Source organism: Solanum dulcamara, chromosome 2, assembly GCF_947179165.1.
Source record: "Solanum dulcamara chromosome 2, daSolDulc1.2, whole genome shotgun sequence".
NCBI classification, from domain to species: Eukaryota; Viridiplantae; Streptophyta; class Magnoliopsida; order Solanales; family Solanaceae; genus Solanum; species Solanum dulcamara.
This window is the reverse complement of record NC_077238.1, coordinates 76702287-76774375: the sequence shown is the minus strand read 5'-3', so window position 1 is coordinate 76774375 and position 72089 is coordinate 76702287. Positions and strand designations below refer to the sequence as shown.

General features: G+C 35.0%; 6 protein-coding genes and 1 pseudogene across 6 annotated transcripts; 2 read left to right on the top strand and 5 right to left on the bottom strand.

Annotated features, from left to right (window-relative positions):
- The first annotated feature begins 4505 nt into the window (after nt 1–4505).
- On the top strand, nt 4506–7973 carry LOC129880798 (ABC transporter G family member 1-like). Its single transcript, XM_055954995.1, has 9 exons — nt 4506–5121; nt 5500–5579; nt 5654–6118; nt 6209–6295; nt 6401–6526; nt 6630–6824; nt 6921–7007; nt 7110–7368; nt 7459–7973. Exons 1-9 carry the CDS (start codon nt 4602–4604, stop codon nt 7857–7859), a joined length of 2220 nt encoding a protein of 739 aa, XP_055810970.1. The 5' UTR covers nt 4506–4601; the 3' UTR covers nt 7860–7973.
- A 6771-nt stretch (nt 7974–14744) lies between these two features.
- On the bottom strand, nt 14745–35301 carry LOC129880797 (uncharacterized). Its single transcript, XM_055954994.1, has 15 exons — nt 34955–35301; nt 34279–34367; nt 31254–31320; nt 31016–31131; nt 26684–26750; nt 26548–26596; nt 26354–26439; nt 25908–26173; nt 25745–25800; nt 23591–23676; nt 22599–22691; nt 17779–18091; nt 15872–16422; nt 15323–15548; nt 14745–15240 (listed from the first exon to the last, which is right to left on the bottom strand). Exons 1-15 carry the CDS (start codon nt 35153–35155, stop codon nt 15023–15025), a joined length of 2484 nt encoding a protein of 827 aa, XP_055810969.1. The 5' UTR covers nt 35156–35301; the 3' UTR covers nt 14745–15022.
- A 2056-nt stretch (nt 35302–37357) lies between these two features.
- LOC129880799 (prohibitin-3, mitochondrial-like) lies at nt 37358–38977 on the top strand. Its single transcript, XM_055954996.1, has 3 exons — nt 37358–37848; nt 38028–38514; nt 38692–38977. The coding sequence occupies exons 1-2, from the start codon at nt 37495–37497 to the stop codon at nt 38508–38510; spliced, it is 837 nt and encodes a 278-aa protein (XP_055810971.1). The 5' UTR covers nt 37358–37494; the 3' UTR covers nt 38511–38514; nt 38692–38977.
- Nucleotides 38978–39121: 144 nt separating this feature from the next.
- Nucleotides 39122–45482, bottom strand: LOC129880800 (ADP-ribosylation factor-like protein 2). Its single transcript, XM_055954997.1, has 6 exons — nt 45361–45482; nt 43531–43606; nt 43323–43433; nt 42457–42619; nt 40088–40168; nt 39122–39725 (listed from the first exon to the last, which is right to left on the bottom strand). Exons 2-6 carry the CDS (start codon nt 43593–43595, stop codon nt 39588–39590), a joined length of 558 nt encoding a protein of 185 aa, XP_055810972.1. The 5' UTR covers nt 43596–43606; nt 45361–45482; the 3' UTR covers nt 39122–39587.
- Nucleotides 45483–47721: 2239 nt separating this feature from the next.
- Nucleotides 47722–49881, bottom strand: LOC129873308 (uncharacterized). Its single transcript, XM_055948382.1, has 2 exons — nt 49822–49881; nt 47722–49617 (listed from the first exon to the last, which is right to left on the bottom strand). The coding sequence occupies exons 1-2, from the start codon at nt 49879–49881 to the stop codon at nt 47842–47844; spliced, it is 1836 nt and encodes a 611-aa protein (XP_055804357.1). The 3' UTR covers nt 47722–47841.
- Nucleotides 49882–51729: 1848 nt separating this feature from the next.
- On the bottom strand, nt 51730–53462 carry LOC129880796 (histone H3.3). Its single transcript, XM_055954992.1, has 5 exons — nt 53354–53462; nt 52601–52672; nt 52435–52511; nt 52238–52328; nt 51730–52127 (listed from the first exon to the last, which is right to left on the bottom strand). Exons 2-5 carry the CDS (start codon nt 52670–52672, stop codon nt 51957–51959), a joined length of 411 nt encoding a protein of 136 aa, XP_055810967.1. The 5' UTR covers nt 53354–53462; the 3' UTR covers nt 51730–51956.
- Nucleotides 53463–54167: 705 nt separating this feature from the next.
- LOC129873299 (uncharacterized) lies at nt 54168–54908 on the bottom strand (annotated as a pseudogene).
- Nucleotides 54909–72089: the final 17181 nt, after the last annotated feature.

Genomic DNA, 72089 nt, shown 5'->3' with positions numbered 1-72089 from the left:
TGAATTGAATCTTTAAGCCATATTTGGATTTCTTTTTTATTATTTTTATTGATGATATATTAATATGCTCAAAGAGCAGAAAAGAACATGAAGAACATCTGAGGATTGTTCTGGAATTGTTAAGGGAGAAAAGGCTATATGCTAAATTCTTCAAGTGTGAGTTCTGGCTTGATTCAGTGTCCTTCTTGGGGCATGTGGTTTCTAAGGATGCAGTGATGGTGGATCCCCAAAAGATTGAAGCAGTGAAGAGTTAGGCAAGACCCATTAATGTCTCAGAGGTAAGGAGCTTTGTTGGTTTGGCTAGCTACTACTGTTGGTTCGTCAAGAAATTTGCTTCCATTGCTTCCTTGCAAACCAATCTGACCAAGCAAAATGTTCCATTTATGTGGTCGGACTAGTGTGAATAGAGTTTCCTAAAACTCAATACCTTATTGACTACTGCACCGGTTCTTGCCTTGCCAGTAGAAGGTAAGAATTTCATTATTTATTGTGATGCATCGGACGTCATGTTCCGACACAATAATATTAAAGAAAAACAAATTAAAATGACTTAATACTACCCAATCTCCAATAACTCATTCCCAAAAGAGCGTGATGTGGAGGCCTGAGTCCTCATGTGTGATCTTAATATTGTTGACTGGTTATGTAATTGTTCATTGTATTGTCACTTGATCTTGATCTTATTGGTTGTCACCTGTTAAGTGCTATGGTTGATTTCCCGCTATTACTTTATGCATATCGATTTCTATTTTAAGTCGGCTGATGATACCTACTCAATATATGTTGTACCGTACTGACCGCTACTTGTATTTTTCTTTATTTTATTTTATTTTGTGGAGTGCAACGAGTGTTCCATCGACTTTGACTCGACCTCAACTCTAGCTAGTGTCTAGCACATCAGGTTCCAGGGTGAGCTATTCCTTCTAGCTCGTGTTGGATTCTCTCGGGCATGGCATGATGTCCTTAGTTTTCGGATACATTAAGTTATTTATTTATTTTGGTGTTTGATATTTTCAGACGTAGTATCTTAGAATTAGATGTTCTTGAAGTGATGACTTTCAGGTTTTGGGAAAACGTATCTAATAGACTTTAGTGGTTTAATTATTTTTTACTCTTATAAATTGAGTTTTCGCGTTATTGTCATATTTTATAAGCTGGGGTTTGTATCGTTGATTCTCCCATTTAGGAGGTTAAGTGTGGGTGTCACTCATGACCCATTTTGGATCGTGACATTTCCAGACTCGGCCTAGCTACTTGTGGAATCTCACTGGGTATGTTGTTGTTGTAGTTGTGCACCAAACCGCTTAAACTAAATATAGTCGGTGGATTTATCATTCATATATGGTATGTGTGTAATCATGTATAACCAAAGTATAATCTATGTGTATTGGCTAGAAAAGTAAAGAGAAATCCGATCATGTATTTGCATAAAGATCTCATATAACTATAAAATTTACGTATGATTATTCCTTTTCTTTTCAAATTGTAACTGGTTTTAGGAGATAATTTACTCATGATTATAATCATATATTTAAACCTCAATAATTCTCATGGTGAATATTTGACTTAGCTTCAAAACATGCATTTGAAACATTTTGTTCAATATTAACATATAGTATACAAAGAATTAGTCTAAAGATTATATTTATAATAATGTGTGGTTAGTGGAATTTTACTTTGTGTTCATTAATAAATGTATATATACTTTGAAGCTTACCAATTATTATTTTTAATATTCCAAGTCTGTTTGTAATTTTGCATGCAATTTTGACCTAGTCACAGTCATGACATGCAAGTTCTTTTTTAATATTACTGAGTGTTTGATAAACAAAAAATTGCATAAAAGGATGTGAGCTGTCAGTTTTCAATTGAGGAATGTCAATCGATTATATAAAACATATAAATAATCCGTTTTAATTGAAATATCGATATAAAATAATGATAAATTTAGAGACTCGCTCGCTTGTCAGAAATTATTTTTTTTAAATGAACTATAGCAACTTGAAATTAAAGAGACAATTTTAAATATATACAATAAATTAATTAGTTTATAATAAACATAATCATATTTTATTTATATAAAAAATAGCCAAAATCATAGGAAATATACATTGACTATGCAATGTAGCTTGCCAAAAGTCATAGAAAGCATACACCAATTATATAATATTGATTATTTATGCATGAATTATACGCTGAATATATATTATGATACATTCTAACTGGTAAAGTTGCTGCCATGTGATCAGGAGGTCACGGGTTCAAGCCTTGGAAACAGCCTCTGGCAGAAATGCAAGGTAAGGCTGCGTACAACAAACCCTTGTGGTCGGGCCCTTCCCCAGACCCTATGCATAGCGGGAGCTTAAGTGCACCGGGTTGCCCTTTATTCTACATCTGTGTATACATGAATATATACCCGATACACATAAATATACATTGAATGACCATTTTTTTGATAATTAAAATGACCAAATGGACATTTACTGTAATTATCCCTATATATTCAGGCCAGTATGATATTGAACAATTTTACCACTAGACCATTAATTCTCTCTTCAAAAAAAATACTTTCATTATTTTTATTTATACTCTTTAATTGTAATTTCACACTTTTGTTGGTAATGTATAAGTCTTTATATATATAGATATAGAGCCCGTTTGGATGAACTTAAAACAAGTAACTTTTATGTATGAAGTGTTTTTAGAACTTTGAAGTGCTGAAAGTTATTTTTATAAATAAGCAGTTGAGTGTTTGGATAAAAGTGCTTATGCCGAAAAAATGAGGAAAATAATGTGAATTTTAGGGTTAAATAAAAATGGTAGTTTGAAAATTTAGTTAAAATATAAGGAATATAAAAGTAATTTCCATGGTTAAAGAAAATGACTTTAAGCACTAAGGAAAAAAAAGTTAGGAATCCTAACTTTTCATTTTTGACTGACTTAAAAACTTTATGACTTAAAGTTAGCATTAGGCAAACACTACAATAAGCTAAAAATGGCTTTAAGTTGATTTGACCAACTTATAAGCCCATCTAAACGAGCTCATAGATATATATATATATATAATGGGTTGAACCAAGCCTCTTGCTCATATACATGCTGTTAATTAGTATTGATTTATTTATAAAACAGACTTTTATATGTATTAGTATGTTATATTACATGTTTTTTATAATAACATTTCACGATGATAAACGACATTATTATGAAAGTTTAATTGTACAATTGTATATTTAAAGTTTTTAAAAAAATGAAATGATATTTTTCAATTACGGTCAAACATGTTTGGCTATACTAGCTATAGATGAAATTCCAGTCCGTGGGTGTGTTTAATCTTTTCACTTTTTCTGTTATTATTTTATTTCTATATTTTAATTAATGGTAGCAACACCTGGCTAGATTTGCGGATTTAACTCTGCTTTAATTTTGTTACCTAGACTTTTCAATGATGAATTTTTGAATTTTTTAAATTTATATACATCGTTAATTTATTGATATTCTTGTGTTTGAAGTTTTTTATTTTTTACTAAGCGTTTACTTTCAAGCATTCGCATAATAATTTCCTTGGATTTGAGATCAGTCAAATATTACAACATGAATCGTCGGATCTAAAGCATACTTTCAAACATCGGAGCTATTTGATTATTAATAATTGAACTTAATCAAATAATTGAACTTGATGAGTTAAATCAAAATGCATATCTTTAACTTTATCAGAAATTCAATTATGTTATTTTCTCAATAAAAAAAATCTCTAATTATTAAAGATAAAAATATTTCAATTACTCCACCACATCTCTGCGCACTACTATCAATTAATTAACTTACAACTAAAAAGTAAGGAACTAATTAACAAATGGTTAAACAAAAATAAAAAATAAGATGCCAAGCAATTTCCTTTTCACACAATAATCCTGAAGAGGTCCAATCAGCCTGCCTTCATTTTAATTTATTTGATCTATTTTAATTTAACATGAAATTTCAAAAATTAAAAAAATAATAATTGACTTTTGTGGTTCCAATCACCATTACCACTTGAGGAAGTAATAAAGGAAGACTTATATAGGCCAAATATAGATACTTTTTCTATTTCAATTTATTTGATTTAACACAGAATTTAAAATATAAAAAAAATGTTTTTTTGTCTTAAATTAAGAATATATTAAATATATCAAAATAATTTTTAATTTTATAATTTTAAATACATTATTGAAAAGTTGCTAAATTAAAGAAAAAAAATCATTTTTGTTAAAACAGATTAAAAAAAAAATAGATGAAACACGTTGACACAGAAATGAAGGGGATATGTTTTGAATACATGTAGACATTTATTTCTTAGATTTCATCCCCTGGAAGTAAATCTAGTATTATAATATTTTAATTATTTTCAACTGTTTTACAGTACAACTAGATATTACTCCCAACTCCCCAACCACCTTCCTTTTATTTTATTATAAATATCAACCAATCTTTCCACCATCCTTCATGCATTAGCTTAACAATAATCTAAGCTATTTCTCTACCTTTCTCTCTTTCTTCTTCCTATATATCGAATTTCGAATAACTAGCACAAAATCACACACAAAATAAGTGAGTATCAAATGGAATTACAATCTAATTATGTTCCGAGATGGACACCTAGTCCAAATCAATCGCCTCATAGACGTCACGAATCAGAGACAAATGATAGTGTCACTTCGGAAGATGTTCCTAATTTTAACAACCATAATCTAATCAGAAATTTTCCATTTAGTGTTACTAGTAGTAGTAGTACACCACCAAATATTGGTTCAATTGAAGCACCATCTCTAAGGGTTGATGCTGAAATAAAAAGGTCCTTAGAGATGGAAAATTATTATGAAGCACCAAAACAAATTAGTGTTAATCCTATGATTAGTACTGCTAATTTTGCATATGATGAGGATGTGGCTTTGAGTGGAAAGTTGATTAATGAAGGAATATATTTAACGTGGAAGGATTTATGGGTAACAGTGCCTGACAAAAAAACTGGGAGGAGAGCTATTTTGCAAGGCCTTACTGGTTTTGTACAACCTGGTGAAATTTTGGCAATTATGGGTCCTTCTGGTTGTGGCAAATCAACTCTTCTTGATACTCTAGCAGGTATATATATATTATTTTTTTCTTCTTTTTTTTGATTTAGCCATCTGATATTTAAAATTTATTGGATCGATAAATCAAAATTTACATTAAGAGATATGAAAGATTTTTTATTCTTGAAGCTCGAATTGATATTTTGGATAGAAGATAGAGAGATTAATTAAAAATTAGCGATTGGGATCCCAAAAACTAATTCCTAATAATTTTTTTTTTTTATATGAATGGTTTAAGAGTCTACATATTTTGACTTGAGAATGTTCCATTAATTGTTTGGTATAAAAGAATATTTAAGTCCATTATAAATAAAATTTTGACTATCTATCTTATCTCATCATCATAAAAATAAAGTTTGTTAATGTGATGGACATAATACAATTACAGGGAGATTGGATTCTAACACAAGACAAACTGGAGAAATCCTTATCAATGGTCGCAGACAATCACTTGCATTTGGCACTTCGGTAAGGCAATTAATATCTCATCCTCTTTTAACTTTTATATATTGTCAATATAACTTCTTTTTCTTTTTTTAAAGGCATATGTGACGCAAGATGACACGTTGATGACGACATTAACCGTGAGAGAAGCAATTTACTATTCAGCCCAACTCCAATTACCTGATTCGATGTCTCGATCGGAGAAGAGAGATCGAGCCGAAGCAACCATAAGAGAAATGGGTTTACAAGATGCAATGAACACAAGAATTGGTGGATGGAGTGTTAAAGGGCTAAGTGGTGGACAAAAGAGAAGAGTTAGTATTTGTATTGAAATATTAAAAAGGCCCAAACTTTTATTTCTTGATGAACCAACAAGTGGCCTTGATAGTGCTGCTTCTTATCATGTCATGAATAGAATTGTCCAATTGGCTAAACAAGATGGAAGGACTGTTGTTGCTTCTATTCATCAGCCAAGTAGTGAAGTTTTTCAACTTTTTCACAATCTTTGCCTTTTGTCTTCTGGAACAACTGTCTACTTTGGTTCCATTTCTAATGCAAATGAGGTACATATAACATTCTTTTCATCTTAAAAACTACACGTGTCGAAATATATCCACTAATGAAACTTTTTTTTTTTTGGGGGGGTTTTCTAGTATTTTGCTTTGAATGGTTTCCCATGTCCAACTATGAGGAATCCATCTGATCACTACTTAAGGACAATCAACAAGGACTTTGATGTTGTAAGTATTTTATCCAATTATATCTTCTTCTTCATTAAATTAATAGACATAATTAATTACTCATGAATCAAGGTTTAATTGTCTATTTTGACCTTAATTAATCAGGATATCGAAAAAGGAGTTGGTGGACAAGCCACAGCTACAGAAGCAATCAATATTCTTGTTAAGTCATACAAGACTTCACAGGGTTGTCAACAAGTTCAACAAAGAGTTTCAGAAATTTGCCAACAGGTTTGTATAATATTTAGCCATGTTTTTTTTTTAAAAAGAAAATAGTACTTATGGTATATATAATACTAATTGGTGATCTTATTAACATTTAATTTGTGTATAGAGTGGAGGAGAAGAGGCAAAAAAAGGAAGTCAAGCAAGTTTCATTACTCAATGTATGGTTCTCACAAGGAGGTCTTTCGTGAATATGTATCGTGATCTTGGTTATTACTGGCTACGTTTTGCAATTTATATTGCTTTGTGCTTGTGTGTTGGCACTATTTTTCATGATATTGGCCACGACTATGGCTCCATTCAGGTAAATATTGTTATTCATCATTAAATAGAATTAGCTATGAATATTTTGTTAATTCGTGTAACAATTTCTTCTTCTTCCAATTGCTACGTTTTTCAGGCTAGAGGCTCAATGTTGATGTTTGTTGCTGCCTTCTTGACTTTTATGGCAATCGGTGGATTCCCTTCATTTGTTGAAGATATGAAAGTATATATATGACACTTATTAAATATCTCTATATAATTAATAATTTGTCCATTTAATTATACAATGATACTTATATATTATGTGTCTTTTTTCTTCTTCTAGATTTTCACTCGAGAAAGATTAAATGGACACTATGGTGTGGCTGCATATGTGGTGGGAAATACATTTTCTTCCATTCCTTACCTTATATTAATCTCAGTAATACCTGGCGCTATGGCTTATTACCTCGTTGGATTACAAAAAGGGTTCGATCACTTTGCGTATTTTGCATTAGTACTTTTCGCGACCATGATGTTAGTCGAGAGCCTCATGATGATTGTGGCAAGCATTGTTCCCGACTTCCTCATGGGAATCATAACGGGTAAGGATGTCAAATGAACGAGTTGAGCACAATTTCAGCACGTTAAAATTAATATTTTCATGTATTAATTTTGTCATCGTTTCATAACAGGAGCTGGAATTCAAGGTGTTATGATGCTTAATGGAGGTTTTTTTAGATTGCCTGATGATCTTCCTAAGCCATTTTGGAAGTACCCAATGTATTACATTGCATTTCACAAATATGCAAATCAAGGGTTTTACAAGAATGAGTTCTTGGGATTAAATTTTCCTAATGAGCAAATTAGAGGGCCAGCCATAATTAGTGGTGATGAAATATTGAGAAATGTATGGCAAGTGCAAATGGGATATTCAAAATGGGTTGATCTTGCAATAATATTTGGAATGGTAATACTCTATAGGTTCATGTTTCTGGGAATAATTAAAACCGTGGAGAAAGTTAAGCCTTTGATTAGAACATTTATGGCTCGTTCTTCTAGGAATCCAACTCATGCTGAAGATCTAGACGCTTGATAGAGATGAATCAAAAAGTTCAAATACTTTGTTGTTGATGTAAAATGTGTACTAAAGTTTATTATTATTAATAGTTGTGTTCAAGACTAATGTCTGGTTGGTCTTTTTATTTAATTTACCTATTTTTGCGTGTATTAAAACTTGGAGTAATTTGTTTTTTTTTGGCTAATTGTAAGGTGGATTGATATTGTGTAAATTATATATAAGAGTTTGTGTAATCTTGAGCAAAAAATAAAATAAAATATTAAATAATTAATTATGGTTGATTAATCTGAGGATCTTGTCACATCTCAAGGGTTAATTTGGCATCTTAACTCGACGGATTCGCTGTGAACCCGGGGGAGAATCCCTACTATAAGCTCTCCCGCAAGTCGAGACTTCTAATTAAAAATGAAAAGTTAATATAGTTATGATCGAGAATAATTAGGTGTCATTTGGAAGCTAGTAAAGCAAACCTCGAAAGACCATGAGTAAGAAGACAAACGAAAAATTTACCAAAAGAGATGCAAGCATTTAACGTGATTCGGTCAATTGACCTACATCCACAAGAGGAGATGAACAATTCACTATAAATATGAGAGTACAAAATACAGAGAGAAACTATCTCACACAATTCACTCGGAATACAAAGAGGTTCACACAAGTGTTAACGTAATACTTGTGTCTCACCATTTCTCCCCCTACACTAAACTCTCAAGGCCCCTAGAACTACATTGTGAATGTTGTTATGTTAAAAGGAATGAACCTCTATTTATAGAGTCATAAACCTTTTCCTACAAAAAAAGAACTAGTCAAATATGAGACTTTGTGAAAAACCCAACTATACTAGAAATGTCAAGGCAAAAACCCAACAAACATACCATTTCATCATAATTTTTAATGCTCCCGTCAAGGCTTCTTAGTAGTAGTAATAGTATATAAATTTTCAAACGCCAATGTCAATATTTTCTAGGTTTATGTAGTATCCCTCCCGTCTTAAATTATTAGTAGTGTTTTTCTTATCTCAGATTAATTATGTCTTATGATATAATATCTTTTTATTAAATATTTATTCAATTGAAGTATTGATAATAATCAAGAACAATAACTATTAAAGATAAAATATCTATAATTTTTTAAATCTTGAACCTTTAAATTGATAAATAATCTGAGATAAGAAAAACCACTGACATAAATAATTTAAGACGGGAAATAGTGATAACCAAAGTATATTTATATTGTCCTTGTCTCATTGACCATTATATTGTCCTTGTCTCAGTGACCAAGGGTTCATCATGTCATCTTAGAATAGAATAGAATAGATTTATCAACTATCTCTTAAATTCCATTTATTTTGGACGCCTTAAGAGTACATTTTCTTGGTGAATTATCTGACCTAGTACACTAGTGTCCACATTTTCCAACATTGGTCACTACGTAGTACGTACTATGATGACCATTATTTTATAATTTTTTTTTGTTTTTGGATAAACTAAAGTTGATGGAAACTTAATAAGTTTGACTTGACTCAAGAGTAGTTGAAATATATATATAAATTCTTTGTTTTGCTGAGAGAATAAAACCATCAAATATTGTGATATTTATAGTAGTGATAAGTACTTTTTTATCTTTAACTAAGTTTTTGAATTCGAGCTTTAAGTATGAAATCATTTTTGACAGAGAGCATTTTATCCTCTCAATTGGAACCTTTCAGCACTCATTCGGATAAGTCAGGCCCAAAAACTGATATAGGATACTAAGTGAGGAATAAAAAATAAAAATAAAACCCCTAATATACTTACCTTTGGTTTGAAGTGATATTACAATAATAACATATTTAGTAGCCAATAAAATGGTGTTTTAAGAATGAAAAGGATAAAATATATGCAAACTTTATTCTTGAAAATGGAAAAGTTACTTCCGATAAAATAAACGGTTGGGTGAACTATCGGTTTAAAGCAATATCCATAAGAATAGAATGAACTGTTTATTAGTGGGATGACTAAATCAAAACAAATTTAATAAGGTATATTTATTGACAATGTAAAATTTGAAAGGGGTCAAAAATACCTCATATGTGACTTTCATATTGTTAGTGCTATATTTGAAACTTTTTAATTGTTTAGAGGTATATATTTAAAAAATAATGTTAGTGGAATCTGTAGTGCACAAATGTTGGTAGAGTCGCAGATCTTTCTTTTATTGTTGTGGAATAGATAAATTATTTTCGTAGATTATCCACTAATCAAGAGAAATATTTTTTAAAACATATTTGAAAAAAAATTGAGATGAAAATACAAAAGAGAAGTATTAATAATAAAAATAATAAAGATAACCATCATAAACGAAATAATAGTAGAAAATAATTAAGATAATGATAGAATAATATTAATAATACAGGTAAGGGACGGAGATAAAGTGTTCTAAACTAAAATCATGCCCCCTTGCCCCCGCCACACCAACTAAAAGAAAGAAATCGCTTGACCTCGTAGGTTCCTTTTATTTTAATCCTCGGGCTCCACACCACGCTATGTCATATCTAATTATGTATTTTTAATTTTTCTTCGGTTTAGCAGCCTCTACCTCTCCTTAACTAGTCCTAGTACTATTAACATCTTGCACCTCCTTACTGGGGGATCCAGCTCCTCTACTTCACATATCTAATCATATTTCTCCAATTTTTCTTCATGCTAGCGGCCTCTACCTCTCCTTAATTAGTTCTAGTACTATTAACCTCTTTCACCTCCTCACTGGGGGATCCAGCTCATCTACTTCACATACTTAATCACTTCTCCCCAGTTTTTCTTTGGTCTAGCGGCCTCTACCCCTCCTTAATTAGTTCTAGTACTACTAACCGCTTGCACCTTTTTATTGGGGCATCTAGTTCCTCTACTTTACATGTCTGAACCATCTCAATCTCACTTTCTCCATCTGAACTTGAACTGATTCGCTATGATGTCTTAGGCAAATTCTACATAATGAGATGACATAATACATAAATAAGACCATTAACTTGGCTTCAAATTATAACTTTGACCTTTAACTTTGACAATGAACAAGTAGACACTTTAACTATTCAATACTTAAACAAAAAAACACTTGAATATTGAAGTCCAAACGCATGATACGCAGACGCTCCGGCGTGGATTACTGAGCAACTCAGTGACTGCCACCTAATTAAAATAAATACACGTGGATTTTAAAAAATAACCTTTAACTTTGACAGTGAACAAGTAGGCACTTTAACTATCCAACAATTAAACAAAAAACACTTGAATACTGCCCTCAATATTACCTCTGACGCGAGTAAGTTGGGTGTTTTTCACGCAATTTGTCAGGTAGGATTCGAGTATTTTTTTTGTTTAAGTATTGAATAGTTTAAGTGCTTACTTGTACACTATCAAAGTTAAAAGTCAAATTTATAATTCGAAGCCAAGTTAAGAATCCAATTTATGTATTATGCCTAATGAGATCGAGAAAGTTAGGGGTCATATAAGCAATTAAATAGTGCGAGAACCTAATACAGGTTTTCAGAGGAAGGAGAGCATGTAACGCCCCTAATTATTTAGGCTAATTTTCACATTTAAAGTGGATATTTCTTGATGATATGATCAACTACTAATTACCGATTCCTTGACTCGAATTTTGTTACATGAGGAAAAAACTTGATCTCATTAAATCGTGTTAGTATTGTGAAGGATTGTCTTAAGGTAGTTTAGTAAATGTCTATGGCATTATAAATACACATATCTTCTAATAATGGTAATCAAAGTGTGAATGATTTTTTTTTTTTTAAAAAAGACAAAGGTGGGCAGCCACTAAATTTTCAGCAACTTTAATGATGGATAAAATCTTACACCTTTAACTATTTTTAAATGGACTTACTATTTTTAAATGGGCAAAATTTCACTACTAGATTATATAAATATGCTTTACGAGAAGTTTTTTTAAAATATGTCACGAGGATTATATACGATCCTCTTTTTAAGTAGTAACATCCTCCCAAGAGGATTGTTACAGAGCATCCCGTCAAAAGCAACCAAAATATTTTTTGGTGTGTGAACCCAGGGGAGAATCCCTACCTACCAAAGGCGCTCACCCTATAAATCGAGATTTCTGATTAAACATAAAAAAAAAAGCATAATAGATCACTCCACCATATTTTTTTAATGGTCCCATCAAGGCTTCTTTAAGTAGTATTTTTTTCGTCTCAAATCGTGTATTTTTTTTTGCACGCTTCTTAAGAAAAGAATTAATTTAATTAAGAGAGTTTTTATGATTACTTTACCCTCATTTATGTCTTACGATGTAATCTTTTTTTGTTAAAATATTTATTTAATTGAGGTGCATGTTTGTAATCATCATTAATAATAACTATCAAAGATAAAAGGATTTTTTTTATCATAAACTTTTAAAATAATAAATAATTTGAGATAGAAGTTATCACGATAAATAACTTAAATAGGATGGAAAATAGTAATTACCAAGTAGCAAGGTTTTTTTTTCTTTTTAGTATATTTATATTTTTGTCCTTATCATTATTCTTTGACCAAGAGTTCATCATGTCATAGAATAGGATGGAGTAAATCCAGGATTTATCAACCATCTTTAAAATTCCATTAATGGGGATGCCTTAAGAGTGCATTGGTGAATTATCTGACCTAGCACACTAGTGTCCACATTTTTCTGAAAAGAAAAAAAAAAAGGGGGTCAAAAAAGGCTGCAGCATTTTTTGAAGAATAAAAGTCTTCAACAATTGTCAACAATGGCTGCTACCTCCTTTTGATAAAGACAAAAGTTGACAGACGCATAAAAAAACGCATAGAAAATTAACGCATAAATTTTCTACGCGTTTTCATTATCCTATAAATAGAAGGCCTTATACCTTCATTTAATTCATCCCAGAAAGAGAGAGTAGGAATATAAAGAGAGTTATACACCAAAATAAATATTGTAGTCTTGAGTGTCCTCTTTAGTAGTTGTTCCTTTTACAAGAGAGAAGTATTAATTATTGTTTTCTCCTTGTATTTGAGAGCAGTGTACTCAATATTTTAATAGTGAGATCATTCTACCCCGTGGTTTTTTCTCCCTATCAGTTAGAGAGGTTTCCACGTAAAATTCTCGTATCCAATTTAATTTCATTATTTTCATCATATCAAACTTTAGTTGTGGTGTTTTTTCATTCCAACATTTTCAACATTGGTCACTACGTACTGTGATGACCTTTATATTTTTTTGGAATAAAATAAGTAGATAGGAATTCAATATAATAAGTTGAGTTGAGACTATTGTCATGTTGAAATATATATAAAATGTGTTGGAATAACTTGACCGTCTTTGTTTTGCTGAGAGAATAAAGCCATCAAATGTTGTGACATTGGTTGGAGCGATAAACATTGTTTCCATCTTTAATTAAAGTTTTTGAATTCAAGCTTTAGGTATCAACTTATTTCTGGTAAGGAAATATTTTATCCTTTAAAATAGAATTTTTTGATGTAAATCTGAATTAGTCAAAGCAGGTACAGAATATTGAGTGAAAAAACAAAATTATTAAAACACCGAATATATTTACTTTTGGTTTAAAGTGATACAACAACAATATATTCAGTATAATCTCACAAAAAAGGATCTGAGGAGGATAAAGTGTACACAAATCTTATCTTTACGTACCTTGAAGGTGTAAAAATTTGGCACCAGATCCTAACTCAACCCCAAAAGCTAGCTTATGATGGAAGGATTGCCCAAGTCCATATAAGGAGACTACCAAGCCATTTCCCAATCAATGTGGAATGTTTTACCCACTCTAACACCCCCATTCACGCCCAGGCCCAACTGGAGCGTAGACTGAGAGCCCAAACGGAGATGGACCTGGCTTTAATACTATGAAAAAATATGGCACCTGAGCCTAACTCAACCCCAAAAGCTAGCTCATGACGGAAGGATTGCCCAAGTCCATATAAGGAGACTACCAAGCCATTCCCCAATCAATGTGGGATGTTTTACCCACTCTAACACCCCTATTCACGTCCAGGCCCAATTGGAGCGTGGACTGGGAGTCCAAACGGAGATGGACTTGGCTTTAATACTATGAAAAGATATGGCACCTGAGCCTAACTCAACCTCAAAAGTTAGCTCATGAGGAGAGAATTTCCCAAGGAGATCACCAATCCATTCCTCAATCAATATGAATCTTTTTACACAAATGGTAGTTAAAGAGGCGACTTTCGATAGAATGAACTATTGGTTGGACTATTGTTCTGAATAGGTAAAATGCGCGCATAGCTTATTACACACTATATCCGCAAATCTTATCACACACTATCCGCTTTTTTCAACAATATTGATCACTACAATATATATATATATATATATATATATATATGACCATTATCCTGTAATGGAATATTAAAGTAAATGACGAATTGAATAAGTTGACTCGACTCGAGAGTACTATTTTCATGTTGATAAATGATAGAAATATAATTAAAAAAATATGTTGGAATAACTTGAAATATAATTTGATGCGCTTAACACTAAATGTTATTTACCCACTTTCTACACATTTTTCTTGGCATCAAACTACGCCCATCCTCAAATATGGTAGGTTCATGTGGATAAATCTTTTGGGCCTAACCCTTTTGATTGAATTTTGAATTTATTAGCTTTCTCAAATCGAAAACATGTAAAATGTTGTTTTGGGGGGCTTTGCTTCATTCTATTTGTAAGACAGGTGTATGTAACCACTTAGTGAGAAAACAAGAACTAAAAAGAGTAGAGGGTTGAAGGAAAAGGGAAGCCAGAAATCGAAGATATTGATGTCCCCCAACCATTAGACTGACTTTTTCAAGAAGAGGAGCCGTCGTCTCCTAATTATGTAAAACTCTCTTTATGAAAATAAGGACAAAGTTGGAAGAACATCATTTGAGATTTGATTTTTGGTCATCCAAACAATAGTTTAGTTTTTCAACATTTTGATTACAATACATAATCATCAGATTACAGAGAGGACACTTCCCTCCATTTTCATCTGAAATCTCTAGTTGTAGAAATTGTCTAAACAAGAAGAAATCAACAAATAAACATCATGCTACAAATTTCCCTGAAATGGTACACATATAAAAGCTGCCAAAATTGTTAGTTTACCTATGATTTGTCTCATTATATATCAATATATTCAATTTAGCTTAATCTGCTTTAACTATTTTATCTGCCTCCGCAGCAATCAATGGCTTGTTTTCAAGCAAAAAGGACTCTGAATCCTCCTCCAAATACATCAACATCCTTTCTAGAAGTTCTTGGCAATCAAGTGCAATCACCATGACTGTGATGCTATTCCGGCCTCTCCAGCATCCTATAGCGATAGTTGATGCATCCACTTGAGGTTCCGACAAGGTCTTATTGTCTAAAAGAAATGGAGAGCAAATATTACGAGAGAAACAAACCAATCGTGTTAACTAAAATGAAGATACCAGATCACATCTAACCTTTATTCAAAATCACTGCACAACAACCAAACTGCAGCTTTGAAGCCTTTTCCCGAAATTCAGCATCCACAAAATCGCCAAATTTAATGCTCTTGTACTGCAAAAGAAGCTTGAAATCTACAGGAGATGCATACACTATTTGTTTGGTTATATGTGGCAGCAGCAATGGCAATCCTTCAGATGTTATGCGGAATACACATTGTGTAGAAACATCTTTTTGCCGCTCCTGCAACATTGGAAAGAGAATACATAAAGGTTATCTATCTAATAGTGCAATGGTCAGAGATCACCGGGAAATAATGACAAAAAGGGTCATTCAATTGGTGCCTTCGTAGTTTGCTACTTGTTTTTAAGAGGGGCTTGGCAGTCTTGCTTTGTCTGTACCTCCTTTCCTTTCTGGGGGAGGGGGGAGGGGGGGCAGTTTGTAGGATGCGAAGTTCTTTCTGAAAAAAACTTTGTAAAAGATGAATGTTCAAACACATGCACATGAAATAGAATATCAAGAGTTCCAAGAACAGAAATCTCAAGTGTCAAATCTGAGAGACTTACAAACATCTTGAGCCCAACGGCAGCTATCTTGAGCTGCTCACCAGCTAGAAAATTGAGTTCAAGAACTTCTTTCACAGATTTAGATACATAGTAAACTCTCTTCACATGGTTGATATCAGTATTCCTCACAATCAAATGACCTTTGAATGGAAAGGATTCCTTGATGCCATAGAAGGCCTTTATCTGACCCACAGCTGCCTCCTCGCGGTAAAATATTATTGGGTCAATCCCTCTCCATCTTCCTTGCATTTGTATCCTTCTTCTCCCTGTAACCAACTCAGGACCAGCTCCTCCATCACTGGAAGGTTTAGTCTGCTCCGGCCTTTTCCCTTCCACTATTTTACTGGGGTCAGTATCCGGTGTAGCTTCGCCATTTCCATTTTTAAGAATATCAGCATCACCCATAGTCGCTTCAGATAGTTGATTACCTACAGAATCCACTTGCTCAACTTCATCAGCATTTATATCTTTGACCTTAGGTAAACTTTGTGCTTGGAAATTGCCTGCGGAAGTTGTATTCCCTGGCTGATAGCAATGCTTCTTTTGTGTGACTGCAAAGTCATAAAGAACAGAATCTCAATACATACACAAGTACAGCTCAAAATTAAGACAGAATTGTATTATGACATCAAGGGGTGTGCCCTGATAGCTCAAGGATTGGCAATCATGGCATTGGCAGCTTCCAACTTATTAACATTGAGAGCCTAGAGTTTTTCAAGAGAGCATGGAAAGAATACCTCAACACCCAGGATGTATTTATGTGGTTATTTAAAAGTAGACAGACAACTAAACCAAGGATCCAAAGTGACCATCCATGAACTAAATCAAGGATCCAAAATGACCACCCAAGTCCAATCAACATTAAGTCCTTGGAGTGCTACAAAAGGTCAAGGAAACTAAGCTTTCAAGTCAAATGTATCTGAGGAAAACAAGAAGCAGAGAGTGGAGAGAAACATGGACCAAAAAACGCCTCCAGGAGCCTAGCAACAAAGGAGGCGATGGAGCACCACAGGGAAACGACACGATTATCAAAAGTGGAGCTGATTGTAGGAGAAGCTCAACAAAAACGGTTCCATGATTATCAAATGAGGACACATTTTAGGACCCTAAGATTTTACTTATTCCAGCCTTAGTGTAATTCAATGCTAGTTTAGGGATATTTGTTACTATTGTTAGCTTCTACATAGACCTGTATAAATATCTTAGTTTCCTCTTTTGACAAGCTAGCTAGTTTTTGGATGATTAAAGATCATACTCTTCTGGGTGATTGTTTGTATCTCTTTATTGAACCTTCTTGGAATTCTTCTTGCTGTGGATCCATGTATGAGTTCAACTCTCTTCCCCTTGGATTATAAGATTCGGTGAATCGGAAACAATTAATTAAGAATTCAAAACTTTTTTATGGAACATACATATGAATATGTGTGGATCATACCTTTCTAATAATTAAATGGTTATTTGATTGTTAGAATTCTCCTTTCTTCTAATTTTCTGTTAAGCCCAATCTAATTTCTATTTCTATCCTTGTGTTCTATCTAGTTTTTTTGTTATTTGTTTTCTTTTTTTGAGGAAGAAGAGATCAGTTTTATTTGTTTTCATTATTTGTTCTATGTCGTCATTTTTGCATCTTGGTTGCTATCATTTGTATCAGACCTTAGGCTATGGAGTTGTTCTTAGAAACATTGGTCTTTGCTTTACTATAATATAAAAATTACCAAAAAAGAGTTCTACCGTTGTGAAGTTTTGCATTCTTGTTCTTCAAGTTTCGAATCTGAATTTCAGAACTTGAACCACAAAAGAAGATATAGCTGTGCAGATGTTCTATTAGAACTTAGCCATATCATGCGTAGTTAAATGTTTAACGCCCCAATTTATACTTCTGACTAATGGTTGACATTTTAACTCACCTGGCGAAGGAGAAAGCTTGTGAAAGACAGCAATAAAGAAGGCTCCACTGTTCTGGTCATGTGGCACTATCCTGATACAACGTTCCAATGGTAGAGTTGAAACTTCCTCATCCAAGATTGTAGTAGGATTTGCAGAATCCTGCACCATCCGAATACCATTTTGAGAATTACCATTACTCCCATTATCAGGCAATTGACGCCCAGGTGCATCCACATAGCCTTTGCCAGATGGGAACATTCCAGGAACAACTGCAGCTCTACGAGAATCACAAATTTCGTTGTAAGAAGTCAACCACACCCCTTTATCTTGAACCTGCATGCACAGAAGGACAAATATTAATCAAACTCAATGAAGCAGCGTAAGGTAACCATACATGTATAACATAAATGGAATTAAGAATTTAAGGATGGATACTAGTCTTTCCTTCTCCTCCTGCTTGTACTAACAGGCGAATATAGAATTAGTGGAACTCATAACAAAGTCAGGCTCACTGAAAGGCTTCCAGGTCAGATAAAATGAAACAAAATACAAAGAACTTCTGATATTTAACTAGTTCCTGTGACATAATTCTCATCCTTCACGTCTTGGAATCAGCAAAAAACAGCTGAATTACATTATAATACTCAACTTAGGCTGACAGTGTGATACTGAGAAGTTAATGACCACTCAATATTAAGAGCAGGTTGACATATCACATTAAGGAGCAATATGTCTGACTGGAAGCTTTTTAGATTAACAGAATTTTCTTGTTTTTGCAGAGCTTGCAAGGGAATAATGCATAGAGTATCTTGGAAATTGATAGAAAAGGAAAGTTTACTGTGAAATCGTGTTATGAGATTCTACTGCAGAAAATGCTCAGACACAAACATGTCCTTGGAAATCTATTTGAAAAACAAAGACACCTCACAAGATGGCTGTTTTTCATGGTTGGCACCATGTGAGGCTTTACCTCATACAGGCCAACCTTCAGAAAGGAGGAGTGCCTACTTGCAACAGGTGCTACCTATGTGAAAAGGAAATGAAGGAAGCAACCACTTTATTCTCCATTGCCTATTGACTACTCAAATATGGAGCATGTTGCTGAATTTATTTTTTTAATGAAATAACTCATGTGTGGGTGGACCAGACCAATGAGCTACTTGCATGCTGGAACAAGAAGTGCAAGAACAAAAGATTTGAGGAAAAAATCCTGCATCTTGTGGACAGTTAGGAAAGAAAAAAATCTAAGACGTTTCGAGAGCCCAGCAGCAAGATTAAGTCCAATTGACTTGTTAGTTCCGCAGCTCGAGGAGAAAGTTCCATAACGAAATTGCTGATAGATAGAAGGGAGAATGCCGCTGACAAAGAAGAGCTCTACCAGTCTCTCCTTTTTTTGATTCCTTCAAAGAGTACTTTTTTGGTGTAAGAGGAATATAGTGAAGATGCAGACAGCATCAGACTTTCAAAGTTCTTTGCAGACCCTCAGGGAACTTATTTTGTTTTTGTGTGTACACATTCAGCACATTCTTATTACAACAACAACAACCACCCAGTGAAATCCCACAACATGGGGTCTGGGGAGGGTAGAATGTACGCAGACCTTACTCCTACCAAGGTAGGACGGCTGAATGTCAGCACATTCTTATTGAAGTCCATTTATGAAATTCTCCTATATCACACAAAAAAAGAGAGAAACAAAAAGGGTCGTTCTCACCCCTGTAAACCAGGTCCGCTGACTTGTTAGATGCCCCACCAGAAGGAATCTATATGAAAATATTTGCAGAAAGAAAATTCAACCAAAACCAAAATATCAGACTCAAATGACATTTTCACAGCTAGAAATTGGTGAAATTGGTTTTCTCCATGAATATGGTTATATGCCCCTCAAAATGCGAATTATCACAAACTATTTGCTAAAGCACAAAAACTGTCTAAACCAAAGTTTCCATCGGCAATACAATTTCCTCCATGAATTGATTTAGATAACTTGATAGGGTTTCAGTAATGCTGAAGGGAATTAAAAATTGTTGTTCTATTACATTTCATAGAGCGCATGTTTAGCAAAACTCCACACAACTGTAAAAGATCCATGTTAATTTTATTATGAATCTACTTATTAACAAAGGAATATGCAAAAAGTTCATTCAAGATTCCAATCTCCAGCGTATCTTGAACTAATAAACTGCTTCTTGACTCCAACACTACTATAATCAAAGTATATCTTCCTCCATCGGCGGCTGATCCAGAATCCAGAATTGATGGATTCAACCTTTATGTTCTTACTATTGAATCCATTGCAATTTTGAAATAATGGGTTTCCTTGTCGTAATTACTGGTCCTGTTGAACCCAGTAAACAAGGTTGTATTCCATTGTCAGCACTTTACTACCCTCACTCGATCAGTTGCTAAGCAAATCCACACTATAGCAGCCCAAGGACTCTGTAAGGCTAAAACCACTTTTTCCCTATTGTCTCAAGGACATGCAAGAGAGGCTTCTATCAGTCGAAGCATAAATTCTCTAATTTGCTCCCCATCCTCCAACCCCATGATAAGTCATTGTTATGCAACAAAATTGTGCAATGGGAATGTGAATCATTTCTGATATAGGACATGGAAAACATAGAAACATAATGTCTCAAAAACAGCAACAACAGGGAAAATAATTCTCTGAAGCAGACGTTTCTATATTCTTATACTAATGCATCCTATATTACAAAATAGTCAGCTCTGAAATAATAAATATTCTATGAGCTTATAATCTCAACAGTTATTACAATTTCACAGAACAAATCTCTTTCTAACTACCAGGGGCGGCTCTTGCATATAAAATTTTAGGTATATGCCTTAGGCCCCCAATTTTGAGGGGCCTCAAATTTTTTACCAATAATAAATTACGTGTTAATTTTTTTAAGGAAACAATTAGTTATTTATGATTAAAAAAATATATATAAAAAAAGAAATTAAAAAACTATGTTATCAAGAAAATATTATTTTGCCTTCTTACATTCTCTTTGCTAACGCTCACATTTTTTTAAAACTCCTTTTGCACTCTCTTTCTTCAAATCTTTGATAAGTTAAAATAATACTCTGCCAAAAATATGAATCAATAGTCGAAAAGTGTTGGACAAAGTGAATTACAAATTCTTTTTTTATTTCTTCTTAAGTTTTCAAGCATTACAACAAACATATTAGAGTAGGGTATACCAAGTTTGTTAACTTATTACTTATAAATTATGTTAACAAACAACAACATATCCAGTGAAATTCCACAAGTGGGTATAAAATTATGTTAACAATTCATATAATAATTGTCTCAGGAAAAAGATGTTTTTCAACGTTAAATTAAAACTAATAATTAAAAAAAAGGTATTCGAAAAAATTATTTATAAAAAATATTAATTAAGTAATAATATGCATCTAAAAAGTTAGAAATATAAATAAATACATATGAAGTTTATTTAGATTTTAGGCCTCTAACTAAAATTTCGCTTTAGGCCTCCAACTACATTGAGCCGCCCCTGCTAACTACCAAATTCTTGATATTTATAATACAACATTAGTAGAAAGAATCTTTTTGAGTATTAATAAATAAATAAAAGTTTTTAATGAGACTGTGTGTTATACTACAGAGGTTCATGTCCACACTTCTCTACTGATGAAACTCATGAAAGAATTAAACTAAAAGGAAGAAGCTGTAATGAACATGTCACAGCTCACTCATGTCAGTCTCCAACATATTGTTTGATAGCTTCAATGAATCAAGCACTGGTAGATAAACTAAGTCAAAGTAGAGAAAGTTAATTTTAGCTAGACATATCTAGAGGCCCAATTGTGTTTTCACTGAGAAAAGAAAGTGCAAATGCATCTTGCTCTTGTGAGAAAATAATATTAGTTTACCTATCAAAAGAAAAAGTATTAGTTTAATGCTTTTGACAACTGAAATGTTTAATATGGAAGAAAAAACCCTTAAAACATTATGGTCGACTTAACAACATACCCAGTGCAATGCCACGAGGTTGGGTCAGGGGAGGGTAGGGTGTATGCAGACCTTACCACTATCTCGTAGAGAAGTATATACTAAATGTTTAATTTATTAGGCCTCATAAGATTAAGTTATCACTTAAAACTAGAGATTACAATGTTTAGATACTAAATTACATCAGTTTGCATGAATGAAGCTCTTTATTTGCAAAGCTAAATCTTTAGCAAACCTCCTGAAGCTAACATGAACAATGAGATTTATTCTTCCAAATGCATCTGATATTGTAATTTAATAATCAAATATCGCAATTTAGGAAACTGACTGGAACTAAGGCTACAAGAGAATACACTACACGGAATACAGCATAAAGCAAAAGGAGGTAACCTATGCAGCCCCTTGGTAAAAGTTCGATATTTGGTATGGAAGTATCCTGTGCAAACATTAATGTTTCTTGTCCGCCCCCTCATGACCTTCCACAGTTATGCTGATGTAGTTGTATTTTTCATACATGTGCAAATATGATAGTAAATTTTAAGTAGTTAATATGAGGTCTTCACAATTAATCTCTGATTGAAAGGATTGCCCACTCCAGATATAGTTTTATAGTATCTGAACTTGATTGGACAAGAATCCACAACCATAGTAACAATGGAAACACAGAAAAGCAAGATCCCGTGCGAGATAGGCAAATACCCTCAGTAGAACTCCCCTCTATTTTTCATTTTCTATTATAACCTTAACATTGAACGTCAAGTCCCAACCTCGATCAAAGCAAGATGACCAAAATCTGTCATCTCCAAACATCACATGGCGAAGATATCAACATGAACAGTTGCACCAAGAAAATTAACCACAAACCTTCCATTTTTTTAGACCTGGCCTTCTAACAAGCTGAGGAAGTTCACTGGAGACATCAACAAGTTCCACAGATCCCCCACACCTTCTCAAAATCTGAGAAACAAGAGAACAATCAAGTTTTATGAAAAGGAATGTTGGACTTAGAATTTTATAAAGTTGCAATGCAACATCAAAATTGCTATCTCTCTGTTGTACAGGGGAATTATGATGATTATGTCATCAGCAGCAAAAAATAATTATGTGGAACATTTGTTATCCTAGGGACAGAGAGATTCAGCTACTATTTTGACAGTTTTGTTCAACATTGAAGAGAGAAATCCAAGTAATTTCCATAAAATCCAAGTAATATAAACTAATTACTAAAGTGCCCATTATACTAACGGAGTATAGTAGTTGGTGTAGCAATGGAAAACATACAAAGAAATCAAGAGAAAGAATACTTGCACCACATCAGCCCACTTGCTGATATAAGTTAGAACAAGAGTAGGCATACATAATTCAGACAAGCCCGGGTGTCGGGACAGGAGGAAGAACAAAGGGAGGGCTGTAAATAAGAAATTCAGCTAACAAATGTGCAGCCATTGCAATAAATGAAGAGCCCACTAAGGGTTCCCTTTTTCCGCTCTCCCACCCTACCGCAATCGAGCAAGATCTATACTCAAGAATCTTCTTTTCTGTTTTTTTGTACTTTCGGTAGTTTAACTCATTAATTTCTGGGAATCTAAAAATGAGCAAAATTTTCATTCGGTAACATAAGCTACACATTTAACAGAATCGTAACCACTAAGGGTTCCCTTTTTCCGCTCTCCCACCCTACCGCAATCGAGCAAGATCTATACTCAAGAATCTTCTTTTCTGTTTTTTTGTACTTTCGGTAGTTTAACTCATTAATTTCTGGGAATCTAAAAATGAGCAAAATTTTCATTCGGTAACATAAGCTACACATTTAACAGAATCGTAATCAATTTGTGATGCATTCTTTCTGGGATTACCTCGGCAACCACAGCCTCGTTCTCAGTGGGATTCATTGAGCAAGTTGAATAAACCATCCTTCCACCAACTTTAAGCAAAGACATTCCTGAAATATATGTATGAACAACCATGTGTCAGTTGAAGGCTTTTCATAAAGAAAGAGGGGTCTTATATAGAAGGACTTGCATAGCGCTCTAAAGTCCTAACCCCTCAAGTGTTTCAGCAACCTTTCATGCCGGTCCAGTTACCAGCACCTATCCATAGCTCGGACTTTCACAAAACGTCTCCAGTCTCCTAAAGACTTAAGCTTCTTTTTTCCTATATAACTCAAGGAACAACATCCTTAGCAGAGAAAATATACCCGGGCTCTGCAAAAATCTGAGCAACAAAATTATAGTTTAACTGATGTTGCTTCTTGAAAGACATACAATTCATCTCATGCTTTTGTGGTCTTCTAATCCATCTTGTTCGAGTAACTAGAACCTTTTCCTTTCTATCCTTACTTCGTAAAGGAAGAATCTTTTAAATTTTAACCAAGCATATTGAAATAGCTTGTTTATGCTATTCCTCTTTGATGTGTATGGCAGATCTGTTTCTTATTTAATTGGTGCTATCAACAACTACTACTGCGCCTCAATCCCAAACAAATGGGAATTGGCTATATGAATCCCCACTTTCATTTAAGCTCATTTCATATCATCATCATGCTAAATAAATAAAAGAGAAAAACAAATCAAATATATGCACAAATACAATATTGATAACAATATATTAGAATCTCTCTAACAAGTCTAAGACTTTTCCTCAACTAGTAGCTATTACCAATATGGATCTTCTTCTTCCATTGAACCCTATTTTTAGCTAAGTCTGCATTGATACAAAGCATTTGTTGACCTTTCAAGACAACTTTCTTCCATGTGATTTTAGATCTACCTTGTTGGCTTTCAACACCTTAACTTACCATAGTTTCACACCTACTGAGAAGTGCATTTGTAGGTCGCCGCAAAATATGTCCAAACCATCTCAAGTGATCTTTTCACATTTTATCCTCAAGGTGTGCTACTTGTACCTTCTATGAATGTGGTCATTTTTAATCTTATCTGATATGGTATGACTACACATCCATCGTAGCATCCGCATCTCTACAACAGTCATCTTGTGGATATGTTGGACTCTAGCAGCCCAACATTCACTACCATATAACATTGTCTATTGTGGCACAAAAACAGTTTGTAAATATTCAGGTCCTGACAGGGGTTTCCTACCCTCCGATTTCTATTGTGTTCCATTAGTTGGGACCTCTCTCACAATAGAAGAACTGAAGAAACAAGATATAGTCTATCTAAATAAAGGCACCCACATCCCTTAACATATGCTACAGTTGTTGGGACGAGGTAACCACTACTACTGCACCTTTGTGAGACAAAGTATAAAGTGTGTTCCACTACTACTATTCTTCTCAATACAGAAACGGACACATATGTGATAGAGGAAATATCGATCAATCAATCAATTAAGCTTCACTTCCATAAGTTGTGGTGTCTATATGAAACCATCAATACGACTATATTCAGATCCATTTCATTTAAATATACTAAATAATTTGTCTTTTAAGGCAATCAGGGCTCTCGAAACCCCACACTTATCCCTACTCCTACATGGATATTTAGTTTAGTCCCAACTTGTTGGTGTTGCTTATATGGATCCTTTACTTCCATTATGTTATATTCTTAGTATTAAGTGTATGAATTCGATAGATTTTAAAACTTTTGAGACAACTCCCTCTATATAATTTTAGGTTTACCTCGTACCTTTTATTACCTTCAATTATAATGTCATACCTATGGACCAGAAAGCCTGGAGGTCTGCATAGGAAATAGTTAAATCATCTCAAACGACCTTATCTTATTTTATGTTTGTGTTACTTCCACAAGTGTGATCATTTTTAACATTGTTCAATCTTGATCTTGGATATCAAGATGTATCTTGAGCCCATAATGGGAAAAAAAACTTGGAGTCAACAAACTCATCCTTAAGCACAAACTCAAAGGTGACTTGCTGGCTAAAACCATAAGTTGCCACATGATAGGTTAGTGATGGTCAGCTTATCTGGTTAGACGACTAATGTACATTGAGAGAGAGAGAGAGAGAGAGAGAGAGAGAGTATAACGAACCTCGCATTGCTATCTGAACCTGTAGCCCATGTAGACCATTACCCATTCCTACATTCCTGTGCGGAAGGAAAAATAGAGCGATGTGGAGGGGACACAAGACAATTGTATTGATTGCAGAATGCAAAATGAGAGTGATAAGTACTGGTAATTCATAAATAACTACCATCTTCTCCATATATCAGGGGCCTTGCGTAAAGTGCCATCACCACTGCATGGAACGTCACACAAGACACGATCAAATAGAAGTTGATCAATATCAAGTTCTTTCACTTCTCGTGGCTCATAACCTTTTCCATAAGTTCTAATCAAATGACAGCTGGGGAAGTGCTGTGCTTCATGATTCGTGACTATCAAGTTGGCAGTGGACATTCTCTTTGTTTGATGGATGAGAAGGTTACACCTTTGAACATCAACATCATTTGCTAAGACCTATATAATGAGGCATTTCAAAGAGAAACATCAAATATATTACAAGGATCCAGAGAAATTTTTTTTTTAAGGATGGAGCGGAGAGTGTATATGACGCCAACAAAGATGGATGAAAGAACTAGGGAGAGAGTTGCATTGACATCAATGATTTTAAGAGAGAAAATGAGGAAAAAGAGAGACCATTCCACCAGGTAATGATCCAGGTTCAGCTGAGTGGTGTATCATCTCAAGTAACTGAAACGTTTTCGAACCAGGAGCTGCACACACTGCAGGATAAAGGGACAGTAAAGATTCTATTTATCCAGTTTGATATTCATAAATTAATGAAGAATGGAAAAATGAACTTAGATGCAGAGTATTAAAGAATAGCTAACTGTCAAGAATGAAATCATCTGGCCGTACATCCAGGAACAGAGGAGGGACCTGAGTCAAAGCAGTCACATGATGAATAAAGGGCACAATGTTAACTGATATATACCAAATAAATCAGCATAGCAATAGTTGGCCCACCATGCTAACAGCCTCCTGTCTTGTAATGTTACCAATCTCATTTTGTAGCTTCAAGAACTTGTGGAACCTGAATGTTTTATGTGATGACAAAAATCAATACCAGAGACCACCAAAAATTGTCTTCAATTATAATTCCGTAAATTTCTTGGCTCTATACAGATTCTAGGAAAAAGAATTGCATAATTTTTTATGGAGGTTGGAAGAACTACCAGGAAGGGTGTAAGTTTTTTTATATCCATAAATGGGAACAAGAAATGGACTTCTACATGTACAATTTTCTATGTGAGATGTGCATTTTCTTCATTTGAACATAATTATACAACAACTACATCAATCCTAGAGAAGTTCACACAGGGCTATATGAATCCTCTATATCTATTTTCTGCTACATCAGATCCGATCTTTCCACCATTGAATAATCTCTCTTTAAGGACAAATTAAGGACTCTCTGAAGCTAGAGATTATCTCTAACTCTCACACTTATTTTATCATGCAAGCTCTACCAGACCTTTTCTTTATAAGTAAAAGGTAGCAATCTCCAATAAACCTTAAGAGACTTCCTATCAAAGGACCAGATGTAAGTACTACCAATAACGGTTAACCTTAATCCAACTAACTGGTACCGCCTATAAGGAAATTTTGCTTCTGTTGTGTTATATTTCAGCCGAATTTGCATGGATTCCAAGAAATTATACGTCTTTTTAGGAGAACTTCTTTCCATATGGTTTAAGGTCTACCTCATCCCGTAATAATTCCTAAAACCATCATGATGTGAATCTAGAAACAGGTGCATTTAGGAGCTTTGTAGAACATAACTAAACCATTGCAGGCCACATTCTCATTTCTAATTTCGTCTAACCTAGTATAACGACATATCTATCTTATGCAATTTTACGACACCCGTCTTACAGAAATGTCAACAATATATCCCAACATTTGCTGCCACATAGCATTGTTAGTCTCACACGTTTTATAGAACTTACCTTCACTTTGTAAAATATCCTCCTATTGCACTATCAAGTCATTCTCTAGAAAGATTGAGCCTAGATATCTTAAGTGTCAATATTTAGTTACTGCAGTTCTATCTTTTCTCTTGCCTCAAACTTTACTTTTCTTGTATTGGCTACACTTATTGTGCGTATATCCTATCATCTTGCACCAATCCTAAAAACTCAGTGTTTTGAGAGTTTCACCACAAATCAAACTTTAGTTAACTCTCCCACTAGTTATATCAACACAACGTAGGCCCGCGAATAACATATACTCTGGAACTCAATCTCGTATCCTGTTGGCTAACTCATTCATAAATAGGACAAACCAGTACAGGCTAAAATTAATTCCTAGATAAACCATGGTTATGGAAAACTCTGCATTTTCTTCCATTGTTCTTACATTTTGACACCTCCTTTGTACATATCCTTTAGGGAATTTATGTATTTGAGATGAAATTTTTCCTCTCTAGCACATACTAAGGATTTCTTTTGGGACACTACCATATGGAAAACCCTCTTCCTCTTCCTATAACAAAAGACACTCAAATGTTTGATGAATAAGACTTTCTTTTCGAAAGATAGTTGATAATCAAGATTTTCATTTCCAAATACTCTGTTGAATTCCATCAAGAGAAAATCAGCAGCCTTCTCTAGTTTTCAAACAACTCATGGAAACACCATCACACATGCCCAAATATTATTTGCATCATACCTTAGAAGTGTGAAAAGAAACACTCAACTATTCTAGAAGTTGCAAACCAAGTTGCATCTAAAACATTTGATGATAAGTGCAATAAGATGCAAAGAATATTTAGGTTTATTGGGGAGTAGAGTGACCTTGATAAACTCTGTTTTAGATTCACTACCTACTTATGTTATGTCACTATTTCCAATTCCTCCAAAAGTTGTCGAAAAACTGGATAGACTTAGAAGAAACTTCCTCAGGAAAGGAGGCAAAGAGGGAGAGGGCAAGGGTTACTGTCTAGTGAAATGGAACACTGTGATGCTGAGCAAGGAAAAAGGGGGACTGGGTATTAGAAATTTGGAAATTCAAAACAAGAGCCTTTTGATGAAGTGGTTGTGGAGGTATACTAGTGAGGAAAGAACACTATGGAAGGAGGTGATAGTGACAAAGTATGGAGAATTTAACCCATGGTGTACAGAGATGGTTTCAGAACCTTATGGATGGGGAGTATGGAGGACAATCAGAGCTTTATGTAACTCTATGGAAGAAAATGTGTTTCTCAAAGTTGGAAATGGAAACAAGATTAAGTTCTGGAAAGATGAATGGATTGATCAAATTCCTCTAAGTGAGTCATTCCCAGATCTTTACTCAAGCTGCAACAATCCTGAAGCCAGAGTATGTGAATGCTGGACCACTCAAGGCTGGGACCTGTCTTTCAGGAGGCTATTGAATGATTGGGAAGTGGATAGGATGGCTTCCCTACTGGAAAAACTGGGGGGAACAAATCTAGTAACAAATGCACCAAATAGAGTTATATGGAAGCACAACAAGTATGGTAATTTCACAGTAAATAGTGCTTACAACAAAGGAATACAGGTTGGGGTTACAGGCTACCATCATCACTGGAAGAGTATTTGGAGAGGACTGATCCCCGCCAAAGTGAAATGCTTCACTTGGTTAGTCATCAAAAGAGCCTACTTAACTCAAGAAGTCCTATAGAAGAAAGGAACGCAACTAGTCCCTAGGTGTTTCCGATGCAATTTGACAGGGGAAAGAAACAAACACCTATTCATACATTGCAAATTCACTACACAGATCTGGGAGTTGTTCCTCAACATCACAGGCTTCAACTGGACTATGCCAGAACAGACTTCTGACCTTTTTAGTTGCTAGATCAGAAGAGGGGGTAGCAAGACTCAAAAGAAGTGGTGGATGCTAATACCATCATGTTTATGGTGGTCAGTCTGGAAGGAAAGAAATGGGAGATACTTTAAAGATAGATCTAATTCCATTCACAAAGTAAAATGGAATTGTCTGGTATCTTTACTTTTTTGGTGTAAATAGCTTTATATAGAAGATGTAGATCAAATTATAGAATTAATAGGGAGCTTGCAATTTTGGTTAGGGCTGTAAATTTTTGAAGGTGGCCAGCATGTCCTTAATGCTGAAGAATACAACTTCACCAATGTTCAAAAAAAAAAATCGGTTAATACATTCGAGCCGAGGGTCTTTTGGAAACAGCCTCTCTATCTCCATGAGGTAGTGGTAAGGTATGCATACACTCTACCCTCCCTAAACCTCACTTGTGGAATTTCATTGGGAATGTTGTTGTTGTTGTTGTTTTATATTTATCAGTTTCCTTGAAATTGTGGAACATGTTTTCATTCAAATCTAGATCAAAATGCCCAACAAATGGAATTTTGATGTTTGATCATGATTGTGATATTAACCTCATATCTTATATCACAATTATATTCATGTCACAATCATATGTAGGAAATTATCAAAAATTATACAATAGAAAGTTATTAGTTAACTCGATTGAAAAAAAAATCAGCAGTACTACAGAGATGCTTTACACAGAAAAAGGAAAAAACAAATATTTTTTTCCAGTCCTAAATGTGAAACCAGCAGAGAGAAAGGAACTAAGGAAACTCAAAAGGTTGAACTTGTTTCAGACTCAAGCTTAGCACCAACGTCAACAACCATTTGAACTGATGTTGAAGTATTCAAAACGTCAAATAGATTATTGACTCATAACAAGGATTGAAAACTTGAAGTGTCTTTTCCAAAAAGCCATACTTATTACTCCCTATGTCCCTATTCTACTTGGCATGCTTTCCTTTTAGTTTGTCCCAAAAGAATAATATCTTTCTATATTTAGGAACAATTAAACTTTAAACCTCTCATGGTACTCTTAGTGAGATGATTTACAGCACAAAAATGTCTGGCTTGCTTAGATCACAAGTTTCAAAAGTCTTTCTCTTTCTTAAACTTCATGAATAGTAAAAAATCACCACATAAATTGGGATGGATTATTATCTGCGATAGATTTATTTTTCCTGAAACTGGTAACTTTGTATATATATGTTAGAATCCGAATCTTACAAGAGTTGTAGTGCCCCCATATTTACAAAGTACTACCTACATCTATGATTCTATGATCCTATGTCTATAATGAGTCTTAAACATCAATAATAGACACAGGATCATTTAAAAGTAACTCATTACACCTAAAACACAGTAGCAAGATGCAATTTAGCTTAATCTGTTGCATAATTATCTGCAATAGATTTAGGTATGATCTTTTTTTCAGATAAAAGTTATTTCACAATATTCAAAAGTTACAGCATAAGCGGAAACCGGATCTCTAACCTCTCAAGTATTTTGTTTTTCCTCAACTGCTTGCGAGAAAAAGTTGACTGCCAGGCAAGATTCTCTGGATACCAAGGTAATGGTCTTATTGCCACAACCTCACTCCCATCTGTCCCCTGAATAACAAACCCAGTTTGGAAATATTACTGAATAGCAAGTCTCTGAGCTAGACGCTGCATACATACTGCAGAAAGTTCATAATTCAGTAAGAAAAAGTAATCATAATCAGCTGATGAACCTCTTCTTGCAGAGATTTCATAAAATCATTCTCCAACTTCGCTTGAATTTCCAAGTAGCATTGGCTACTGCAACATTAACAACACAATGATGAATATGTAAGAAATAAGTTCATTTCTTTGAATGATTAGAGCAATGTGAGCTTTCGTTATAAGCAAATTTATTTGGTTTTCACTTATAATTTGGAACTAGAAGTTATAGGTTTTTGTTCATTTATCTGAAGTTTAAAGGAATATTTTCGTTTCTGATACCCTGTTAACTTAAGTCTGAATTTTTAAAACTGCACCTCTTATAACAATGATTAGAGATAACATTAAGTTATTGTAGCAGGTATATGTTACTTGCAGTTGATTCAATCTGCAGTTACTCTGAACAAGGTTGACTTGTAAATAAACAGGAAATACGGGCAGAGGCATCCCAGAACATGGGTGGTGCACCACTAAAGAAGGAGAAAAAGAAAAGAATTAAGAGGGAATCAATCCATAATCCTCTGGGTAAAGAACTCAGCATTTAACCAAGTGCATCATTCAGCCTTTTGGGAACATGGTGACCAGCAGATAATATTAGATCAATTTAAGAAAATATGTACATAAAATACATAGTTTGGTGGAGAGATCATGGGTTCACGTGCGCCCTAGTTTTGGTAATAAATCCTCCCTAGAATATGGGCATATGCTACCACTGCAGTAGCTAACGTGAACGATCCAGAACACAAACAGATGTATCTACAAGAACCATATGCATCTACACTACAAATCCATAGATGTATCTAGGCTAAATGGCTAATGACTCGAGATGTTGGTAGAAGAAAAGAACAGATGCATCTAGGCAATAATCTCAGAAGCATCTGGACTTGCAATCCTATAAATACGCTAGTAAGTCCTTAGAGAAAGCATCAGTTCTGAGAAGCAGACAGTGTTCTCTTGGTTTCTCTCTTTAGTATTTGTCTAGTCTTTGTTTTGCAGTTAAAAAATATTACTCTTTTGAAGAGTTCTTCTTCCTAATCTTTGTTAGATTTAAATACTCCATGTAATTTCTTTTTGGGGGGGACAGTTGATGAACCTTGATATATTTATATACTTTCTCAATTTTAAAACATTCTTGGCTTGAAACTTTCTATTTATATTTCAAATTGTGCTGGAATGATAATTTTTTAATTAATTATTATTAACATGTCTATATATTTTATCTCCAAGTTATTTTGTTATATTAATTTAGTAATTCTCACAGAGCAAAATCAATAAACAAAGTTTGGTGCAATTGTAATTCTCCGTGTCCAGTCAAGCTTTGGGATGGAGGGAGTAATATATAGTACTAGTTCCTTTTCTAATAGTAAGATAGAGATATCAGGAAGAGAAGTTTTAGTAATGATAATAAACAAAACCTGGTGCGATTGTACTTTTTCAAAGCAAGTGACTTGACATTTGATATATAATGTCAACAAAAGTGGTTCAAAATACATTTGCAGAAGGCACCTGCTATATCATACGAAAAGCAATTCTCTGCCATAACTTTTATTTTCTTTTTTTTTTGAACTTGGATATCCTCAATACTACTTATAAAAGTATGATATATAACACCTTAATTTTAAGCATATTGTAGTCAACTATATCCATAACTTTTATTTTCTAAAGAAGTATATATAAGAAAACAAATAAATTGTAGATACATGTGGTAAAAATATAGATGCTAAGTAGTAAAAATCTCTCGATCGCTCTCTTTTTATTTTATAAATAATAGTAAGGGACCACTCTTGAACTTAAGAAGAAGAAGAATAAAAACACTCCTTTTTATAGTTCTAAAATGCAGAGGAAATTCATCTCTGGTTACTTTTTTTCTTATTCCACTCTATGCCAGAACTCACAAAGTGTTTCCTAGAACAAATGAATGTTCTTCGCAAGAGAGTTAGTTCCAAAGGAACTCTAACCGCAAACCAAATCCTGAAAAAAGAATTCATTTCAGAGAAGAAGATGGAATGTGAGATCAATTCATAGCTCAATTATTCAAGATTATCAGTGGGAAGAATTTGCACATCCACCCGGTGATTACTCTCTTGAGTTAGTGCTGGAAAAAGAATGGGGGGAGTTGATTCGGCAAGACATGACACACCTCCAACTTACTAAGGACATGACCCTAGATAGAAAGGTTTGGGAATCGAGGAATAGGATAGAAAGTCAATAAGTAGCCGAAGCACCTTTATGTAGAAGAGGCAGGGGGCTAGTCTCCTCTACACCTTTCTCCTTATTAGTAGTATTATTATTTAGTCCTTGTGTAGTATCTTTTACTTCGTCTTTATTTGTTACTTGTTGCTTCATTGGTTGTGTTTTATCTTGTCACTTTGCTGCTGTTATTTTATTCCTTTCTAGCTTGTTTTGGTAATGCGTCATTGTGCTGAGGGTATATCAGAAACAACCTCTCTATACCGCAAAGGTAATGGTAAGGTCTGCATATCCTACCCTCCCCACACCCCACTTATGGGATTAAGCTGGGTATGTTATAGTTGTTGTAGACAGTTGCTCAAAGCTGCACGAGAAATTTATTGTTCAAACAAATTTCTGTACACATTTGTAACAAATAGAAGACTTAGCCTGAGTCCACATATAAGGATACAAAGTCCAGTCTTGCTAAAATCCAAATAAGAATAAAAGAGGAAAGTTTTGCTCTGCATGAACAAAGAGAACGTGTGAAGACAAATGCAATATGCATTATCCCTTTTAGATCACACTTCTCGATGCATAAATAAGATTTATATGATGTGGAACATCTTTGCTATGATATATAACTGTTTGTGTATCTAATAAACAGAAAGGTTAACAACAACAACAACATATCCAGTTTAGTCACACAAGGTGGGGTCTGGGGAGTGTAGGGTGAACGTAAACCTTACTCCTACCTTATGGACGTAGAGAAGTTGTTTTCAAAAGACCCCTGGCTCAAGTAACGCAAATCAAAGAACAAACAAAAGGAAAGAAATAAAACATATACATAAACAAAATGTTGTCAAATGATAATGAAAAGCCACAGACCTTGAATTGATCCTGAAAGCAGCAGGCAATTCACTTCGAAGACAGTCCATAAAAGTATTCCATTCTTCTGGTGGCACAATCCCTTGCTCCTACACAGACATGCACAACTATCACCCAAGTCCATAATTAGGTATATACCCATTACATGTATATGAAAAACAAATAAAGAGATAACTTACTCATTCCATCTCAATTTATACCATATCACACTAACTTTAACGACAATATTTCCATATTGGTTGTCTCAAAATGTTTGACACCAATCTATTTTTGTACAAACTTCACAACTTCCAAGAATTCAAATTCATTAAATTATTCAAATATCAAACTTTGATATGTTGTTTTCCTTATATTCTATCGAGCTTAAGTTTTCCATCATACTTAATACTCTCTCTATCCCAATTTATGCGACATTTATCGCTTATCAAGAGTAAATTTAACTAACCTTCAAAGCTAATTGTATTAGATGAAACTCAATATCATAAAAATAAAATTCAGATATTCAAAACTATACGGAAAGTACTACAAGATATGCAACTCTTCTTATGTCAATATTGGTCAAGCACATAGTTTGAATCTTGAGAAGCAAAAAGTGTCACATAAATTGGTAGAGAGGGAGTATCTAATAATATATACAAGTCAAATTAACATCTAAAATTCACAAATAAGGGAGTACCTTGTAATATTCTTCAAAGGCGAGATTTTGAGTGACAAAGGGTTTCCAAGTGGGTTTACTGTTTTCTCTATTATTGTTATTATTATTATCAGCGGTAGCATTTTCTTGCTGCTCGGAATCATTTTTGCTGTATTTCCAGTTGTTTTCTCTGCTTTGAGCGAAGTGTTTTCTCTGAGTTCTTGACCTTCCTCTGCCACCCATTTTCCCCCTCGCTGCTGCAAATTCGAATATTGAAAAATCCCTCTCAGAATTGAGAATCTGAGATGGTGGCAAAGGGAAAAAAAGGAGAGTGGGGGAGTTGACAGGAACTGAACTGAAGAAGGTTTTGGCTGGGTTTTAGATGATTGGGTTTGAAATGTGGCAAAGGCCCACTTCTTATGTCAATATTGGTGAAGAAAATATTTATAATAATATTTTTATTATCAGTAAATATTCATAATATTGTTTTAATATATCTTATAGAGAATAATTTATAAAACATGTATAATATAAATTTTATTGATGAATAATATATTTATTACATATTTTAATATATTTATAATATATTGTGTTAAATTCTTACAAGCATAATATATTTTGAAAACACTTAAAATATATTTATATCACATGCATAATTCACTTTTAATACATAATGCAGATTTATCATAGTATTGCTATGTATTGTAAATCTCAGAAAGATCGAAATTCTAATTGGAGAAGAAATTCAGGAAAGAATATGTGTAAAGATTATTGTTGGTCGAAAATAATGGAAAGATATTTGAAATTTTTTATTTTTGTTTTTAGAGTTGTGTTACACTAGATTTTCTATCGTCGTTATATATGTGATTTCCTCCTCATTTATTGTGTTTTAGTTGAGAAAATGATCCTTAATATATGGAGTTTTGCTTTATTTTAATCCTTAATATATTTCACATAATCCATATATGATGGTTAATGTATTATAAAAAGTGTTCAATTTGCCCCAAAAATAACAGATCCATCAAAAACCTGTTAAGTTTAACAGTGGGTCCCACATACCTAATTTTCCCCATCTTCGTCTCTTTCAAATTGCACAATGATTCAAGCAATCAAATGACATTTTAGATATTACATCTATAATAAAATCATACAAAATGATACACCAAAGCACATTCTCTATACTCTTGACATTAACCAATTTGCTCTTCAATTTTTTCACTTTTTCAAGCTCTATCTTTTTTTCTTCAACTAGTGTTATACACGATGCTTCTATTCATTTTCAAATACATTCAATATACTTTCAGTTTCACTCAATTTCTTTACGAATTTCGGAATCACAAACATTGATCATAGATCAATTTCGTCACCTTCAAATAGGTCTGTGATTAGAGCTTCTGTATCTATCAATGAAAAGTTTCAGGTATTTATCACCGTGAATTGGAGCAGCTTTGAAAATATGGGTTCAGAGATGAAATGAGCAGATAAACTTTTCTTTCTTGACATTTTGCAATAAAAACAGGAGTTGTGTGTTCACTGAGAAGAGGAAAGTTTTCTTTCGATGGCTGAAGCAAAAAAAGAGGCACAAGCTCTTCAAAACAGAGCTTTTGAGAGGAAAATATAGAAAATGAATGGGAAAGGAAAGCTCTTGAGGCTCACTGTTAAACTTAACAGAGGTTTTTGATGGGTCTGTTAATTTTTAGGGCAAAGGACCAAATTGAGAACCTTTTATATACATTAAGGATCATGTGGAATATATTAAGGATCAAAATAAAGCAAATTTCATATATTAAAGATTTTTGAATATTTTCTCTATTTTAGTTATATTTTATATTTAGATACACATAATTAGACGTATCTGGTTCACTTGTATTTGAGAAGCGAAATTTGATATAATTGGTAATAGCGAAATCTTTTCATGAGTTTTTAAAATTTACTATTTGTACCAAATTCAGTCCCCAAGCGTGTCCAGATACATGTATGTTTGATAAATTAGGTGTATTTTATTCCAGATACATTTATATCCAAGTGGATTCATATTTATCCAGGATACAGTACTGACTTTGTCGCTCGCCTCTCCTTGTGTATCTATATTTCAGAATGTATTTGGTATCCCCTACATATGTATTAGTGTGATTCACATATATCTAGAACACGTTAACTCTCTCACTCGCCTCTCTCCCTATGTATTTATATTTCAGAGTATATTTGATATCTCAAATATATGTATTTAGTGTGATTTGCATATATCTAGGATATATTGATTCTCGCTCGCTTCTCTCTCGATATATATATATATATATATATTTCAAAGTGTATCTCGTAGTAATTAATGAAAAAATATATAATTATTTTAAATTAGTAGAATTGATAAATATGGTATGAATGTTCGTGTAATTAGGTGGTTTTTCTTTTTTTGGGGGGAGAGTGTCATGTAAATTTACGGGCCTCCTACCAATCCGATCCGGTTTAATCCGATGACCCGTTAGAGGGTTTTGGGTTTTTCTTGAAGAACACTCCATTTTCTTCCACCTAAAACCCCTTCTCCTCCAATTAATCATTCCAAAACCCTAACTCTCTGTAAAATGGGTAGCAATCAAGCAGCATTATCTCTTCTCAAATATCTAGCAATCGGCGCAGCTGGGATCGGCGCCGGCGCAACAGCTCTTAACTCTTCCCTATACACCGTCGACGGCGGCCAACGAGCCGTACTTTTCGACCGATTCAAAGGAGTCCTCAATGAAACTGTCGATGAAGGGACTCATTTTTTAGTCCCATGGCTTCAACAACCCATCATCTTCGATATTCGCACAAAGCCTCACACGTTCTCTTCCTTCTCCGGTACAAAAGATCTCCAAATGGTCCATCTTACCCTCCGTGTTCTCTCTCGACCAGAAGTTTCTCGTCTTCCAGACATTTTCAAAACCCTGGGTCTCGAGGTACTGATTCTGCATATATAGTATATTAACATTGCTACGTATAATTGTTAATATATAACCTTTTGTATTTCGTATGCAAGTGTATATAAGATTAATAATAATCCTGTACTTAGTATTTAATTGTATATAAGGATTTATGTATAATCTATAAAATTAATGTTTTCATTTTACTATCACAGTATGATGAGAAGGTCCTTCCTTCCATAGGCAATGAAGTTCTCAAATCTGTCGTAGCACAATTCAACGCGGATCAGCTTCTCACAGAACGTCCACAGGTGTCTGCATTAGTTCGTGAGAGTTTGATTCGTCGTGCTAAGGATTTCAACATTGAGCTTGATGATGTGGCGATAACACATTTATCATATGGTGCTGAATTCTCTAAGGCTGTGGAAAAGAAGCAGGTTGCCCAGCAGGAGGCAGAGCGGTCAAAGTTTGTAGTGATGAAGGCTGAGCAAGAGCGGAGGGCTGCAATTATTAGGGCTGAAGGAGAAAGTGAGTCTGCTAAGTTGATTTCCGATGCAACTGCAGCTGCTGGTATGGGTTTGATTGAGCTTAGGAGGATTGAGGCTTCGAGGGAAGTTGCGTCGACCTTAGCTAAGACTCCCAATGTGTCTTACTTGCCCAAACAGAACATGCTACTGGGACTGAATGCAACACGTTGATTAGGTAATTAGGTTTACTATCTGTCTTTCACTTCCGGTCTTGATATAAACGCTGAGGTTGAATGTTGTGAAGTTAATATAGTGCACTTTAATTAGGAAATGATGAAATACTAGTGTGGGAATCAAGAGCAAAAAGGTTTTCTAACTGCCAAATGTATACCTTTTGTTTTCACCATTTCAGGAGGAATGTTGCATTATCTTATTGGAACAGTATCCAATTTGCATTCTATGGCCTTAACTCAGAAGAAAGCAACTAGTGAAATTGCAGGTTACATAATTGAAAAAGTGAAAGCAAGTCTGCTTCGGATAGATTATTTCAATGTGCTCAGTTAACGAACTGAATTTATGCAGTTGTGTGTAAGGGGAATGATAGAAATGATTCTGAGTCTGCTGGGTATGGTTATTTTAATGCATTTGTATACAAGTATTATGCATAATGGCTAGCGGATATAAATATTTTTGGCCGAGCAGCCAAATGTGTAAGTGCCTCTTTAGAACTCAGTTTCCTAAGCGAGTAAAAAGTATCACAGCTATTTTTTTTTAAAATCTAATCAACGATTTTGTGCATAGTTACAACTATAATTATTTATTCGATAAAAAATCTTTTACCCTTTTAATTGAAACAAAAACAGATGTACTGAAACTCCATGAAATGTTTTTAACTCACTTTCATTTCAAGTCGTTAACATATAAGCAAGTAAGCATTAATTACTAGTATACAAACTAAGCTTGGAAACCCTTTTGAGCTGCGACAACTTCTAGATAGACATCCTACGTCTGAATTCTGAATTTACACTGATTAAGCCCCCAAGAGGGGTAAAATAGGTTCTCCACTCTGAGAAAAGGAGCTTGTGCAACCTTCCAATATGACATGGGCTCAGGGAGTGATAACATAGACTCTTGCGTATTGGGAGAGGTCTTGTATTAATTTTCCTTACAAAGGGTCATATTGGAGCAGTCTACAGATGAGCAGCAACTAGTAGGTACATTGCTCCTTGCATGATATTTGAATGGTATATGCAAAAGTGTATAAAAAGGCCATCTTGCAGGAATCAAAATCTTAATGTAAACTTCCAATTAATCAAGCATATAAATTCGTGATGCAACGTCTTGTACCAGCCAATCAAATCCTTCAAGTAGTCCTTCTCCGGTGAAAGCACTACATCCCACGATTCTCCAGTGCCGACTATTGTCCATAGCCTCCAGATTAAGCACCTGAGAATCAGAAGAAAGAAATTATTTGCCGTCTCTGTGAATGTCAAAACACTTTATGAATAATTGGCCATACACAAGCCAAAAACCAAGTAATTTGAAAACTACTATGTAATACTTCCTCAACCACCACTAGAAAGTAGCTTCTCTCCTGATCTCTCAGTATTTCGGTTTTCATATTTGGATATTCAGATTTCCGAATGTGTACAAATCATATTACCAATGCAAACATACTTGGCTACAAAATGAATAGCTGCTTAACCCTCGACATGATCATAAACAACATCCTTACTAGTTCCCAGTGTAAGAACTTCACTTAAATGTTCGTTCAACACAGTTTAAGGTATAATAAGAAGCATCCTTACTTTGGCTATTTCATCTGGACAAAGAGCGCCTTGTATGTCCTGCTTATTTGCAAAAATCAATAATGATGCTCCTGATAGCCTCTGCAAAGGAGAAAGGAATTGTGAAGGACATATAACATCAAGTAAAAATCATTTCCAACGGTAAATTTCAACTTTTTGGTTTCATTCTTTCTCACTCTTTGTTGTCACTAGTGATACCAAGCATCACTTAGTGAGGTGCTTGTAAACTAACTAAAATGACAGCTTTAATAGATTCATTCAGTAACTTCCATTACAATCAAAACTTGACCTTTGTACCTATAAATTTAAGAAAAAGGGGGGGGGGGGGGTGTTAACAAAAGAGATGTTACTAATCAAAGGTCCAAATGCACTTTGACTACTAAGTATAGGATATGTCACTCTCTCTCCAGCAAGTGCAATAAAGGACTCTCGGCTAACCCTGCCCATTGACTAATGGCATCATTAACTTGCTTTTCAATCAAAAGTAATTTCATAACCATAGGGAAAGACCTCTCTTTTGGCATGAGTCTTCTTCCTAGACGATACAATCAATCAATCGGACATTCAAAGAAGCTATGCACCTTCACTAAATGTTGAAAGCGCTTTTATCCTAATCTCATCTACTGAAAAGGTGAATGGTTCTTCCTAGATGATACAATCAATCAACCGGACATTCAAAGAAGCTATGCACCTTCACTAAATGTTGAAAGCGCTTTTATCCTAATCTCATCTACTGAAAAGGTGAATGGTTCTTCCTAGATGATACAATCAATCAACCGGACATTCAAAGAAGCTATGCACCTTCACTAAATGTTGAAAGCTTTTTTATCCTAATCTCATCTACTGAAAAGGTGAATGGGCATGATACATTCTTTTTTTGGGACACATAAGCTATTATGGACACAAAAAGAAGACTTTTTGAAGCATGAAATGCACACATTCAACAAAACCAATAAGCCAATAACAAGGATTATTTTATCCTATACTTACCAACCTGACGGTCTAAGGGTGGACATGGGCAGAACTTATGAAGTATAACTGATTGTAAAATGCTAATGGCACCACTATTGTGAAACATGTAACTAAATACTAGCACTAGTAAATGTGCAAGACAGTTCTGTTAGAAATTAACTGCAATAGGTTCTATGCACAATTAATTATTTTCATAGCCACACAAATAAGTTTCTTGACAAAATCTTAATTTAGATTATTAGTAGTATGATGATTTTGTCCAAGTGCAGAAGGAAGCAATATGTCAAGGAGGGGTGTCATTTCCATCAAACCAAGAGATAGCATTTGTTACTTCTTGACTCATTATTTTGCATTTGGACCACAATGAAATACTCCCTTCATTCCAGTTCATGCGGCAATATTTCCTTTCTAGTCCATTGCAAAAAGAATGATACCTTTCCAAATTTGGCAACAGTTTAAATTAAACATCCCATTTTCCCCTTAATGACAAGCTTTTATAGGCACATAAATGTTTTGGCAAGTTAAGACCTCAAATTTCAAATGTAAAACACATAAATGTTATGACATGTTCAAAACCACAAATTTCAAAAGTCTTCCTTTCTTAAATTCCGTGCCTGTCAAACTATGTCACATAAATTAAACGGAGGAATCAAAGAAGCATACGTATGTAGGTAATATATGCATGAATTCTGTACCATAACAGAAAACTCATTCCCTAGTTTCTTGACACATTATCTTGCACTTATACTTTATAATAGGAAAAAGCAATTTCAACAACTCCATCCCCTGTGTATTACATCTTGAGCTATGTATTAAATGTAGTAGCATCTTGCTTTAGGGGGACAGACGCTCTTGTTTCTTCATGTATAACGGGATGGGGTTTTTCTCAGCAAGGGCGGGGGCACATGTTTGCCTGGACGTCACATGTTGCCTTGCCCCTGCCCTTATAGAAAAGAAACACATCTCTATCACCTAATACATGAAGAAGCAAGAGTGTCTGTCCCCCTAAAGTAAGATGTTGCATTTAATACATAGCTCATGATTTAAAGCAACATTGGAAATCAAAATATCTCATTAGGTAAAAGAACCAATGGAGAAGTGCAAATTCAATGGTTGTAGTAAGAATCAAAATCATAAATCTGTAGGTCTTAAAAAATGAAAATGTAACTATATAAGAGCAAGAAAAGTTTAAACAAGTTGTACCCTTTAGTTGGCACAACTTATGAAGAACCCTCACCCCTAGATGCACTCGTATGACAGCGGTTAAAAGATGAGAGAAAGGGAAAATTGGATTCGTAACAACCCTGAAAATCCATATGTTTTTGGAGTTTTTGCTACAGGGAATAGATGAGGTTCAGCAACAGAAAAGAGAACCAATATAATATATCTATATATACCTCCTCCTTCAGAAGATTATGTAACTCGTATCTGCAGTCATCTAGCCTTCTCAGATCAGAACTATCCACAACCCACACCAAGCCATCAGTCTGCTCAAAGTAGTTTCTCCAATAAGACCTTATTGTTTTCTGCCCCCCAACATCCCATATATTGAGCGTATACCTGAAGAATGTCAGATTAACTTGAAATGATCTAAACACATCTAATAGTAATTTCAAAGACAAAACATACAAGTTGACATAAATGTCTAGTTCACCAAAGTTCATCCAACCTACTTGTCTGGACTTCACTAACGAAGCACAGAAGTTTTATATCCCGCAGCATATAACCGAGAACTCCACCTACTATGTAAAACATAGCCAAATTAAAGCTGAATAAAATAAGGAGGGAGTGACAGCTGTAGGTTGATGGCAGCGTAAAATCAGGTTAACAAAGGATTCATATAACTGATCCCAACTGATTTGGGATTAAAACATAGTCAATTGACTGATAGCATAAACCGAGGCCTTAGAAGATAATTCAAAAGGAAAAAACATCAACTAAGAGTATCTTTAAATGACTCAATTTTAATCTTATGGAATAAAACAATCTAAATATTCATCCAACCACATGAATATTGCCTGACAAAGTACATCTTGGACATGCAGGTCACTAGGTTAGAATGACTCAATTTTAATCTTATGGATAAAACAATCTAAATATTCATCCAACCACATGAACATTGCCTGAAAAAGTACATCTTGGACATGCAGGTTAGAGTTAACTGAGTAACAACAATCAACAAGAACAAAGACATTATTGAAGCAGGACAGCAGCATGCAAATCTGAGGAACAAAACAGAGAAAAGGAAACAGAGAAACCATACTTCTGATATGTGATGGTTTTGATGTTGAAGCCAAGAGTCGGACTGATGACACTGGTGTCCTCCCCATTTATTTTTAAAACTATTGTTGTCTTACCAGAGTTGTCAAGACCCCTATAGAATAAACAGAATTAACCAAATAGAAAATAAATACACTATGTATACAAAAATCCCACATGCCACACGTTAAAGTGTTAGCTTGTAGACTTACACCATAAGGATGCGCATTTCCTTTTCTTTTCTCTTGATCTTTCGAATAATGCTAAGAAGTCCCATTGTGTTTGCTCCTAGTTTCAGGGCAAAGTTTGATATTCATTAATATAAGTTGACATGTAGCATGAAAAACTAAAGCCAAGTAAGCACCCGACTCCCCAGGATGTGTCCAAGTGGTCATGAAGTCTCAGGTTCAAATCTCATTGGAGGCAAAACACGGGGTAAATTCTTCCAATCTATCCAAGCATTGGTGGACAGAGTTACCTGGTGCCTATGGTGGGAGGGACCAGGTAACCTGTGGATTAGTCGAGGTGCCCGCAACTTGGCTGCCTTGCCCGGACACCACAGTTGTCAAAAATAAAAGTGAAACCAAGTATTCTGTCATAGTGTGATGTCTAACAGTATGTTTTGGCTCATGATAGAATATATAACAGAAACAAATGACTGTGTGACAATAAAGCCTATAGTATTTTCTTTCTTTTTGTCTTTCATAAATATTAAATGATGTAGATTTGTTTACTTAAAACCTATGAACCAAAGGATCAAAACGTTGATCATTCGATTAGCCATTGCACATATTGATGTTCAGTACTATTGTCAAAAAATGTAACATGCATGTAGTTACTACTTCATAAACGTGTTCAAATAAAAGTGAAATTCAAACTTAATCTTCTAATATCCAGAAACAGAACGATTGTTAAGGATCTCAAGACATGAAACCCTAAACCATAATGGTTTCCTTGAACATGATTCCCCAAGCAATTTTTTTCCATAGAATCATCCAAACATATACAGTGTATCTAAGAAAATGTTGTTAACTAGGGATGGCAACAGGGGGTGGGGGTAATCTGAGTAATGTGGGGCTAAGTTATTTCTTCCACTTATCTTTTGTTTAGGACCTTTAGGCAAGAAAATCCAGATATCAAATACTTACCAGATTAACCTTTGGTTTGCGCTTTATTATCTCAATCCCTTAACTTATTCTTAAAGAATCAATAATTTATTTTTTCTTTTGCCATTGTGTTTTGTTAACTGAGAATCCATTGTTTAGCTATTATTTGGGATCACTTTAAGTCAATTTTCAAACATGGATGAATTTATAGAGTAAGTATGTGGTAAGTCAAGGTTGATTGAGGATTAATATCTGGCATTTATCATTTATGAACTAGAGCTCTCCATCATTATTTATTACAAGTTCAATTTTCAATCATCGCAACTCATTGAAAAACTTTGTCTCCTCCTCAAATGATCGTTGAACATCTAATATTTTCTAACTTTAATGCTTTGTTATTAATTGTTCTTTTATAATCAGTTCTCTTCTAATTCTTCTATTATTTCATCACTATTTGTATACATTCAAATAGTTTTTCCAAACTATCAAATACTTGTCTTTTGATGCAATATTTCACAGCAATTGCATCAGTGATGTTTTTCTTTGATAGAATAACTGTCAAAGTCATTCAAAAAAGTTACAATGACAAATTACGAGGGGCGGGTTGAAAAGAGAAAATTATGCTATGCGGCGGCCCTGCAACCTGCCTCATTGTCACCCCTAGTATTAACAATTTTTTTCGAATCCAAACTAAGACATAGCTCCAAATCAATAAAAATTCCATTTATATTAGCAGCTAAATCCTAATTTTAGGCACAGACAAGAGAATCGTTAAAGCATGGTTTCTAACAGATTGACTTGAATCCAAATAGTAGCATCAAAGATCAAAAACGGCATTTCATCATAGTAACATAAACAAAGGAAACTGAAAGCACTAATATGAACACATTTCAAATTTTCAAAAGTGAAAATAAAAGGAGAGATCGCTGATCTGACCTATTTCAGGAACGCCGACCTCGGAACTATTCTCTCGCCACGAACAGATCCGAATCTCGAGCTGAATGAGTCGGATTCACGCTGGAAGTTTTCCAGTTTGTGTAGAGAATAACTTCGTACAAACTACCATTTTTGTTCTTTTTAACTCTAAATTCAAGTCATTTTGTATTTTGTCATTTAAGCATTTTTATCCAAACACTCAACTGCTTATTTATAAAAATAACTTTCAATACTTCAAAGTTCTAAAAGCACTTCATCCATAAAAGTTACTTTTTTTAAGCCCATACAAATGGGCTCTTAGAATTTGGAGTAAATTTAGGAAAATGGGTCAAATATATGAGTGAACTTGTAGAAAAGTTCTATTTATCTCATTCGTTAAAAGTTTAACTTATTTATGCTATTTTTATTTGAGAAAAGGTTATTCATGCCATTATTTGTTAATTAAAATGACATTGATGAGCCAAACTTTTAACGGATAGCATAGATAAGCCTTTTCTCAAAGTTCAATGCCATATTTAAATTTTTTTCATTTTAAAAAATAAGTTAGTTAATGACGTAGCCGAATCATAATTGACCACGTGTATAAAATAGTCTTGCAAAATGAAAAATAGTTTTAGTTTACAAATAATGGCATGGATGAGTTTTTTCTCAAACGAAAATGGCATAAATGAGCCAAACTTTTAACGGATGGCATAGATGAGTCTTTTCTCAAAGTTTAATGGCATATTTGAGTCTTTTCCCTTGTTTAATTATTGGTAAATAAATTGCGTCGTGTGTTTAATGGGAGTGACCTTTGTGACAGACAAGATGAGAGAAATGCTTTGGTCATGTGAAGAAAAGTGCGTAGAAGCCTTGGTGAGGAGCAGCGAGAAGTTGGTTGTAGGGATTACGCAGACGAGTAGAGGTAGGCCGAAAAAGTATTGGGGAGAGGTGACTATACATGATATGGTGTAACTTCTTATTACCGAGACCGAGGAGATGACTCTAGATAGGAAGAAGCAAAGATCGCCTATTAGGGTAGAAGGTTAGTAGAGATAGAGTAATGTCTTGCCTGCGAATGTTTAGCCTTGTCCATGCTTGTCGTAGTACTAGTTGTATCCTCGTAGTTCTGGTCATATGTTGTTTATTGTATTTCGATTATCACATTATTTGTTGTTGTTATTGTTGTTTCTTGTAGACTTTACACTACTTTTCTTATTAACTGTTATGTTTTCTTCATTGTTTTCTTTTTCATTTACTTGGTTTGACGAACTAAAGCCGAGTGTCTTTTGAAAACAGTCTTTCTACCTCGGTGAGATAGTGATAAGGTTTGTATACACTCTATCCTCTGTAAACCCAACCTCACCTAGTAGGATTTCACTAAGTATATTGTTGTTGATAGTTAGTTCTCAAGTTATTTAAATCAAGTTGGATTCACGAGTGGAGCTAGAAACCAAAATCTGATATACAAAATTAAATTCAAAACATAGTTATTGACACTTGATATCGCTGTCTTAAAATTTAAAATGCATAAAATTCAAATCATGATTCACCTTCTAATTGGATCTACTTAAAATTCACCTCAATCGCCCCATCCATCCTCACGAGTGATTTCAAATTAATGGAATGGAAGTAGTACGTCATGCAAATTTACTTTGATTTACATCTCAGAAAACAATGAACAAATTAAACTATCTATGTGGTTGAGAGCCCTCACAGCCCGAAGCACAAACATTTATCCTCAAAATAAGAAATAAAATTACTTGGTTTATTTTGTCCCAAAGTTACTTCATACCTTTATTAGTTGGGGAATTAAACTGTAAAACAAACATTTATCCTCAAAATAAGAAATAAAATTACTTGGTTTATTTTGTCCCAAAGTTACTTCATACCTTTATTAGTTGGGGAATTAAACTGTCTTTACTTTGACTAAAATTTATTAAAATATATTTGTTAGTGTTTTGTATTATAATTGAATAAATGCAAATTATAATACTTTTTTATATAGTTTTCAAGTATGCAACTTTATGTTTCTCACTCAAATTCAAATAAATTGTCTTATTTTGATTATACAATTATTTTTTTTGGTCAAATGAGTATTAAATGGCCTTGTTAGTAATCCAGTTTTAGCATGCTTACTGGAGTCCTTTCTTCAGTTTTATTGTTCTGTCATTTGATCCTTGCTGAAATATTTTTTGTAGACATGATAGTAATCAAAAGGATTTAACTTTTAAGTCATATATACTGACAGTATAAAGAATATTTACACTATCAATACAATTTTACTGTTTATAGCAAATTATTACAGTAATTTGTTTTCTAGGCAACTATGTTAGCCTTACTTAGATCTGATGAAGTTAATGTTGAATAATAAAAGAACTGAATGAAATAAACACAGTTGTTAGGCTGCACAGTTTCCTGTGTTCTCTGATAAATGAAGCATTGTGTACTAGAGTAAATAACTATACAATTTCAAGTTGTATCTACAGAACAAGGGCCTATTTAGTGGATGGTTTTATGAAAACTTTTCCTACTTATGAGATCACTAACTTTTCGAAACAACGTTCTTGTCCTCCTAGTAGGAGTACTTCTATCACTATCAGAGTCTTCTATTCTTGGTGTTCCTCCATCATCTGAGCAAGAAGACGAGGATACTCTCCGATGATGAGGAACCTTTTTTGGTGATTCAATTATTGACCTCTTACGTGTCTCAGCCTTTTTAGGATCCTTATCTTGGATTTTCGCGTTCAAATCTTCTTGTTGTTGCAGTTTGAGCTCACTATGATTGAGGCTGGAAGTTTTCTTGACTTGGGCATCCTCAGATTGTTCCTCTTCTTGCTCCTTATCCTTGGTGTTGAGTGATGACGAAGATTTGCTCAAAAACATGCACAAATCTTTTGTTTTTGGTGTTCCTCCATCAGCTGAGAAGGCAAACGAGGATGCTCTCCGATGATGAGATACTTGTTTTGGTATATGGAGCTCTGATTTTGGTGATTCATTAATCTCAAATTTTGAGTCCTCAAGTGCCTTAGCCTTTTCGGGATGCTCATCTTGGATTTTCGCTTCTAAATTTTCTTGTTCTTGTTTCAAATTCACACTAATATTGAGGCTGGATGTTTTCTTGATTTGGGCATCCTCATAATATTCCTCTTCTTTCTCCTTATCCTCGGTTTTGAGTGCAGACAAAGAGATCAACCGTTTTAACTCCTTGAAATTTTCTTGAGCTGCAACTTCATTAATCTCAAGTTGTTCATTCGCTTGAGTAAGAACACGAATTGATTCCTCCTTTTCAGCTTTAGAATGTTTGAGTTGAATGTTTTCATCTCTAGCTAGGCCAGCAGCAGTTTTTGCAGCGTCCGCTTCATTTATAGCCTGCTTCAATATGCCCTTTAATTTGTAAACTTCTCTCTTTGCTGCTCTAGTCATACGCTCAGCTGCTTTAAGAGACACTGCGAGTGTAGCAGCCTCGTCCTGAGCTTGCTTTTTTTCTTCTTCAGCTTTCTTTATACAAGTGATGTACCTCGTCTCTTTTTCAGCCAAACGTGACTCATCAAACTCCGGTCTTAATCTGTCTGCTGTTTCTCTATGTAGGTCAGTTTCCTTTTTCGCCTCATTCAAAAGCTTTTGATACCTTGCCTCGGCGTTTCTGACCATATGTTTCAATTGTCCCGCCTCATCTTTTACTTGTTCTAGTTCTACTTGAGAATCACTAAGTTTCTCCTTGGCCTCATAAGCTTCAGCAGCAACTTCTTTTAATACTAATGCTAAATCATCCAAGGCCATTTGGCTTTTTTCTTCTGCATAAGTTGCAAGTTTAAGCTCATTTCTAACCAAATGCATCTCATCACTCAATGCCTTAGCTTTTGATGAAGCAGACCTCTCTCTTTCTTGGATCTTAGCCAAATTCGCCTTCGCCAATCCAAGTTCAAACCTGAGGCATCCGAGTTCCTTCTCCAAAGCAATCTTCCCGCTACAAGAACCATCACAACGCCAGTTATTTTGCTCGGATGAAGCCACTAGTGATTCAATCTCTTCATGAAGTAAAGATATCTCAACTTTGGATTCTTCAAGGTCAATCTTAGTTTGCTCAAATTCCCTTGTCTGTGAGGCCAATGCATCAAATATTCTAGACTCCGTTAATCGTCTATTCGCTACTTCAGCTTCTAGTTCATGAACCCTTTTCTTGAAATTGGATAATAAATCCATTGCCTGAACCTCATGAGCTACCTCTTTCATCTGCTTAAGCTCCTCCTCAAGTTTTCCTATTTGCTCTTGCAACTAGTGATCAATTCTACAAGCAAAAACAATCACAATTAATGAGAAGTTGCAAAGTTGTAGACAAAAGCCATTATCCATATTACAACAAAAAAAATCATTTTCCAAAAGAGAAAAATCAATGTTCAATTTTTATAATCCAAACAACAACAACAACATACCCAGTGTAATCTCATAAATGGGGAGGGTAGTGTATCCGAACTTTACCCCTGGCTCGTCGAGATAGAGAGTTTGTTTTTGATACAGCCTAAGCTTTAAATAAAGCATTTTCAAACAGTTTGAAAAGGGGAATACATAAATGAGAGAATTAAAACAATGATATAATGTTAAACAGAGTCAACACACAGAGGAAAGAACATTAATAACAACAAAATAATGCAATAGCGGAAACACAAAAAAAACAAGGTGATAATTGAAACCGAAAAACAAGAAACTGTTACTATCACTGATAAGAAAGAATGTCCACCAATAAACCCCACGATAAAAAATGAATAGAAGAACATGAAGGATGAAAAGACAAAGGTTTTATACCTTAGATATATGGTCAATCTTTGAGAGCTTTGTTTCAAGAAGAAGAAAACGAAGCAAAAATGGTTGTAACTTATAATGGATTTTTTCTGGTGTCCAAAATCAATACACCCCAGATGTAGAAATCTTTCAAAATCTTGTAAAGATCCAATCTTTATTCTCATGCAAATTCAACACCCAAAGAAAGGAAAAAAGAAAGAAACCAGATAAACCTTAAGGATAGGGACAAACAAACCGTATCCGAGAAAACCTCTGAACTTCAAAGATAAAAATTTACAGTGTACACACATGACACTAAGGTAAAACATTGACAGCCAATAAAAATGAGTCAGAAAGCATTGGGGCCAAAAGGTGTAGATAAACATTTTTTTTAAAATTGGTTTGTTAGGAAAAATAAAATTTTGATGACTTTCTAGAAGAGATATATTTATGAGTTCAGTAAAACGTCCATTTTCTCTCAATAATTCTCTCCTCTTTTTTTGGCTTTTCTTCTGCAAAATGGACATAAAGAGACACTTGGTTTTTACTTTTGTTTATTAGATGGGAATAACAACATAACTATTGTATTCTCGCGCATTTAGTGCATCTGGGGAGGATAGAGTATCTAGTACATTTGGGGAGAGTAGAGTATCTAGTGCATTCGGGGAGAGTAGAGTGTATCTAGATTTTCTCTTTTATCTTGTAGAGAGAGATATCGTTTTCAATACACCCTTTACTCAAGTAACACATGTCAAAGCAGTTTAAAAAAGAGAATACTGAAATAAAAGCAGCAATACTAAAAGCAATAGTAAAAGAGTACTACTAGCAATACTAATAAGGGACTCAACAATACTCAACTACCTATTAACCATCTACCATAATCCACCTCTACATCTTACTATTTAAGTTCATGTCCTCAATAAGCTTGTGATGTAATTTTTACATTGGTTCAATCTGATGGCTAAAAAAACACCTGAATCGTGCCTTTCAACAACCCTCCCAAAAGTTGATTTTATTGTTTTTCAGATGAAGGAAATGCTTAACATTTAAAAGAGTTACTTTATCAAAGAACCGGAAGACATTCCAAAATTCTTCGTTTCGTTAGTTTGATATTAAAGTACCAATATTTTAAACTTTGAAGTTAAAAATGGCAAAGACTAGCAAACCAAATCTCAACTTTAAAGATACAATTGCTGCAAGTTTTTACCCTCTCAAATAAAGCAGTGTTCAATATAGACAGTAGTAACCAAAATTGTATTGGTAGCAAGGAGATGAGAACTACGCTCTCTAACTTTGCTAAAGCTAGACATAATTGAAGACCCGAACAGATTTTAGATGCAGGAAACAGTCCTCTTCTGTGCATCCTACCTTCCAACCAAATTTTAAAATACGATTCATTATCCCTCATTTCTGTACTAAAATGGTGGAATTATTATCCCATATAGGTGGATAAAATAACTTCATGACACTCTTTAACACATAAAATATCTTTGCTTATCCCATTCCACAAAGCAAACTACCACACTTTCAATACCAAACTCCAAGCCATCCACTACACAACTGGGATAACATCCTACTTCTGTGAAGAACATAATATAATCAATAATATTTACAACAACTTGGACTAACCATTAGATGAAAACACTGAACATTGTTCAACACCAGTGGTGTGACAACAAAACATTATAGGATCCAAACAAAATATACCATGTTTTCCAGCTACCAAAACAAACTTAGAAGCACATTGCCCTACTACTGACTTTGATTAATCGTCTTTGTCTATCAAGAAAAAGAGTAAAAATACGACAAACAAAGCTACTACTTCAGTAATCAAACTAAGCACGCTCGCCCCTGATTCGCCTGGCAAGCTGAATGTCCTTGGGCATAATTGTCACACGCTTAGCGTGAATGGCACAAAGGTTAGTGTCCTCAAAGAGACCCACCAAGTAGGCCTCAGCAGCCTCTTGCAGAGCTAGCACCGCATGACTCTGGAAACGCAAATCAGTCTGAAAGCAAAGCAATACACAAAGAAGAATCAATCAGATCACTACCATCGTCATCAACATAACAGTACAAATTCAGAACCAAATAGAAATAAACAATACACAAAATCTACCTTGAAGTCCTGGGCAATTTCACGAACAAGCCTCTGGAATGGAAGCTTCCTAATCAAGAGCTCAGTACTCTTTTGGTACTTACGGATTTCACTGCACGATGCCAAAATCACATTCAACAACACATATACAATGGTAAGCTCAAGCATGATGTACATATGCAATACATATTGAATTGCCCGACATTATCTGTCCTTACCGAAGAGCAACAGTACCAGGTCGGTATCTGTGTGGCTTCTTCACACCACCAGTGGTAGGAGCAGACTTACGCGCAGCCTAATGCACATATAAGGCAGAGTTAAAAACTAATACATACAAAAACAGTTCAATGGAAAGACCAAGGAGAAATCTAAAAGTAAAGAGACCTTTGTGGCAAGTTGCTTCCTAGGAGCCTTTCCTCCTGTAGACTTACGAGCAGTTTGCTTGGTACGAGCCATCTGCAAATCACATCCCACAAATTTTTAATAAGAAAAGAAACATGACACGAGATAAAATTCAATTTTGAGTTGAAAACTCCCCAAAAATAACCACAATTTTACAAAATTAAGAAGAAATCTTAATGAAAGATTTCAACTTTACGCCAAATACAAAGCTGGGAAGCATATGTACAACCATTCAAAGCTGATCATTAACCAAGGATACAAAGTCCAAAAAATTGAAGAAACTAAGATTGCTTCATTACAAATGCTATAGAATTTTTTCTTTGACAATCAATTCCCCCCCCCCCCCCAAATATATATTCAAAACAACAAGAAATCCATGTTCAAATTTGCACCCAAATAATGTATTGACTCCAACACTAAAATTCTATTTTTAGCAAAAAAAATGATCTTTTTTTTCTGAAACCCTAAAAATAACACAGTAAACACCGAACTATTAACAGAATCAAAATACAAGAGCAGTTAGATCCCTAAATATCCAATTAATCCAACATTCCACAGAATCACTACCACAAAAGCACCCCGTGGACTAGTTCAAGAGATAATGAGAAACCCTAGCCATAAAATTACAGGAAAAAAAATCAAAAAATACAACGCAATCGATCATGATCTTCATATATCAAAACACAATTGAAATTCACAATTCAAATATATATGCAGCAAAAAAAAATAACTCACCTCTTAGAAGAACCTGTTTCTTCTTCTTCTTCTCTCAATTTGTTTTGCTGTTGCGAATGAAAAAAGCTCTAACGAATTTGCAGGTTAAAGATTATATCTGACGGTTTTCAATATTATATATAATAAGAGCTGTGGGGATCGTGTATCGAACTATATCTGACGGTTCAGAATGATTATCCGTGTGCTTTTCTAATCCAGCATCTACGGTTAATAAATGTGTTAACTGTGTTTTCTAAAAGTAATTCGACGGCTAAGATTTGACTTTGGAATGCGTGCCGGATTGAGAAGCCATAATACTTGGTTCTCATTGGTTGAAATTATTGAGTTCACTTTGATTAGACTGGTAATAATTTTGTTTGATATTTTAATATGGATGGGTTTTGAATATACTAATTAGGATCTTAGGGTATGTTTGGCAGAATGGAAAATGTTTTTTTGAAAAATTAGTTGATTTTTCACTTATTTTTTTGTGTTTGATTAAGGAGTGGAAGACAATTTTTGAAAAACACTTTTTAGTGTTTGGTTGGTGAGTAAGAAAATCTTTTTTAGGAAAATATGCTCCCCCCTCCCCAACCCAAATCTTGATGTTTTTCTATGCTCCCCTCAACCACCCCAAACAGTAACTTGTCCAAACGTATCATAATAAACATAATTCTGAATATTTTTTTCTCAACATGATAGTTCAATAACGTATAATTACTTGAACTAATAAAGTCATTAAATCAAGAAACAAACAAATTGTCAACTGGTAAAACAACACTGCATCAGGCATACAAAATTCTTGCAGTAAACTAATAGTATCAAGTCCTCTTGCAGTAAATTAATAGTAGTAGAAGATACCCTATCTAGCTATGTTCTTCCGACCCACTTGTGTATTCTATTTGTGTTGTCGCGCTTAAATCGTTCCAACCACACTTTATGGAGATTTTAATTTTTCGTTATGAATGCCTTAGCTAAAGAATCACTTTGCACCAAATAATCAAAAGCGTCACCTTAGAACTCTTCCTCATAACCTTCAATTGCCATAATTTCTTCATACAACCTTGCCACATCTAAGCAACTATCAGCTATCTTACTTATTGCCATTGCTACTTCTCCAAGTTTTGTTTTAGTATCACCGACCACATCTTGCACATCAGAAGAACGATTTTTTTTTCATTTGACTTGACTTGAGAAGTTTCACTCACATCTTGCACATCCTTCTCCTTGGATGGTCCTTCAATATCATTATCATTATCTTTCTCCGATCTACAATCCAAGTTTATATCTTCAAACGACTTAGCACAATCGCCCCTAGCTCCATTGTTCCCACACACAAGAGACATTTCTTCAAACATATCAATCTTCTTGTTGATGAATTTAATGATTAGTATGCACCAACAATATAAATGAGAAAAAATGGTATTAAACAATAGCAGCTTTTAGAGCAGAAATGCTCTGAAATGGTATTAAACAATAGCTTGTAAGCTACATTAATTGCACCCCCGAAAGCTAACACGGATGTAGCTACAACTCCAACTATTGCATCATCTTCATTTTTATTTGTCAAATTCATCCGTGTTGGAGAAGTACAGCACAAAGAGAAGAAGAAGACAACACACATCCATGAAGAAGAGAAGAAGAAGACAGCAAAGGAGAAAGAAGAAAGAAGAAGAGCACAAAACAAAAATGAGAAAGAAGAATGAAGAAGCAGCTGAAGTATTCCAGACTCTTCCACTTCTCTACTGATGATATCCACGTGGATATCATCCTGTCCACACAACACAACAAATATTAGAATATGATTATGCCCATATAGTTATGGGTAAATAAAATAAAACAATGACAAGTTAGAATAGACAAAATCAACCCATTTCCCTTTGTCTCTGTTGCAATTGGTTGCAAAAATCTGTGTATAAATAAATGTACATTTTGATGAATAAACACACAGAAATTCCCTTTTTCTTTAGCTTCTTATTCTTAAATTTCTACATGGTATCAGAGCACCTCTAAGCTCCATCTAAATCTGTGTCAAAACATCAAAATCATCTTCAAAATCCCAGAATGCCTGAAACAACTGAAATTAAATCAGACAGTGGTGAAAAAGGAATCATATATGAAAACAACCATCCCTATTACTTAAGCAATTCAGATTCACCTGGAATGACTCTAGTCAACAGCGTTTTTGATGGAAAAGGATACCCAGGTTGGAGAAGATCTATCCTCCTATCTCTATCAGCCAAGAGAAAACTTGGTTTTATCAATGGAACTTGCAAGGTTCCAGATCTGAGATCTGCAGATTTTGAGCAATGGAATTGTGTCAATGACATGATCATATGTTGGATATCAAATGCATTATCTAAGGATATTGCAGACAGTGTAATGAGTTCCAAAACTGCAAAAGAACTTTGGGACAGCCTAGAGCAGAGATTTGGCAAATCAAATGGTGCCAAACTCTACCATCTGCAAAAAGAATTAACAGGTTTAGTGCAAGGCAATAACGACATTGCAGGATACTTCACCAAAGTTAAGAGATTATGGGATGAATTAGATGGGATGAATGTGATTGCTTGCTGCTCATGTGAATGCACCTGTGATGGGAAAGCAAAGTTAACAAAGTCGCTGGAAGATCAAAGATTGATTCAATTTCTAATGGGACTGAATGATATATATACTCAGGCAAGGGGAAATATACTTATGATGAATCCATTACCTGGAATAGATGTTGCATATTCCTTACTTTTGCAGGATGAAAACCAAAGGGAAGTATATGCAAACATAAATGTCACTTCTGATTCTGGATCATTTATGGCAGTAGGCCAAGCAAACCAGCCAAACAACAAGTTAATTGCTGAGTTTGCAGCATTAGGGAAGATATGCACAGAGGATCAAATATCAGCCAATGAGAGGAACAAACACATATCAGAAGTATGCTAGCCCAAACCAGAACCCAAGATCTGACAAGCCACAAAACAAGTTTAAGGGTAAGAAGAAGTATGATCCAAACCTCTCATGCACTTACTGTGGGAAAACAGGACATGTGCATGATGATTGCTACAGACTGCATGGGTTCCCTGCAGATTTTGAGTTCACTAACTCCAGGAACTATCAACCTCAGATTAAGGCAAATGCAAGTCTAACTCAGCAGAGAGATGAAGACATTGGCAGGACAGATTTTGAAGTCAAAGATGGAGATTTTGAAGAACAGTATAGCAAACAACAGATTGCAGAAATGATGCAAATGTACAAGCAAAGCAAATTGACAAAAACAGGAATAAATGCAAATGCAGTAGCTGGTACCATTCTTAAATACTCAAATTCTATATTCACTAACCTTAAACAGAATTCCTGGATAATTGATTCAGGAGCTTCAGAACACATGTGTTTTGATCCCAATTCCTTTTTGTTTCTAAAACCTCTCCCTATGCCTTTGAACATTAATTTACATAATTCTTTCAAGGTAAGTGTGACCCATATAGGCAGCATCTCCATTCTGCCAGGTCATATCATAACTGATGTGTTACTTGTGCCAGATTTTAAGTACAATTTACTGTCAATTCACAAGTTTTGTGTGCAGTTTCAATATGATGTCATGTTCACTGCTAATGGATGTTTCTTGCAGGACCTTTCAGTGAAGAGTCCTCAAGTTTTTGGTGAAGTTAAAGAGGGTCTCTATCTATTGGATTATAATAGTGACAAGTCTAGAAATATTTTTAATTCAAATGATGTATTTTCAATCCCAAAAAGAAAAAATCCCATCTCAGTTCCAGAATTTGATTCAGTTTATGTTAATGCTGCACCTAATGTAAAGCTATGGCATGTGAGGTTGGGACACCTCCCATTTTCAGCAATGAAACATTTAAGTTTTCTCCCTAATGAATCCAACTCCAATTTTATTTGTGACATTTGTCCTAGAGCTAAGCAAACTAGACAACCTTTTCCTACCAGCAGCATAAAATCCAAGCACATTTTTGATCTTATTCATATAGATACTTGGGGACCATACAAGTGTAATACTTACAATGGTTTCAGGTTCTTTCTCACCATAGTAGATGATTTCAGTAGAGGGACATAGACATTTTTACTAAGTACTAAGAGTAATGCTTTTCCTGTACTGAAAAGTTTTCTATCTATGGTAGAAAGACAGTTCAATGTAAAGGTTAAGATGATCAGATCTGATAATGCTTTAGAATTAGGGAAAGGCACACAAGAATCAGCATTTCTTGCTTCTCAGGGGATTTTGCATCAATTGTCTTGTGTAGCTACACCTCAACAAAATGGAACTGTTGAGAGAAAACATAGACACCTATTAGAGATTGCAAGAGGGCTGATGTTTCAATCCAAATTGCCTATGTGCTACTGGGGAGAATCCATCTTGACTGCTACTCATATCATTAATAGACTGCCATCTAGTGTTCTAAAGGGACAAACACCTTATGCAATATTGCTTAAACAGAAACCAACCTATGATCATTTGAGAAATTTTGGGTGTCTGTGTTATGCTTCAACCTTGGCACAGGGAAGAAACAAGTTTGATGAAAAGGCTACTGCTTGTGTTTTACTAGGATATCCTTTACAACAAAAAGGATATAAATTGTTGTCTCTTGATAAGAAGAAAGTATTTGTATCTAGGGATGTGAGATTCTATGAATCACATTTTCCTTTCAACTCATCTGAGAACTCACACACACCTATTTTTTTCAACTCCCCCTCTTCCTCAGATTATCATTCTGATCTGTCACTCCATAATCACTCAGCCCCACCTGTAAATGGTTGTTCCTACCCAGTCACACCCTCAGAATCTCAATATAATGCCTCTGGCTATAGTCCACATTCTGAATCTACATTTCCTAATCTGTCACTGAGTCCCTCTCAGCAAACCCCTACTGACCAACCTATATTACCACAACTTGAACATGCTTATCCAAGCTCTACTACATCAGTGACAGATACTTCTCCTCCTGCCCCTATAACAACTCTACCAAGAAGGTCTAGTAGAATATCTCATGAGCCTGGATATCTAAGACACTACATTTGCAATGGTGTGATCCTCACTGATCTATGGAAAACTTGCTTTGATCACTCTCCTAAGGCTAAGAGATATGCTTTCTCCTCCTTATCCCCCAACAATCAGCAACTACTTCATTCCATTTCCAATGCTACTGAGCCTAGCTGCTATTACCAGGCTTCTCAACATCCAGAATGGAAAGAAGCCATGAACTCAGAAATTCAGGCCTTGGAGACCAATCAAACCTGGGATGTTGTCTTGCTACCTAAGGGAAAAAGAGCTTTACCCTGCAAATGGGTATACAAGATAAAGCATCTCTCTGATGGTAGTATTGAAAGATTAAAGGCACGACTAGTTGTGAGGGGGGATATACAAAGAGAAGGTATAGATTATGGAGAGACATTTTCACCTGTTGTGAAAATGACCACTATACGGTGCTTACTTACCATTGCAGCTAAGAAGAGGTGGTCTGTTTCGCAACTGGATGTCAACAATGCGTTCTTGCATGGTGACCTCCAAGAAGAGGTCTTTATGAAATTTCCCCTAGGACTGACACCTCCTAGTCCTAACCATGTCTGTCTTCTGAAAAGGTCTCTATATGGTTTAAAGCAAGCTTCACGGCAGTGGTATGCTCGGCTTGCAGGAGCTTTAGCCTTCAAAGGTTATTCCTCTTCTTTAAACGATTACTCTCTCTTTTTTAAACACACTGGGTCACTAATTTCCATTCTAGCAGTCTATGTCGACGACATTCTTCTCACAGGAGATGATTTGACTGAACTCGAGAATATCAAATGCTTCCTCAATACAGAATTCAAAATTAAGAACCTGGGAGAAATTCACCACTTTCTTGGCATGGAAATTTTGTGCGAAGACCATAGCTTTATTGTAAATCAACGCAAGTTTGCCATGGATCTGCTTCATGAATTCAATGTCTCTCATCTTCATGCAGTTCATTCTCCACTGGATCCCTCCTCCAAGCTTCGTGCAGATGATAGTCCTCGCTTGGATAACCCCACCCTTTATCGACATTTGATAGGCAAGCTGAATTATTTGACCAACACTCGCCCAGATTTGTCATTTGCTGTTCTTGCTCTGAGTCAATATATGCAGCGACCATGTTTATCCCATTTCTCGGCTGCTTTACGAGTTTTATGATATCTGAGCTCAGATCCGGGTCAAGGCATACTACTATCTTCCAATTCATCCTTTTCTTTACTCGCCTTTTGCGATGCGGACTGGGCTTCATGTAAAGATTCTCGTAAATCAGTTAGTGGATTTTTCATTACCCTCGGAGGTGCCCCCATCTCTTGGAAATCGAAGAAACAAGTCTCGATCTCCTTGTCCTCCGCAGAAGCTGAATATCGGTCCATGCGTCGTGTTGTTGCTGAACTTACTTAGTTGGTTCGTCTTCTTGAGGACCTTTCTGCTCCAATTTCGCTCCCAATTTCGCTCCACTCTGATAGTCAAGCTGCCATCCATATAGCTCGGAATCCAGTCTTTCACGAATGCACCAAACATGTTGAATTGGACTGTCATTTTGTGCGCCAACAATTTCAGTCCGGCCTGATTACTCTTTCCTTTGTTCCCTCTAAGGATCAACTTGTCGATCTATTCACCAAGCCCCTCTCTGGGGTTTCTCACCATGCGATTTTACACAAGTTGGGGGTCATGAATCTCCCCTCCAACTTGAGGGGGGATGTTGGAGAAGTACAGCACAAAGAGAAGAAGAAGACAACACACATCCATGAAGAAGAGAAGAAGAAGACAGCAAAGGATAAAGAAGAAAGAAGAAGAGCACAAAACAAAAATGAGAAAGAAGAATGAAGAAGCAGCTAAAGTATTCCAGACTCTTCCACTTCTCTACTGATGATATCCACGTGGATATCATCCTGTCCACACAACACAACAAATATTAGAATATGATTATGCCCATATAGTTATGGGTAAATAAAATAAAACAATGACAAGTTAGAATAGACAAAATCAACCCATTTCCCTTTGTCTCTGTTGCAATTGGTTGCAAAAATCTGTGTATAAATAAATGTACATTTTGATGAATAAACACACAGAAATTCCCTTTTTCTTTAGCTTCTTATTCTTAAATTTCTACAATCTGTTGCAATGACCAATGTAATTACGTTTGTGATAAAACAGAGAAAAAGAACCTAATAAAAAAATCTACCAAGGCATAAAACAGTGGCTACTCAATTTTGATGAAATCACTTATTTTTTTATGGATGATCACTGCTCGATTTATGCTTCTTGATCCTCGCAAGGCAAGGATTCTCCATCATAAAAATCAATACTCAACTATACTATTATCCATACCAAAACCAGCTGAGAATGAACATGCCTATCCTCCAAATTATCCAATTACTCTTTTCAATTTTCTCTTAAAAAACATAAACTAAAACCTAAAATTTCATTTCAGATCTGCTTATCTCCGGCTCAATAATCAAAGAGTGAACAAGTAACATTACACAGAGACAATCAAATATACTTGAGCCAAATTTCAAAAAAACATGGAACAACCGAAAGCAAAAGGCCACAATTTCAAAAAGAAAAAGGTTGCAATTCATAGATTTACCAAAAGTAACGAAAATACCCAACAAGAAAATCAAATTCAAATCACACAGAAATTTTTGAAGAAATTCGCAACCAAAAACTGTAAAACTATAATTATTGAAAGCACAGCTTTGAAAGTCTTGCAGAAATAGCAACGGAAACAGCGATGAAAAATCCTAGAATAGGAGAGAAACAACAATGGCGAAAAGACGAAATTTGGAATTGTTGAGCGTGGAGTTGCATTTTAGGGTGGGCTGGGTTAGGGGATGTGGGTGGATGCGTGGGGAGAGTGATATTCGCTTTAGTAGTGCCTAATTTTTTTTTCGAAAAATGTTTTACCTCAACTTATTATGGAATGCTATTAAGGTGGATTGTCCACCTTGTGAAAGTGGATTGCATGAAGGTTGATTGTCCACCTTATGGAAATGGATTGTCCACCTTGTAGACATCATTTTTACGTTGTTCTTTTCATCTCTATAAAAGTCATGTCTTGGCATTGTAATATGATGAACAAGAATAACTGTAGAAGTAGCCATTGGAAGGCTTCTGAGAGAATCGATTTTAGAGAGAAGATTTGGGAAGAAGAAGATGCAGTGTATATTGAAAAATGAGAGAGAAACAAATATCTACACATCCCTATCTTATACTTAGCTAATTACACTTAACCACCTAATTTCCTTAATTAGTGTGGGACCCACAGCTAACTACCACTGCTAACTAACATCTAACTAACATTACATTTACAACCCATTATTTACACATGTTTACTATCATCCAATACTCCCCCTCAAGTTGGAGGGTGTAGAATATCCAGTACTCCCAACTTGGCCATCAAGTATGAATGTTGCTACCTGCTAAGCCCTTTCGTCAATAGGTCTGCTTGCTGATCACTTGTGCTCACAAACTCAGCTCTGATTGTGCCTTCCTTTATTTTATCCCTTATGAAGTGGCAGTCGATTTCTATGTGTTTAGTGCATTCATGATACACTGGGTTCGCAGCCAACTGGATGGCTGTCTTACAATTACTCCAAATTTTTACTGGTTGATGTACTTGTACTCCCAGCTCCTTGAATAGTCCTAGCAGCCATGTGACTTCTGCTGCTACTGCTGCCATGCTCCTATACTCAGCTTCAGCTGAGCTCTTTGACACAGTTTGTTGTTTCTTTGATTTCCAGGAGATCAAAGATTCTCCAAACTTCACTGCATAGCCTGTAATGGACCTCCTTGTGTTTGGGCATGCTGCCCAGTCTGAATTACACCAACAAGTCAGCTTCTGTGTCTGTTTTGATCTGAAGATGAGGCCCTGTCCTGGTGCAGTTTTGTTACGCCCCTCACTTTTAAACTTGGAAGAATGTCTCCTAAGTTCCTTAGACACTATCATAAGAGTCGGATAAGCTATGGCACTATCAAACGATTCTAAGGAAGGGAGGGATGTTATATCCCGCACTTTTAGGCATTCGAAAAGAAAGAAAACAAAATGAATTGCAAGGAATGACGTTGTAATTTATTTTGTTTATTCTAGTTTGTACCGGGGGATGTTCATGGAAAAAAATTGATGTGGGAATACGGAGGAAGACCGAGGGAAAAATTGGAATTTTGGAGAGTAGTTTGTGAGTTGCAAAAAGAGAGAAGACTTGTAGCTTTTGGGCTTAAATAATAAGTGCAATAAGTAGTTGGGCTCTCATAATAATAATAGTATATTGAGGCACAACAAAAGAAAAGGCCCAAGCCTTGTAAAGATAGCCCATTAGTTAAGTAGCCTTTATATATATATATATATATATATATTTATATTTATGTTGATGACTTTTAAGTCATCTTTATCCATACACTTCATCTTCTTCAAGAGAGTTCTAGAAAAGAGAAGAAGAAAAAGAAACCTTGAGCTAGAGAGAGAGAGCTCGAATTTGGGAGAAACAAAGGTGAGTCTCCGATTTCTTTTCATGAATTAATTATCTAGAGTGCACCACGATGTTATGAAGGTGTTATTAATGAAAATTTATTGTTTGGAGCAGCCCAAAATGTTACCAAATAGCCTCGAAGTTTCAGCTGCGCTAAGGAGGTTTCCGAGGCGCAATTTTGGCTAGTTTTTGCCAATCTTGGGTAAGGTAAGGTTTCTCCTTTAAATTTGGATTTTATGGGGTTGTTTTGAAGTGTATTATGTACCTTGTATACTGCTGAAAGTATAAAAATATCGTGGGTATGCTCAGCGAAAGAAACAATCTAAATTGAAGTCGTCATAGTTAAATTATAGTCGAAGAGAGGCGTTGTATGTTTGGAGGCAGCTGCTGGTTGTGTGGTGTGTGTTGCAGGGCCTAAAAGTATTCTAAAAGAGGTGGGGGAGATTCTGGTTTCAGCCACACGACCCCTGCTTCGTACGGTTAAGGGTTTTGCCAAAGGGAAACTAGAAACTCTATTTTTGTATCGTAGTTTGGAGCTTGTATTGTGTAAGGTTGAAGTGATTTGATTGTAAATATGTTGCTGGTTGTTGTTGTTGGTATGGTTGTTGATATTGTGTCCGAGTTGAAATCTCAGGAATGTTGAAGTTACAGGGGAAATGCTGCCCGATTTTCGGTAGCATCGGAACTAGTAACAAGCTAGTCGAGGGTAATAGATAAGGAAATGACTCCTATGAGTACTTGGTTGGAGAGTGGGATATTGGAAAGTTAAAGGCTATTAATCTTAGTATTACTTTCATGTTAAATATGTTCGAGAGACGACGAGGCGAACGTGGTTAAGATTAATCCCGAAAAAGGTATGTAAAGCTATCCTTTTCTTCTTTTGGCATGTCTTAGCTTTAAGTGATTGATATACGAAATGTGGGGATAATTCCATTCGTAGAACTCCAAGTATGACTCATAAGTCTTATTCACTTCTCGATGGTAGAATTCCTATACTAGTTGAGTTATTGCCTCTCAAGGCTTCTATACGATGGAGAGTAGTAAGTATGTGAAGCTTCCTTCCTTCTCTTGGCATATTTTTGGCATAAGTAAGTAAAGCTATCCTTCTTCTCTCTTGATATATCTTTGACATAAGTTATGATGTTATGATGACATGTTTATGGTACCGAGTCCCTTGATGGGCCAAGTATAATATATATTATTATCTAAGGATCGGGCCGAACGTTCCTCGATATATATTACTATCTAAGGATCGGGCCGTACGTTCCTCGGAACATATGTATACGATAACTATATGAGGGAAAGTAGTGAGTATGTAAAGTCGTCCCTTCTTTCTTTCGGCATGGCTTAGAATTAAGTAAGGATTAATATGAGTCTTGGGGGTAATTCTATTCATAAGTCTTGAGGGTGATTTATGATTTCTCTTCTAAGAGATTCTCTGGTAGTTAATGTCCTTGATTTTTATAAGTTATTTTGTATCGTCTTGATTCATGCCTATGGTTTTTAAGGCTCTTTTGATATGATCAATAGTAATATTTGAGGAATGAGTGATATGACTATCGTCTTGATTTTCAAATAACAATTCGTCGTTACTACTTCATTGAGTCTTGGACAATGTTTTAAATTGTATATGGTTACTCACTACTCTACTCGTGTATACAATAACCCTTCTATCACCGAGTCCCAAGCCGGGTACGTAATCGTGCGCAGTTCACTGCATTATCCACCGAGTCCCTCACCAAAGAGCCGGGTACGTTATATGAGGAAAAGATAATGCAATGACATGAATGACTCACCGAGTCCCTCACTAGAGGGCTGGGTACGTATGTATATATATATGATGATGATGTCATGTGATAAGGTGACGATGGCATAGGGCCTGATACTGATACTACATATATGATTCACCGGACCCCTGACAAGGCCGGCTATATTGAAAATTTGAGCATGCATGTTTTTATAATTCATAGGGTACAGGTACAGGTTTTTCATATGATATATTATCCCCTGCTTCGCTGTTTCAGATATGTTTCCAGTTATGCTATATTATGTTTTACATACTCAGTACATATATCGTACTGACCCCTTCTCTGGGGGGCTGCGTCCATGCCCGCAGGTACAGGTGCACAGTTTGGGGATCCGCCAGCATAGGAGTCCCACTCAACGGTCCAGAAGTGCTCCATTATGCTAGAGCCTGATTTTGGTACTAAACTTTGATGTATATATTTGTTGGTTATGGGTACGACGGGGGCTCTGTCCCGCCTTATGTTACTGTTCTTACTCTTAGAGGTTTGTAGACATATATGTGGGTTGTATATGTATGTGTGAACAATTATGCCTTTATGTTAGGATAGCCTTGTCGGCTTATATATTATCTTACCTATTGGCACGCTATGACTCAAATAAGAGACAGGTTTACTTACAGTTAGCAAGGGTACATGCGGGTGTCCAGTTCGGGCACCCGTCACGGCCTACGGGGTTGGGTCGTGACAAGTTTTGAGATATTTGACCACTCTAATGGCTGCCTCCCAGTGTGACTGTTTTGGTTCTTGCATAAATTGGCTCAGTGTCTGGACAGCAAAGCTGATATTAGGTCTTGTAATGGTGATGTAGAGGAGCTTACCTATCAATCTTTGATATTTTGAAGCATCCTCTAACACTTCATCACCTTTGGCTCTAATAATCCTGTCATACTCCACAATGGTCAGCTTATTTCCAGTTTCTAATGGTGTGGCAGCTGGTCTTGTGCCTGCTAGGCCCATTTCTAATATGAGTTCCAATGTGTACTTCCTTTGATTGAGGATGATCCCAGGATGTGATCTTAGGATTTCAATCCCAAGGAAGTATTTGAGTTCCCCCAGGTCCTTGACTTTAAAGTCATGATGCAGAATCCTCTTGGCTTCTTCTATGAGGCTACTGCTGTTTCCAGTAATGAGTAGATCATCTACATACACTAAAATAATCACAATATCAATACCTGATTTCTTTGTGAAGAGAGAATAATCATGTGCACTCTATGTGAATCCTACATCTACCAAAGCATCAGTCAACTTTATGTTCCATTGCCTTGAAGCCTGCTTCAAGCCATATAGGGACTTCAACAGCTTGCATACTTTGGTCTCCCCTGTCTCTTGAAACCCTCTAGCAGCTCCATATATACTTCCTCATATAGGTCTCCCTGTAGAAATGCATTATATACATCCATTTGATGAAGGTTCCATCCCTTTGATGCTTCCAGTGCAATCACAAATATCACAGTGATCATCTTTGCCACTGGAGAGAAGGTTTCATAATAGTCGAGGCCTTCCTTTTGACTATACCCTTTTGCCACTAACCTTACCTTGAATCTTTCAACATCTCCATTTGCTTTATACTTGATCTTGTACACCCATTTGGAGCCTACAGCATTCTTCCCACTTGGGAGGTCAACAATCTTCCAAGTATGGTTTTCTTCCAAAGCTTTGATTTCTTGCTTTACGGCTTCTATCCATCTGTTGTCTTTTGAGGCTTCCTTGAAGGTCTTTGGTTCAGCTAAATCTGTGAATTTAGCTAAATAACTCTTGTACTGGTTTGATATTACTGCATATGATACATATCTACTTATGGGATAGTTGCTGGTTCCATCATGACTAGTATTGGAGATGTAGTCATTCAACCATCCAGGCCTCTTAGTAATCCTAGCTGGCCTTGCATTCACAACTGGAGGAGCAATAGCTTCAGCATCATCACCACCATCATCAGCAATAGCTTCAGCATCATCACCACCATCATCAGCAATAGCTTCAGCATTATCACCACCATCATCATCATTGGCAGGTACAAGTGGAGGTACAACATCATCACCATCATCATCATTGGCAGGTGTTGGTGGCCCCTTACTCCTGCTGGTGTGAATGTGGGAGGAAGAGGGTTGACTTGAGAATCAGAGTATATGGAAGCTTGTCTTGGTGGAAGAAATATGTCAGGATCTGATGCTGAGGTGTTGAGAAAAGGAAACTCAGCCTCTCTGAAGACCACATCCCTGCTAACAAAGAACTTATTAGTAGTTAAATCAAGAACAATGTAACCCTTTTGTGTTTCTGAGAATCCCATGAGAACAGCTATTGTGTCTCTAGAGGCAAGTTTATCAGATCTTGGTAGTGTGGTTACAAAATACAAGCAGCCAACAACTCTAAGATGATCAATATTAGGCTTCTTGTGAAACAGTAGTTCATAAGGGGCCTGACCCTGCAAAAAAGCTAATGGCAATCTATTCATGAGATATACTGCAGCCTTGACACAAAACCCCCAATATTTAGTAGGGAAATGGACCTAGAATTTAACTGCCCTGGCTATTTCCAGAATTTGTCTATGTTTTCTTTCAACTACTCCATTCTGTTGAGGAATGTATGGACAACTACTTTGATGAACTATGCCTAAGTTATGAAATAATTCATAGCATTGTGAGTTGAAGAATTCAGTACCATTATCAGATCTAACAATCTTGATCCTACAATTGAACTGAGTGTCAACATAAGCAACAAATTGTTTAAAGACAACAATTACTTCAGTCTTCAACTATAACAGATAGATCCAAGTGTAACTTGTGTGATCATCAACAATAGTGAGAAAATAGTTTTTCTTATCTAATGTAAGGGTTTTGTAATGACCCCATAGGTCTAAATGTATCAACTCAAAAGGCTTATCAGCTCTAGAAGTACTTAAGGGAAACTATAGTCTAGTTTGTTTTGCCATGGGACAAATCTTACAATAATTATGAGTATTGACATCTATCATATTTCTGAATTCCGGCATGTGTTTCATAGTAGAAATAGAGGGATGACCCAATCTCATATGCCATAAGTTGCATCTCTCAACAACAGCTGCTAGGTAGGCCTGCTTTACACTTCCTTTATGCCCTGCATATTCATCTGACCCTTGAAAATATATAAACCTCCTTGCAATTTACCAATCCCCTTCACCCTGCCACTGTACAGATCCTGAAAGACACAGTGATCAGGGAAGAAATTGACTGAACAACATAGCTCCTTAGTCAACTTTGACACTGATAAAAGATTATATTTAAAATCTAGTACAAACAGCACATTTGAGATTTTTTCCTTTCTAAATATCTCAATGCATCTTGTGTGTGTGATTGGTACTGTGTCTCCATTTGGCAAATGCATCTTTAAACCTCTACTGGTATGTGTACTGAATATGTTCTTTAGTAACTTCTCATTTGCAGTAACATAGTGGGATGCACCAGAGTCAACTATCCACTCACACTTGGCTAATTGAGATAACAAACAAGTTATAGTACCTGTCATATGAGTTTGATACTTTTCAGAGTCCTTGCCATCTGAAGCATAGTGGCCACCCTTGCCATCTTCTCTTCTGTTATCCTCAGCACATTGACTTTGGTTATCAGTTGTGTTTGAGTGTTTCTCTTGAGATAGACCTACATTGTTAGCAACTGTATTGTGTGTGTCTCTTCTCCAACCTTCACCATTGTCTCTTCTGTATCTATCCTTGTATGAGTCCTTCCTCCAGCCCTCATAGTTACCTCTCATTCTTCTGTTGAACTTATCATCTCTTTCTGCAGGGTACCCAATGATTTTGTAGCAGTCATTCTTTGTGCGGTTTCTCATGTGACAGTGCTCACAGTACATGGAATTTCCCTTGTAATTGTCCCTCTTCTTAGCCTGCATTGCCATTGGATTAGACTTCTCAGTGTTTGCCTGCTGACTCTCATCCTACACTATCAAGGCATATGCCTGATTCACAGTTGGTGCAATGGACTTCATCAAGATTTGCCTCTTAGCCTGATCATATGACTCATTCAATCCGCTTAAAAACTGCATTAGCCTTTGCTGTTGCAGGTACTCAATGTAGTCCTTTGATTTTGGACAGCCACAGTTTGGAGAAGGAGCTATCACATCAGATTCATTCCATAGTTCCTTCAACCTTGAGAAATATACAGACACTGGATCAGTTCCTTGCTTAAGATTCGTCGTTGCTGTGTGTATTTGATAGATTCTTACATGATTCACTTTATCAAAACTCTCTTTTAGGTCTTCCCAAACTAGATGTGCGTCTGACGCATAGACAATTCCACTGAGTAGATTTTCCGACACTGTGTTCATGATCCATGAGAGAACTATTGCATTCACCGTCTCCCACTATTTATGAAGCGACTCATCAAATAAGTCCTTTATGCATGTGCCTGTTACAAAGCCCAATTTCTTCTTAGCCAACAGCGAGATTCTCATGGCCCTACTCCAAACTCCATAGTTTTCAGATCCGATGAGTTTTACCGATGCAAGCAGGCACCCCAAGGTATCCGATAGGTGCATATATAAGGGATGCCCATGCTCTACAACCATCCTTTCACGCAGAGAGTGCGATTGCGAGGAGTCTCCTGGCGTTGCCAAGCGTTGACCTTCCACCATTGCTCTTTTCGATGTTCTTCAGCTCAAGCTCTGATTTAGCTTCGATCTTCTACTGTTGTTTCTCAGTTTGAACTTCAATAGTCGGTGAACTCCTCGATCCTGCTCTGATACCATGTAGAAGTAGCCATTGGAAGGCTTTTGAGAGAATCGATTTTAGAGAGAAGATTTGGGAAGAAGAAGATGCAGTGTATATTAAAAAATGAGAGAGAAACAAATATCTACACATCTCTATCTTATACTTAGCTAATTACACTTAACCACCTAATTTCCTTAATTAGTGTGGGGCCTACAACTAACTAACTCTACTAACTAACATCTAACTAACATTATATTTACAACCCATTATTTACACATGTTTACTATCATCCAATAATAACAACTTCATCTTCCTCTCTCACCTTCATATTTCCTACTTCTTTAATTGTGAAGTTATTTAATATTTTGCTTCTCTATTCTCCTCCTACTTACTCTAAAATAGTTTGCCACAATAATTTTTATAACATGTTATCAGCACGAAGCTCTAATTTTTCAGAAAATTAACTTCTATATCAGGTATATCTACTAAAGAAATTTAATTTTTAAGTTGTCTTTGATACTTTCAAATTAATTTTTATCATGTCAAACTTGTCAAAATTGGAATTTGTGGCACTTGATATTTCTGGCAAAAATTATTTGTCATGGATACTTGATGCTGAAATTCACCTTACCGCTAAAGGGTCTTAGTGATGCTATAATTGAAGGAAATACAAAATCAAGTCAGGATAAACCAAAGACTATGATTTTCCTTCGTCATCATCTAGATGAAAAACTGAAAATAGAATACTTGACAGTGAAAGATCCACTTGAATTGTGGAAAGACTTAAAAGGGAGGTATGACTACCGTAGGGCAACGGTATTACCAGGGGCTCGTTATGAGTGGATGCATTTACGGTTTCAAGATTTTAAAACTGTAATTGAGTATAATTCTGTTGTATTTAGAATAACTTCCCAATTAAAATTATATGGGGAAACTATAAATGATTAGAACATGTTAGAAAAGACACTAACTACTTTTCATGCCTCTAATGTAATATTACAGCAGCAATACCGTGAAAAGGGTTTTAAAAAATACTCTGAATTGATCTCATGCTTTCTGGTGGCTGAGCAACATAATGCCCTTTTAATGAAAAATCATGAAGCCCGTCCCACTGGAACTTTTCTGTTACCGGAGGTAAATATGATAAAAGCACATGACCACTTTGAAAGAAGACAAAATCATGGCCACAATAATGTGCATAGACGTGGCAATGACAGAAGACGATTTAATAATCTTCGTGGTGGTGGTCAACATAAAAGGAAGAACAATATCAGTTCTCAAAATGACCCTTCAAGAAGTAACTATCATCGTTGTGGCATGAAAGGCCACTGAAAAAATGAATATCGGACGTCTGAGCATTTTGTAAGACTTTATCAAAATTCTTTCAAAAAAAAAAGCAAATAGAGGTGGTGCCTCTTCTTCTAATGCTAGGATAGAGTCACATTTGACGTTCAAAATTAATGTTGAGGCAAAGCCTTTGAATAATAATAATATTGAAGCAAATTTGGCTTTAAGGGATGATGATTTTAATGACCTCAATGATATTACTTATTTGGAGGTTGAAGATTTTTTTAAGAATCTTAATTGATGTTTAATTTCATATTTTTTAATATGTTGTCATGTACTTCGAATTATTGTGTTTTTACGTTTATGTATTTTAAAAAAAAAAAAAAAATCAGGGCCACATTTTTATGATAATTGTATATTGTTTATTATATTATGTTATTTTACAATATTGTAATTAATTACTATTAGTGTGCTATTATTTAATCTTAATATCATATTGTTACTAAAAAATAATATTCGCCTTATTTAATGTCATTATACTAATTGTTTATTCTTGTTGATGTTTTAGACATTAATATTATATAATGATTGTATTATTTTTGCCAATAAAAAAATTATCTATACATGATGAATAATATTATATTAATGTTTTATAATTTTATTTATTTTATATTTGTTTTAATACTTATGTATAATATTTATTTAAGGTTAATAAGTATATTCTGCCATAATTTTTTTGAATTCTATGTTCATTAAATTAATTCACAAGTAATTATTAATTTATATAAAATTATGTTTATTATTAACGTGTTACACCTCAGTTTGTTAATTCTTATAATTTGATACGTTAGGTTCATATTATCAATCATTTTTTCTGTGTTACAAATTCATTGCAATATAATTTCATAAACTAAATTATTGTAACATTCATCATAATTGAATCCTATAATTTTTTTAAAATTCTAAATTATCATAATTTAACTTTTAAAAAAAAGATTTATGTTTTTCTAGCAAAATTATTACTTATTTTATTTCTTACAATGCATTTTTATTTTATGAAGATAAATAAATTTCTCAGTCTTCAATTGAATTCAAGATGAATAATGGAGATATGTGTTTTTTGGATAGTGGCACAACTCATAAGATATTAAAAGAAATGAAATATTTTTATCATTTGATTATGAAAAAGGCATATGTCAATACAATATCTGGTAGTACAAAATTGATTGAAGGCTTTGGAAAAGAGGCATTATTACTATCTGGAGGAACAATATTGGTAATTAATAATGCATTGTATTGTAGTAAGTCTCAAAAAAACTTGTTAAGTTTCAAGGTTATTCGCCAAAATGACTATCATATTGAGACTGCAAATGAAGGAAAGGTTGAATACCTTTATATTACTAAATAAATATGGAGAAGAAAATTGTGCACGAAAAATTACCTGTACTTTCTTTTGGGTTGTACCATACAAATATTGGTACTGTTGAATCAC

Coding starts and splice junctions, on each gene's coding strand:
- LOC129873308 (XM_055948382.1), bottom strand. CDS start 49,881: ATGCTTTATTTAAAGCTTAGGCTGTATCAAAAACAAACTCTCTATCTC. Junction 49,618..49,821: donor TCTATCTCGACGAGCCAGGG/GTAAAGTTCGGA, acceptor ATTGATCACTAG/TTGCAAGAGCAAATAGGAAA.
- LOC129880799 (XM_055954996.1), top strand. CDS start 37,495: ATGGGTAGCAATCAAGCAGCATTATCTCTTCTCAAATATCTAGCAATC. Junction 37,849..38,027: donor TCAAAACCCTGGGTCTCGAG/GTACTGATTCTG, acceptor TTACTATCACAG/TATGATGAGAAGGTCCTTCC.
- LOC129880798 (XM_055954995.1), top strand. CDS start 4,602: ATGGAATTACAATCTAATTATGTTCCGAGATGGACACCTAGTCCAAAT. Junction 6,119..6,208: donor CCATTTCTAATGCAAATGAG/GTACATATAACA, acceptor GGGGTTTTCTAG/TATTTTGCTTTGAATGGTTT. Junction 6,296..6,400: donor TCAACAAGGACTTTGATGTT/GTAAGTATTTTA, acceptor TTAATTAATCAG/GATATCGAAAAAGGAGTTGG.
- LOC129880800 (XM_055954997.1), bottom strand. CDS start 43,595: ATGGGACTTCTTAGCATTATTCGAAAGATCAAGAGAAAAGAAAAGGAA. Junction 42,620..43,322: donor AAAACCATCACATATCAGAA/GTATGGTTTCTC, acceptor GACATTCTTCAG/GTATACGCTCAATATATGGG. Junction 40,169..42,456: donor ATAATCTTCTGAAGGAGGAG/GTATATATAGAT, acceptor TCTCCTTTGCAG/AGGCTATCAGGAGCATCATT.
- LOC129880796 (XM_055954992.1), bottom strand. CDS start 52,672: ATGGCTCGTACCAAGCAAACTGCTCGTAAGTCTACAGGAGGAAAGGCT. Junction 52,512..52,600: donor GGAAGCAACTTGCCACAAAG/GTCTCTTTACTT, acceptor TATGTGCATTAG/GCTGCGCGTAAGTCTGCTCC. Junction 52,128..52,237: donor AAATTGCCCAGGACTTCAAG/GTAGATTTTGTG, acceptor CTTTGCTTTCAG/ACTGATTTGCGTTTCCAGAG.
- LOC129880797 (XM_055954994.1), bottom strand. CDS start 35,155: ATGGGTGGCAGAGGAAGGTCAAGAACTCAGAGAAAACACTTCGCTCAA. Junction 26,751..31,015: donor AAAAACAAAATACTTGAGAG/GTTAGAGATCCG, acceptor TAAAACATTCAG/GTTCCACAAGTTCTTGAAGC. Junction 26,597..26,683: donor GACAGGAGGCTGTTAGCATG/GTGGGCCAACTA, acceptor GCTTTGACTCAG/GTCCCTCCTCTGTTCCTGGA.